This window comes from Parambassis ranga, chromosome 17, assembly GCF_900634625.1.
Source record: "Parambassis ranga chromosome 17, fParRan2.1, whole genome shotgun sequence".
Lineage (NCBI taxonomy): Eukaryota > Metazoa > Chordata > Actinopteri > Ambassidae > Parambassis > Parambassis ranga.
The window spans coordinates 5,708,661-5,780,749 of record NC_041037.1 but is presented as its reverse complement, the minus strand read 5'-3'; the positions used below and the strand labels follow the sequence as shown (position 1 = coordinate 5,780,749).

Genomic DNA, 72,089 nt, shown 5'->3' with positions numbered 1-72,089 from the left:
TAGGAAGAGCCTCGGGTCCTTGTGGAAATGACTCTATCTATCTCATTCTGAAATTTGCATGCATTGAATAAATGAAGTAGCTCTAACTATCTTCCTTCAGTGCACTGGTTAAGCATGGATATTATAATTTATGATCTTGGAGAGGGTGTCACTGTGTGTTTTGTCATCTGATCGTTAGCAGCAGAGTTATTGACGTTCTCGTTAAATTCAACAGGTGAAGAAGATAAACCGAAATTTTCCAGTTAACCAGCAGGTAAGATGTTTTTCTGTGATCCCGTCTGTCTTGTCTGTGTGACCTAATTTTATATATTTTATCTTTTATCAGAGGTAAATCTAACCAGGTCAGTCAGTCAGAGAAAGGACGGAGTCTTCTATTTCCAGCTATTGCAACACAAAGACAGGGTTTGCGTCATTAAAGTGCGTCCACTGAGAGATGATCAGAAAACAACTTGAGTGCCTTCAGTCAGTTAACTCAAAATGTCATCTTTCAGTCTAAAAAACGGGGACTAAACGCCACAAGGAGCTCTCTTCCTGTTTTATTTACTCATGTTTCTGTGTTTTAAAAAACAAGCGAATACACTTGACAATTCATTTAAGAAATTAAACACCGTGAGACGCCTCTGTGCCAAATCTTTCACTCGCTTGTTTCCCATCAGAAAATCTCCAAACTAACATTTTACTTGCAATCAAACTCTGACTTTAATGAGCGGTGATGCTGTGATACACTTGATGTGTGAAATTACGTCTTTGCGGCAGAAGCTTTCTTTCTCCATGTCTCCCTGTTGTGAATACTAACATTTTGCTTTGCAGTGGGCAACATGACAGAATAGGCTTTGACACATTTAAAGACTGATTTTCTCAACATGCCCAAACAAATTACACAAATTAAACACTTGATTATTATAACAGTGTAGTTCTGCGGGATGAAGGAAATAATGGCTTGAACACATAAATCTTCATGATGCGTTCAATCACTTGTTTGTATCCATGTAAATCTCTGACATTTAAACAATAAATTGACTGGAAAACTATATTTTTAATGCATATATAATGCATTAACTGCACCTATAGTGTTTGTGGATGCTTTGCAGGAGTTGTTAAACATTAATTAAAACTTAAAAATGTCCTTTTATCTGCTCAAAACTACAATACAGCGCGTTAGGAACCATTTATTAATTGTTCATAGGCTGCTTTGAAATGCTAAATAGGACACCTTTTATAGTGTGGCAGCTGCATCTTAAATACCTCTGAATACAGCATTTCAAATCAGTGGAAGGACTACTGGATTTATTCTTCTCTGTAGTTTTCTGTGATGAGGGGACTGATTGATAACCCTGAATGGCAGTGTCAGTATCACTCTAATGTTTGTATGTCACATATAAAGTCAACAGCTTGTTAGCTTAGCATAGCGCTGGGATCGAAAACGGTGGCAAGAAAAGCATTTCAAAAATCTGTCCTGCATGTGTAAAGCTCACTGATTAACAGTGCACATTTTAATCTGTGCAGAACACAGTACAAAAACAACAAATCAGTAACTAATTTGCTGATGAGGGTTACATGTTGGACTATTTCTTGCAGGACCAGTAACTTCCTGGAGTCTTTTCTGGTTGCCTGGCAACTGGTGCTGACCAAGAAAAAGCCCAGCAACATCACACCACATCAACAACACTGGCTTCTTATCCTCCCAGTTTATATAATTGATTGTTTTTACAGGCAGTGACTGATAACTTTCAGTTCATTACAACTAGGATGACAATCTTTTCCAATTAAAAACATTTATTTGGATGTATTATTGCAATAATAAAGTCTTAGATTAATCAGTTAATCAAACTTAATTTGCTGCACAGATGACATGCTGAGAATGAGGCAGAGGAAGTGTGGAGTGTAACAGAATGGAATAAAAACATTTTAAAATGTAGAGATAAAACAAGGTGACAGTGAAAAAACAGAATAAATTAAAGATAAAATCTTTTTAATCTAATTAAAATCATTGGCTCTCTGTAAAGACATGAGATGTAAAAAAAATATGTATAACTTTTTTTGAGAGAGAAAATAAATCGTATTTTATATGATGTTTGAGGTGGTGTGTGTGTGTGTGTGTGAGGCGGTTATCTTCATGTCTGCTGTTCTTCCCCCTCTGGTAGATCATCTATATGGGCTGGGTCGACGAGAAGGAGCAGGACTCCGTTCAGGATCGAATGTACTCACCAAAGTTCCTCGCTTTAAGGGGTTCCTCACTCTTCAAGTTTTCCGCCCCTCCTGTAAGTTTCTGATTGATCTGCACTGATCTTAAAACAAATGATCCTTTATAGTGTCAAACTTTTGTGTTTGAATTGATGCCATTCAGCTCCACAGGGGGGCATTTTTCATTGGATGCTAATGTGTTGTTGAGGGAGAAAAAGCTTTCCTGTTATAAAAAAAGAAGGAAGCTGCTCACTCATAATCATTTGTGCTGCATTGATCTTCCACTTGATTGATGGTGATCATTAAATCTGTTTACATTCTGCCAGCCACTTAGGTGATTATGACAAGAGGGATAAGCTGTCGATGGCACTGGAGATGGGAAAAGATTGATAGATAACTGAAATTGCCTGCTCGACGTGAACGTGCAGATATAAATGGAAAATGCTAATGTGAGTGACTGGATGGTGGAATAGAGGGGTCTGTGTGTTCAGGAGTCATGACCAGCTTCTTTATTATTCAACACTAGTTACCTGTCATGAATATAATTGAAATTAACAGCCATTCATCAGTACCTGAGGCCCTCAACAGTTATCGCTTAGCGACAGGTATGTAAAGCTCCTATTATCCAGCATGTAGGATATTTAAAGGGAAATGTGGCGTTTCTCTTTATAAAAAGACTTAACAGAATAAGCAATTTCAGAAGAGAATACATGTGCATGTGTGCTACATCAGCTGCAAAATTCAGCAGAGACTGAATATAAAAACTGTCATGACATGTTGAATATTAAGGTGCATAGAACAGTAGACAGTGTTGCAGTTCCTGTGTTACTGGATGTAAACATGTCAGTATGTGCGGGGTACAGTCCATTGCTACAGACTCCTGTCAGCTGTTGAGGAGGGAAAGAAAGAAATAAAGAAAGAGTTTCTGAGTCTGGTGGTCCTGCACTTCACACTCCTGTACCTCTGGCCCGAGGGGAGGAGAGTGAACAGACTTGATGGGGGGTGGGTGGGGTGGACATCTGCACTGGTAGATGCACAGAGTCCACAGGAGAGCTGCCTCCATCATCATGGAAAATGATTGAATCTTGCAGTTTTTCAGCTATTCTTAAATAAAGTAATATTCTGAACAACCAACTGGAAAATGATTGAAAATTGACAAACCCTGAACTCTTTTAGAGCTGCGAGCTCTTACATTATCAACCTGGCAAACCAAAACCTGATTCAATGGATGTTGATTCTCCTACCCCATTGAGGTAAATGGTGCCTGTATTAGGTTGTTATACAGGAAAGTTGGAAACTTATCCTTTCCTAAAAGGTCTTGACGGAACAGAGTTTCTCCAAGAACATAACATCAAAAACCGCCGTTATAAGTTGAGCCAAGCTGCACAGTTTCTGTAGAGCTTATTTACATGGCACAACATATTCATCTGTTTTTTATTTATTATCCACCTGTTCTTAAACATGCATGCTGTTTTACTTGGAACATCCTGTGCTTTTTTTTCCCAACCTAACATCTTATGTGACATTTTCAGGTGACGACATGGGACTGGACCAGAGCAGAGAAAAGCTTTACAGTGTATGAAATCATGTGCAAGATTTTAAAGGTATGGCAGACATTTTTTTATATTGTATTCCCTGAGCCTTTAGAGAAGCATCTCTCCCAGTGGATACACAGAGAGAATATAAAGCAGCAGACAGAATCAGTGGAAGGCACTTATATAACTCACTTATTTATTTGCATGTGTGCTTCCTGAGTCCCACACACACACTCAAGGTTCACATTGTTATTCTTGGCAGGTGCAAGGTCACTTAAAATTTCACTGTCAGGGTTTATCTGCAATTCATTCACTTAGAAGTTCATTATGGTTAACTTCATTCATACAGATTCATATATATATATATATATATATATATATATAAAGTTGACCTCACTGTATTTTTACACTGCACTGTTTTTATAGCTGTTAATGTTGGGTAATAAGCAGTGGGACGCCCTGCACATCCATACCTGATCAGTACAACAGTGTGTCAGAGCCTGAGGGTAGCAATAATATATCAATATTTGACAATGCAAGTGAATGGCCCTCAGCAGCTGCTCATTTTTATTATTATACTATATTTTGCACTATTTGTTTTTTGTAAGAATTAATTTTTTATTAGTAAATGTAATTGTTACTAATAAAACTTGATTTTATTTTATTGAATGCACCATAGCATAGCTTCTGTTCTGTGTTTCTTTTAGGACAACGACCTTTTGGATAAGAGGAAGCATTGCTTCAGTGTCCAGACCGAGACCGGGGAGGACATGTTCTTCAGCGTGGAGCTGGAGTGCGAGCTGCTGATCTGGGAAAAGGCTTTTCAGATGGCCACCTTCCTGGAGGTGGAGAGGATACAGGTCTGAACGTGCAGGGAATCGTGATGGTTTTAATCTAGCGCGTGGTTCCGGCTCAGTTGTTTTAGTACAGAGATTGATAATGCTCATGTGACATTTCGCAGTGTAGAGCAAAAAAGAGGCTGTTGTGTTCTCATGTACGTTCTTGTGGGTAACATCTTGTTCTCCTGTTCTGCAGTGTAAAACGTACGCCTGCATCATGGAGAGCCACCTTATGGGACTTACAGTTGACTTCAGCATGGGCTTTGTGTGCTTTGATGCTGCTTCAAAGGTGAGAGTTGGACAATCCTTTATCATCACTAAAAATACGGAAAACAGATCCTCTCAGTGGGAGTTTTCAGACAACACTATTGTCCACAGTACGAAGAATCTAATCACAACGCCTCAGCTTTCTCTCTTCTTTTTTTATAACTTATTCTGCCTTGTGTGCTTTTTGGGAGCATGAGCACATTTGTTTTGACGGCACACACACACTCACCCAACTCAGACCTCTCACTTCTGCCTGCAGTTCATTTTGGCCTTTCCCCAAGCCTGAGAGCCGTGCAGGCGACTCCTCTGGTGCACATTATGTGGACGAGCAGGACACAAGCGCTGCCATATTGTTCTCTAAGATTTTTTTGGCCCTAGTTTCTGCTATGTGAAGCAACAATGTCCTCCCAGGGATGATAAAAAATCTTGCCAGAGTATTGTTTATAGAGAGACATGCACAAAACACAATCCATATGTAAACTGCAATTGCTGACAATACACACGGTGGGATTACTCCATAATTAAAAGCTGCTATTGGCAACTTTCAGACACCATGTAGTGTTAGTTTCAGTCGGAGGAAGCACAAATACAACTCTGTTCGACAAGCAGAGCTGTAATCTGCTGGCTAAGAACACAGAAAGATACTCCAGCATGTCTCTGGTTTTATTTTAGAAGGCAGGGATCCCACATGAGCGGCCCCCTACAGAATAAAGTTATGTATCTTGCACAATTATTTAAAATATTAAAACTCATAGTGAGCTGGTAGTTATAAAATATGTAAAGAAAAACACTTATACATGAAATTTGAGCCAGTGCGTAGAGACACATCTTCTAGTCAGAAGATCTGACACCAAAACACTTTGCATTGAGAAGACCTGCAAACAACACCAAACTAATCTGTAAGGCTGTAGAAAATAAGCTTTAATTCATGTAGTTGCAGTGTTGTAGAATAACAGAATAAATATAAGATGTAGCATTCTTTAGTCAGACATTTTTTAATCAGAAATATGTTTATTGATTTCGACAAAGAGACAAAGAGACCATCAAAGCAACCATTAGCTGCCTCTGGAGCACCGCCTGATGCCTTGTGATGAGCTGGAAGTTGGGTTGTATGGAGATTTTGACCAGATAAGGAGGATATTCTATTAGGAATAAAAGGTGTAATGAAATGGATAGGACTAGCATTTAAAAGTCCGAGAGCAGAAAAAATGAGTTCAATTTAGACGTATGGAAGTAATTAATAAAAGGGCCCCATATCTTCTCAAATTTCACTTCCGACATGTAAATGGAGTACTGGATCTTTTCAAGACTAAGACACGACATAAGATCCCCCAACCATTGAGCATGAGTGGGCGGGACAGCACCTTTCCACCTCTTTAGTCAGCACAGCTAAGCAGATCCAGCCAAGAAAAAACATGTGAAAACATTAATAATGTGTAATATATTTCTGTCCAGTAGAATTAATGCTAATACAAACACAGTTTTCAGTAGAACTTACTTGTGTGTAAACTTGTAAAAAATGTATACAAAGTTGTGTGTTTGCTGTGATGTTTGTCATATCAGTTACTCAGTCTGATGTAATATAAATGTCTCTTTAAAAGAAACACTATACCGATATACATTTATGGGGAAGTCTAGCTGAGAAGTCTGAAAGGATCAGACTCACTGTGCAGCTTTTGTTTATTCTGCAGCACTAATTGAATCATTGAAGCGCTGCTATTTCAGGTGAAATTGCCGCGGTTGTTTAAATTTCCCAATGGCAAAAATAACACATTTATATCTCACAACAATCCCGCCTGTCTGGCTGATCTGCTGACGTGCCCCATTTCTCGCTGGATCCATGTGGATTTTAACATGAATTATTCATGAAACAGTGACACAAGAAAGAATCCGCAAATTAGATTGGAGTAAATAAAGATATATAGTCGTATTTTTCTTTTCAAGTTACTCTGATATTATCCTTCATTCCAGGCAGTGCTGTGGAGATACAAGTTCTCCCAACTAAAAGGATCATCGGATGACGGGAAGAGCAAAATCAAGTTTTTATTCCAAAATCAAGACTCTAAATCCATTGAAGCAAAGGTAATTAAATCTGAGACATGTTTAAGTCTGCATGTTAAACTGCAACACGGCTATAGAAATGATCTCCTCCTGTGCTGACTTTCAGGAGCTGGAGTTCTCAAACCTCTTCGCCGTGCTTCACTGTATTCACGCGTTCTTTGCTGCCAAAGTTGCTTGTCTGGACCCGATGTTTGTGGAGAGCCAAGGCACGGCAACGACCACGGGGATTCCTTCACTTTCTAGCCTCTCCTGTAATTCACAGACACCTAAACTCAAGTACGCCACTTGACAGGCGCTGATTCCCCCAGATGCCTTCTCAAGAGACGCTGCACTGAAATCATCATGAAACGTGGCCTAAAGTGGTGGACGGGAGGAGTTCAAACTGTGACACCGGCGGAGTTTTAAAGAAACCTCCTTTTTGTGAGTGAATGATTGTTGACATCTCTGAGGATTTCTTGAATGAACTGTGGACCTAAATAATCACCAAAAGACTCGACAGACACATGACCTGTGATTACAAAATGCTTTGAAGTGATCTTGTCTTTTCTCAGACATCCTAAAAATCAACACATCACTAAAGAAATGCAGTCCTTTTTTGTAATTTTATTGAAAATTAAACTAATTTCACCCTTTTCCCCCACGTCAGATGGAAAAGTTTGGACACTGGATATGAAGACGTTTGTGTTTCTTTGATTATACGCCTTTGCAGGTGAAAACCTTTCATCGAATTGCAGTATTTTCACTGAAGTTAAACACCCATCAGGTCATTAAATACCAAATTGTTTTAATTTTGACTAAATGTAATTATGTGGGTGTTTTCTGGCAGCACTGATGGATAAAGCTAGATTGATTCTTATTTTGTTTTTATTTTAACTCAGTGACAGCTGTACGAAAGTTTTTACTGTATGGATGAAGAAGGATACTTTGGTTCACACCATCAACAAAAAAAAAACATCTCTCTTAACATGATTAGAAACTCCTTCCATAATGTTTATAGCATTTTCCCCCAAACTTGATTATGTAAATATACACTGATATTCAAATGAATTCACAATATTATGAATTACAGTGATTACGTGAGGGGATTATCTGTAGGGATTATGGCATTTGTTAATTTGATGTGCACCTGAGAGATGATTTATAGCTAGGTAGCTCATAACTGTGTGCTCTCTCCATCGTTCACTCTATGGACCGGTTTAGAAAAATTAAAATCAGCTATGGTGTATTTTTGGAATATTTTATCTTCATGTTGACTTTAGCTTGTAAATAAAATAAAGACTTTAAACACTGGGAGGATATAAAAATATGTAGCATCATGGCCTCCCCCCTCAAAACAACAAAAAATATGTTCAAGATACCCCTTCAAATCTGCACTGAATGGTTTATAAATGCCGCAGAGTGACGACTAAACTATCAAATTCAAAATGTGTTCAGGTCAATTAACGCAATTAGTCACACTCTTACCTTCCATTAACAAAGAGGAGTCCCAACAGATGAGGCCCGCTGTGGGTAAGTAAACTGGAGAGGATGGTAAATGAGATGACAGTGAAGTGCTCGGTGCTGGTGTGAGTGTCTGATGGAAACTAATGGTGGTCTATGCAAAGAAAGTCTGAGTGATGTGTTTCTGTGCTTTAAATCTATCTCGGTCGCAGACGCCCTTATAACAAAGGATCTACAGAGGGACGTTAGTTTTATTTTTTGCAGATGTTTTATTAACAAATATGCTGTGTAATTAATTAATAAATGAGAACTTTTATATCATGGCTCAGTTGTGGTCTGATGTTTTTTTCACTTGGATTTATCATGAGAAATGAAGTTTTTAAGATATTATCTGTTATATACTACAAGTACAGCAGCTTCTTATATTCAAAGGGAATATTTATCTGACATTCATGTGCTCATTTGTTCACTTCATGATTTTACTTTGGTGTGGTCATGTGAAAGAACACAACAACAACACTATACACAGAATATTTATTCTTCTGCTCTAGTATTTAAAAGAAAAGAAAGATTTTTTTAATAGTTTTTAATTAAGTTTGATTTAAAACAAATAATACAGCCTTTGGAGTGATTTGAAAATAACGTTTGTATTAATAAAGTTTTTTTTCCCTCTTCAAACCAGAGGGTTTGGTGTCACATGACCAAATGACGTCACATGACCGTCCGGCTCGTACCTGTCATGGACGTTCTTTTGAAAAAGTTGCTTCGTATCACAGAATTTCAGATACCATACATACTAAAAGGGAAACCGTGGAAATATTTGCTAAGTTATCTAAGGGAAACAGGTTTTTATTTTTCTTTACCACTCAGTTTTACGCTCCAGTATCGTACAGGTGGCGGTAATGTACCTGAGAACAGGATGCCGCCGGCCATTAAACTAAAAGAAGAAGAAGAAGAAGAAAGTTGCATCGCTCCATCTTCTGTTATTTACCTAAAAACAAGGTAAGAAATTGAACTTTTGTTGCTTCTAAACGCTTCTAAGTGTGTTTTATAAGCATGTTTGTGGTTAGTGGCTGGTTGGACAGCAGTTTTCGTGTCTGTATTTGTCTTGTTTGGTTACAGGAGGTGACGTATTTTTTCCCGCCTACAGTTAAACCAGGTTATTCGCACTAATTTGTCACTCAAATGTTGATGTTTTCTCTGCAAGTGCAACCGCAGTATTGTTGCTAACATGTTTCTGTCAGTGAAAAGTAGAGTGACTGAGTATGATATGTGTTGTATGTTGGGGCATGCTCTGGTTGTTGTCAGCACATTTTCTGGGGCGGAAAGAGGGAGTTTACAGCAGCACTGACTGCAGGTGCTGGGAGGAGACAGTAAAACTCCGAATATCGACCGAAATGCACGTTACTGCATGCGTCTTGTCTAGCTAAGCTAGCGCCATCGCTAGCTAGCTAACGCCACCGCTAGCTTACCTTAGCTAAGCTTAATGTAGTCACTGTGTGTATGAGTTCTAATTAGTGATCATTATGAACAGTACACACGCTGTTGAGTCAGTCCTCACTAAACTGTTAAGTTGATTTAATCTCTAAGAATGGCAAACCCCAATGGAAATGCTTTATTTAAACAGTAGCTTTGAGTTACAGCCACAGGTGCATTATGCCGAACATGGATGAGCCTCATAAAGTTGAAGAGCCATTGCTGCTGGGCTGCACATCACACATTTTACTGGATCTATTTGTAATCATCTTTAAGCCATGAGGTGTTGTATGGTTATTGTTATATAAAAAAAACAGCATAAAGTGACATTTTGGTTTGTGCCTAAAGAAAATATATTCATTAATGTGGAAGTAAAATTACAGTTTACAGTGCTGAATCATAGATTTTAACTTAACTAAATAAAATTGCATGTAAAAAAAAATGTTTAATCCAAAGTAAAAGTATACTTTGATGTAGTAGTAAATATTAACTGAAAATGTTGAGTACAAAATTAGTTTTTTCACTTCGAGTGAATGTATTTTTGCTTTGGTAGAAGCACCTAGGTCATAAATTTAAAGAGTAGTTGTCAGGATAGTTCTGTCTTTATTTCATATTTAAACATTTTCTCCTTTTTATCTGACTTTTGTGAGTTCCCCAAGAGCTGCAGTACCCTTTAAATGCAACTTCTAAAACAGTCTAAAACAGACGTTTTTCACACCAACCCATCTATTTTTAATAAACGCATGGCTAAAACATTATTTTACACCGCAGACTCCTGCACTTATGTGACCTCAGCTTCCTGCAGCTAAGGGCAGGTAATTTTAGCCAGACATAAAGTGTAAGTCTCCTTAATGAGCACTGGTCCACTGATGGGTCAGTCATTAAGTCCTCAAGCTGTGCAGTCCATAATAGTTCAAGCTCACATCTTCTACCAAAGACAAAAAGTTTGTAAAGTTGGGAGAAACTTTGCAGGCATCAAAGAAAATGTCTGATTAACAGTGCGGACAGATAAGCTTAAAAGAATTGAGTTAGTTGATGAAAACAAACGCCAAGTTAAAAAAAAAAGTGTTTTATAACAGTATGTTTTGTATTTGTGGCTCATATTTTCAGCTGATATTGTCACATTTCTCAACAGGCGTTATCTTAGCACATCATTCCCACACATACTTGGGACATCTTTAACCAACTTGAAAGCCAGAAGGTGGAGAAAGTAATAAAGCAGATCACGTAAGTGAGATCTTGTGATGGTGTGAATGAGTGGATGCTAGCGTGTCTGGTGGGAGTTGTCACACTGGTCACCCAGAAATGGGTTTCCAAAATCATCTGAGGGTTGGGAAGGAGACAATGTTGTGTTTTCTAACAAAAAATATTACATGGCTAACTAAAGTCAGTGATGTTGAAAAATATTGTTGATACTTCTTGAGCAGACTGGACGTTCCCCAGTGATCAGAACTGCGTCCATAGCAACAGCCTTTTCTGTATAGCGGCAGTTGGTTCCTTTAGGAATACTGATAATAGACTGACTGACCAATCAGAATCAAGTATCAACTCTGCTGTGATAATGGCTCTTTATACACCTATACTTAATATCCAAAACTGATTTTACACAAGTGCCTTTCCTTCCACCAGACAACAATTTATAACAGCATGAGATGTTTATCTGTGAGAAACTCGATAAGGCAAATGCAGCATGCAAAGGTTAGTCAAACAGGAAAAGCACACGTTCAATTAACTTTGTACCAATAATTAATTCAGTTTTCTTGAACACCTGTGCTGCTGTAGAAAATACAGGCTTGTTAGCAAAAGTGATGGCACAAATGATACGGTGTCCAACACATAATTATTCACTCTGAAATGTCACATAAAAGCAGCAGAAACAAAAATAAACAAAAAAAAAAACCTGCTTTGCTTTAACTTGCACTTGACGGGGGAGAAAAGCTGTTTATCAAGCAAGACTCGGTTACAATGATTAGAAGACACTTAATGTGATTGTGACCTTTATTTTTGTGCCAAACATTTACGGAGAAACAACACATTTTCAAAATGAACTGCACACACTATATGAGAGAAAAATCAACCTAGGCCTGATGAACAGAACTGTTTTGGCTCTTAACAAATTAACTTAATATAGGAGCACAGAATCAGTTATGACTTGCTATTTACCGGGTGCCATTTTTATTTATTTATTTTTGCAGTCGAATGTCGTCCATATTAAATGTAATCACAGCAGTCCCATTAACTTTGGTGCAAGGCGTGACCTGAGAGTCGAGGTTGTAGGTCCCCTGCTTTCAACACTTAATGTGCTCCCTAATTAGCAATTACATTTTAGATAATGGTATATAAACTGTTGCATGGATGTAATTGGTCATGTGGATTTTAATGGATAGTATGCGAATCAAATGGGACTATGTTGTTATTGGTAATTATAAGCTGAAAAATTATTCCATTATTGCTTACTTGCAAAGCTTCTGCAATAAATGTAAAAAAAAAACCTTACAGAACATAAATGTTACCTCGTCACACAGAAAAACTACTAATAGAATAATCAGCCCCGCTTTCAAACAAAAATATTTTTCATTACACCAGAACAAAATGAAGACCTATAGCACTAATATATCTTATCTATTTAACAGACAGCAGTGGAGTTCCCAGTGTCAAAAGATACAGTACAGCAAGAGGGCGCTACGACAAATCAAATTAAACTGTATGATAACAATACATATATATCACTTTTATATTGAATAGAATTAATATCAACAACATTCAACTCAGCTTTTGGAATACTAAAATGATGCATTCAAAGTAACTCCTGTGATGGTTAAAGCGTGAAGAAGAAAAGTGTGACCGGTCAGATCGGTGATGTGCTGTTGTCTCTTTTTTTCCCACTGTGGAATGTTTCTGTAGAAATACACCGTCATAATTTTTTTTTTGATTTATTTCTGGGTAAATTTACTGTGCACAGAAATCCTAATGTGATGGGGGGACGTTGGCACTTGAGAGCCATCACGATCAGGAACGTTCTGCAAGCAGCTTTTTATATATTACAATGAGTCCAAGAATACAAATTCAGCCAACAAAATGGCACCTTTGTATGTTTTATTTTGTTTTGTTTTTTCCCTCTTCTGCTGCAGATTAAGGTGCTTTTTGTTTAAAGTCCAGGATACAAAAGGCGTCAAAATCCTCAACGATTCTGATTTGCGTTGTTTTCTATTTAATAAAAAAAAAAGAAAAAGCTTCAGTATTATACAGAATTGGAGATTTGTCTCAAGGCCATCTAATTCATCCAAAAAAGAAACATTTCTACAACATGATCACCTGGGACATCACCTCCAGTGACCACTTCTGTGAAGTAACAACCACAGACATGTACAATATATTCATGCATGTACTCATTATTGATTAACATCTCACCTTTATCAGTTTACCTGCTTTAAAGGGACAGTTCACCTCAACATGAAATATGCATGGCCTGCTGGGCTGTTTATCCTTCTAGCTTGGTTTGTCTGATATAATGATACTAGATGCCACTTAGCTTGTTTTTCAGGGCAACATTCATCATGTTTGCACAGTACAATTTCCCTTTCTATGAAATCTTTCAGGGCTGTTTTGTCATATCCTTCTAAATGGGGTGCTAATCGGTTAAACTTGACCTTTCCATTTAAACTCCAAAAAGACATGGTAGAAACTATTTTCACTCAAATCCAGCAACGGTGTCACTGCTCAGAAGTCTGTGTGAATCTACCCATGATGACTGTTTGTGACATTGATGGTGTCCTCCTCGGTTGAGCCATAACATTTGTCTTTGATGGATGTGCACTGTCTTCTGCGCAGTGATACGGGTGCTGGGTGTAGATAGGCTGAGTGCCATCTAGTTCCATTATATTGAAGACAAGGCAGAAATCTCTACAGCGCTCCCATCAGTACAATCTAGATGGATAAACAGCACTCCAGGCTGTGGTTGGGGGGGGGGAAAATGAATATCTGATTTGGGATTTCACTGTCCCTTTAAATCATCCATTTCATCAGTATTTTCTGATATGAGTATTTAAAATATCATATGCATTAACAATGCAAAGAAAACCATGGAGAGGAGAGGGTCTAAAACACCTCATCGTATCAGCATGAGAGACTGTGAGCACCCTGTAGAAAACATCAAAAGGTGCGCTGTAGAAAAAACTCATGAACTAATCACTGATTTCTTGCAATAGGTAGGTAAAAAAATGAAATACCAGTAAGAGTAAGATTCATGATTATGCAAGAGCATCGTACTCTTTAACTCAACATGGGAGGATGTGGCCTTATTTGCCTTTCAGTGTCTGTCAGCATCATTAAATCATCAGACACTGACAGAAAGTTAAAGCTTCTAAAAATAGGTGCAATAAAAGTCTTCGTTTCAGCATGATCATATTTAACAAATATATGTTTTTATACAATTTATAGTCTGCACTTTTTTTGCAGAAATCCTGACATTGTGATAAAATCTGAATCTCAAAACCAGTTTTGGAAACTATGTCCATTTAGTATGCTTTTTTTGTTTTTTTCTTACAAATCAGAACAAAGTGTCAACAAAAACTAACATGACAATCATAACATTATTATCCAGTATTATCTATGACGTCTCTTTCAGTGACAGTTTTGCCATCAAGATTAAATGGAAATAATGCTACATTTGTACTGAAAAAGGTGAAGAAAAGCACTCAGCAGGCGCTGCACCCATTAAGAATGGATATCAAGTGGACCAGTCATTTCTCTCTGTAGTACAGCAAATACGCTTTCAGTGACTCAGGCAGCGGTAACGCCATTATTTGGTGTCTCAACACGTTCACTTGCTTGAGGATTTCAATGTCCCCAATGTCTCTTTCTTCCTCCTCCTCCACCTCCTTGTGTTCTTCCTCAGCATGCTCCTCCTCCTCGCTCTCCACCATTTGGGGGATCAGTTGGTTGCCTACAAAAACATAAGTGTTGATGCGTCGCCGGCGACAGCGTCTGCGTTTGCGTTTCTGGGGAACCCTTTGCACCGTATCCTTCCCCTGACTGCCGTCGTTGGCCAGGTTTCGGAGAGTGCGGCGGATGTAGATCCGAGACAGATCCTGAAGGCTGCGGACAGTCACTGGAGCTAAAGACAAATGAGAGAGAGGACACAAGTCCTTCAGGGCAGAGCGCCACAAAAATAAGAATAATCCATAAGACTGCACCAGTCCTTCAACTAGGTCAGCATAAACAAGTGTGGACGTGAGAGAGAAAAGTGTGTCTCAGTGTTTCAAGAAAAGAAATAGCTGGCTCTGTGGAGCAGCTGCAGGGCGAGCTGCATATGTCAAGCCAAATACTGCTTCAGGAATCGTCTCGTCACATTATGTCTGACTTTACGTCTCCTGCTTTACGATTCAAGACGAGTTAGGCACAATAAAACACAGTCTGTGAGAGTGTGTTTGGATGAGGCTGTGTAACTTACGCAGCTGGACAGTGTCAGGCTTCTCTCCATCAGCTCTGCTCTGCTGGACCAGGGGGGCAAAGGACACCGCCAAGATGTTTTTGCTCTCCCATGTGCACTGGCCAGTCCTGGTTATCTGGGTCAGCTGCATAAAGAGACCAAACCTAAACTCAGCACAGAGCACTTAAAATATGAAATACAGCGGTGCATTTAGGAGCAGAGGCTAAGGACTCCAACCAGCACAGACTCTTTAAAATCTATTTTCTATTAAGTCACCTGCTGCTGAACACAGTTTCTTTACTGATTGTTTTTGTGAATATAACACCCAAATTTTTATTTAGGTGGTATATTCGTTGTTTGTTATGACCTTCTTTGTGTGATTTTTAACACAAATCAGGAATACACTGCAGCAATTATCTGTGTACAAATACTCTGCAACAATCACACAATTAATGATGCTGCACCAAACTCCAGGTGCTCATTACAGCAGAGAAATATAAACAATAGTGCAGGAGTAAACGGACGCCCCCCAATCTATTTTGCATATGCAGCTATGGAACTTAAACTCAGTTTGACACTTAATTTATATGCAAAATCAATTTAATTAAAGGACAGATGGAGCTTTGCAAAACGTAAGGTTTAGGGGAAATTAAATGTTAAGAAACTGGATGATACCTACATAAAAGTATTTGTTTATGAATTCTGACTTATCGTTAATAAATAATTTGGAATTCTCTTTTCCTTCTAGAATTGTATTTTAATACCTGACACAGTAATAGTCTTTATATGGTACCAGTAATCTGAAAGAGATCCTGTTCTCTCACAAGAGCACTGAGAACTGTCACACACAGAACACAGAAACCATCACAGACATCTAGAAAAAGGTCAAAAATTAAAATTTAAATCCCCTCATGGGCCACATTAAAGTGAAAACGAGCATAGTAAAAATTATGTCTCTCCTACACCTAAAGGCTGTTACATTAGATTTATTCTGATGCTGCTATCTAAATGTCCACAATTTGTGAATATTTACCAGTTTTTAAAATGTTATTGGTATTGGATCCACCCTCTGTGTCAGAAAATGATAGCAAACAAAGGTTGTATACAGTTTGTTCACCACATTGTGGATGAGGCTTGTAATGCTTTACATTAACTGATTAACTGGCTGATGATAATGATGACAAAGTTTGTTTCCTCAAGATGCCTCTGTGCTGCACAGTCTTTGAAGCGCTCTGTCCTCTCACTACACCGCCTGTCTTATATTTGTTCACTGTGGAGAGTAATTTCAAAAAGCTCTGGAGGAGATGGGAAGTGGAAAATGTCGTCTTGGAGCTGATGAAAGGCCAAAACAGAAAGAGAGAGAGAGAGAGAGAAAAAGTGTTTTTAAAATTATCTGCATTAGTGTGGATGTGGTCCGAGTGGATTTGGGCTGTGCAGCTTTTATGCTGGTAGATCTTACAACAATCTCTGATGACACGATGTTTAATTATGTTTTTTTTTAGACTGTTTTTAATCTTAGAAATGGCTTCCACTTTTGTTTCAATGGGCAGTTTACTGTCCGGTAGTGTACACTGTGAACTCACTACACACACTGTAAGTACAGAACCAATATAAAACCCTCAGGTCACAATGTCTAATCTGAGCCAAGCTTTGCTTTACTTCAGTTCCTTTTTCCATTAAATGCCTTAAATTGCCCTGAGGCCTCGGCCATGAATCTGTCACAATCTTTGCCCTCCTTACTGGAAAAGGTTCCTGTCAACCATTTCTCCACCAACATCCCAAAATATCCTCAGTGCCCTCTTACATGCCCCACAGTCTGTCCACATTTACACATCCACCATTTTAAATAAAACATGTTTTGATACAGCACTGTGTGTACTCTGAACACGGCGGCTTAAATTCAGGGGCAGTCGTGGCTCAATAATGCATGGAAAAAGTTGCATAACCATGTCTTAGAGGTCAGAGCTATTTTACCTACTTATCCCTCGTGCATTTTGAATAGCAATCACTATGTGTCGATTGTGTATCACTCTGATGGCCTCTGGTACTTACCTGATCCTCTATAGGCATCACCAGAATGCCTCCAATTTTGAGCAGCACTTTCATGTAATTTTCATGGTCCTTCTGCACTCCAGCGCCGCAGTAAATGCGATCATATTGGTGACTGTCTGTGGAGATTTCAAGGCAATTCCCCACCACAAAGACCGGTTCACAGAACTCAAACCTGTGAAAAAATAATGAGAGATGCACTGAATAAATGCACAAAAAACAACCAACCACAAGGAAAACATGTTTTTCTTTGTGTTGGGCTCATCATCACATTTGAACGCTGTGACAGAATTATACAAACTACACGAGAGAGGATGACTGTCACTTGTGGCTGCAGTTTGAAAACATCCACTTCCACACATGTAGTTTGACTTTTTTTGTGGGGGGGCAGTGCAGGGACTCAAGATTTGTTTCTAAAATCACGGCTATACTGTGCAGACATCTGTTTATTTGCTGAGGTTATTGTTGTAACTATGTAGCTCGACTGGTGACGCAGCATTTCAGCATGGATGCAATGCTGCCAGAAGTGCCAGCAGACAATTTATTTCTGTGTCTGTCTATAGACAGTTACCCTCCATGTTGTCCTCCATATAGCGCTGCTGATAGCAGCATGGATTCTGCTCAGCACATCTGTCACTCTAGATTTGACATTGTCTAAAGCAGAGAGTCAGGAGTCAAGACTGAGGTGCATCTGTGAAAATCTGACTTCAATCTGATCTTACTGATACACAGATGTATTCAAATCACTCCAGTCTCAAAAAATGAGACTGGTAGTCCTAGATTGTTGGAAAAGAACTTTGATACCGCTCTCCTGTCTGTACTTAATATGCAGCAGGAGTCAGTGGCCGCTGAATATAGCCGACCTGTTTATCACAGCAGTGTGACAATGGAAAAAGAAATCTAGGAAGCCCAGTTTTAGTAACAGATTAATGCATCTAAATCCTTATCAGATGCCCAACACCACAGCCATTTTATTAAAATGTGTTTGTGTAGAGCAGAAACACAGTAGATGAGGGACAAAATCATCTAAACAAAATAAGTGCTTGCATGTAAGTGATGGATAATTTGCTGTATTATGGGTGTTATGATCAATGAATGTAACACAATATTCTTTTAAAACATGTACTCACTTATCAAAGCTGTCGCTGTTCTTTATGAACTCATCCAGTTTCTCTCTGGCGTACTCAACAACATCCTTGTGGAGCTCAACTCCATGGTTCACACCAAATGGCCCTTGAGAGAGGACAAAAAACAAACACAGAACAATGTTTTATTATATTTTCATGTATTTTTAGAATTCTAAGTATCTGTCAAAGACAACAAATAATTTATAGACTTGGAATTTTAAAATATGTTCATCATTCTTCTTTTGAAGTTTTATGGACCAATTATTTGATAAATAAGGAAGATAAATTGCACCCAAAATATCACAAGAACAACAACACAATACTCGCCAGTTCATGCTTTGTGGACTGCGTGTCCACAATGTTGCATGTGAGGCAAATATTGTCATCTGACCAAGCCCATAAATGTCAGTGTAACTACAGATCATTACTGGTTGATCGATAAAACACAAAGGATGTTTTGGAACTTGACCATCAGTCTGTTCACGTTTGTCTACCTCAAGATTTTGTGGAGCAGAAAAATCAGCTTGATCGCCTTGGATGTGGTGGCTCCGTCTCCTTTGTTAGCAGAGTTATCACCTGGGTTTGGGCTACTATCAGCAGTGTCTAATTTGTTAATGCGTTAAGGCGTGTGACGATGAGAGGTGCTTCCTGAGATTCAAATTGTTTGTGACTGATGTGAAAACACGCATTTTTCCTGGACATAACGCATGTCACATATATTCTTGCTTTTTATCTTAACAAGGGAAAAGTAATGTTTGTTCTATCTTCAGTTTTTATTAAAAAAAACTACCGTCGCCCTCACTGAACTCGCCATAGCAGCATGTGTGACTTCTTCTGCGTAGGTGTGTGCAACTGTGTGTGTGCGTGTTTGTCTGAACACCCGCCCCACTCTGCCTCTGAATGGTTTACCATGGAATTGTCCTCTACCTTAGCCAGTCATTACTTATAGTGGTTTTCTCGGCCTCCCCTCTCACCAAAGAAAAACCTCACAGCTCCCACGCAGCTTGCTCGGATGAGCTCAGTGAGCTCAATAGTAACACTGCAATTTCTTGTCAGTAACGGTAACGGCATTGTAACTCTGGAAACAGTAATTCGTTTGATTACTTGTTACTGAAAAAAGTAACATTTATTTTTAACTCCCATCACTGCACATGTCATGTCTGCTGCTATGTGTGTGTATGTGTATTAGATTTTTTTCCTGTATATATTGTATTTATTGTTCTTTGATATATGCTGCCACTACAACTTAATTTCTGTACAGGAATTACCTATGATGAGGCCAACCATTGTGCTCAGGTAGCCGGTTCCACTTCCCAGATTGAGGAAAGAAAGTCCTGGCTGTAGTTTGAGAGCCTCCATCACCTCAGAATATATACATGGAGCAGACAGGTGTATGTTTCCGTGCTTCCACGCCAAGTCTTTGTAGGCACTGTCCCGATAGCCGTCCAGATAGTAGTTGCCGCGGTCTATGGCCCGAAAGGCCTGCTCAACTTTTTCTGTGCGGATGTATTGAGCCTCCTTCAAATTATCAATGAGGTCGTCATTGTCCTCCCCGGCGCTCACAGCTCCCCCCATGGCGTAAAGAGTACAGACACACACAAGGGCCAAATGGATGAGTGATTCCTCCTCAGAGTGGCATGGAGATGGACGGCTGGCTGAAGGATCCTGCTGCCACTGTGACTACTCAAATGTCAGTTCAGACAGCGTTCATGTCTGGCCAGCGAGTGACCTGAGAAAAATGACACAAACACGTTATGGGAGACAGGCCTGCTGGGAAATACAGCATCTGCTTAAATCTACAAGTGAAGTGTAGATTTAAAGATGCTGGTAAAAGAAAAATTCACTGAAACTGGAAATGTCTTTTGATGAAAAATTCACAAGAAAGAGAAACAGAAGAATAAACTCTAATACGCTCTTTGAGTGGGTTTTAAAATTAATTTTTATCAGGAAAGAAACTTCACAAACTGATGTTCTGAAATGCCTTTCAAAAAGGGTTAGTGGATACTTTAGCAGTATTTATGTGATTATTTAATACTGAAAATATATCCATCAATCTGTCATAGTTAGTTTGAATACAGAGGCTTCTGTAATTCTGTAATAACCAATTTATTATGGGCCAAGTTATAATACACACTGGCTTGCTGTTTTAACTTACAAAAATACCATTAACCATTTGTTACCTCTGCTTTCAGTACCGTAACATGACAAAATAACTGAAGATTTTTTTTATAGATTACATTTTAATAATTAATGTTGCGAGCTGAAGAGTTTGTTTTTCTTCAAACGAAACATTTCATGCAGCTGCTCAAATGTAAATATGTACATGTTGAAAGATTTATATGATAGCTACAACATCAAACCAAGACTAAATCCAGACATGTATTGCCAGTATGTTGCTGATGTAAAATACAAAAAAAAAAAAACAAAAGTTGCAGCTGTGAGATTTTCAGAATCAGATTGAATTCACCCGCTTTCAGTACCCGTCACACTGAGTTGACACTCTGTGGCCTGTTGTCACATCGTGTACTAAAGTTGACGCTGCTATGACCAGGAGGTAGATGCAGAGTTATGCAACGTACAGATGACATTAAGGGTGGCCAATACACAATATTGTGTAAATATTGACATGGAGAGTCTGGGGCATTCATTCAAATCTAGACACCTATAAAAGGGTCTTAATACATCAAGTTACTGGCTAATGTGTGGTCGCCTCTGAGCGTATGTGACCTTAAACTTTGCAGTTCTTCCTGCATTGTTTGCAATAGTTGGACCCTTGTCAGCTGCGTTCCAGTAAGTTGGGCATGCTGAATGTGCAGCACAGACTGTCAGTGAGAAAGATCAGATTGGCTGTCACATTTCATGATGAAATGGCCAGCTATGAATGTCCATTTTTTGGACAATTAAAGGTAGGGTAGGAGATTTTGAAAACTCAGTGAGTCAGCCAGATTTCGAAAGTAAACACACGCCCCTTTCTCTCGGAGCTCACTCCGAAGCCACGCCTCCCAATCACATAGACGTGCATTACCTAAAGACGACAAGCACAAGCCTGTCATCAAGGGCAGATGCTCATTCACATCAAAACATTTGAGATGGAAGAAGAGCAGTGCAAGCAACCCAGACATATTAAAGAAAGAGCTAGCATGCTGTAATTATCAGCAGTAGAAAATGGATCTTGCTTTCGAGCTGTCATGTTGCCCAAGCTGTGCTAGTCAAAGTGTGTGCAGGAGAGCTGTCAGTCAATCATTTTTTTAATGTATATCTGCAGAGCCTGAACAAACCGCGACACAGTGTAAATTATTAAATACCAGTAGTAAGCAAGAGAATTGTATATCTCTGATGTTCGTCATCACATATTCAAGTGTGCAGAGATACAACTATACTGAAAAACAGAAGTGAGGCATGCAGAGTCAGAGATGACACATCAGCTTTAAATTGCAAACAATTTCAGTACAATAAGAGATTTTGTTGTTTCTTTTCACTATTCTATCTTGTGTCTCTTATAATGTACTGGAGGCTTTCACATTTCAGAAAAAGACACACAGAGGTTGAGCTGCCTCACAAGAAACCGTTTTGTGAAAGTGACAGACATTAAAAAAGTAATGGCCTGTGATCCTAAATTATGTAATGCTTTTCTTTAAAGCAAGACACTGCAGCCATAAAGAGAAACTTCCTGCCACATGCCAGTTTTTTAAACACTTTATGAATGCTTTGATAAGAAAAATACATAAGCCTGTGTATAGCTTGAGATGCAGCCAAGGGAGACAAGTTCTGAATTCCTTCTCTGCCTCCTCAGCATCTGCACATCTGACTCAGCTAATAAAGATGAAATTCAGAGGTGACTTTGTAGTGGGAGGCCTGGTAAGGTAATTTTCCGCCGGCTCTTTCTCACAGGCAAAAAGAATCATTGATTCGCTCACCATCACTGAATGGACAGCAGTGTTCTTTTGTTGTTTTTTTATACCCCTCTTTTGCCTGTTTCTGCAGGCACTGAAAGAAAACCCAGGAAAATGGGTCAGACGAGGTATCTGCTTTCAGGCACTACTGTACCATCTTACCACCCGGTCTTGAAACAGGGGTCATTATCAATTCACTCCTTTAAAAAAAACATCGAGAGAGACCAGCTGGGGAAATTATATTAGCTATGCTAGTTTTTTTTAATTCACTGGTAAACACATGATGGCCCGGCCTGACTCCTCATGTGTACATGACAAGTGTGGAAACGTCACATCAGGTCATGAGCAGCTGCTGTGACCCGGTTGGAAACACCTCAGTGAACCATGCAGGATGACGAAACATGTAACAGATCGTCTGGCAACACAGCTCTGTAACTAAATACTAAAGGCCTGTAGAGGCAGCGCACATTACTGATCAAAGGAGAGCGAGGTGAACTGACAGTCCTGATGTTTACCAACACTGACAGGGTAAATTCAAACAACATGAAGCAATGTCAGGCAAAGAAATTATGCTCATATCTCTGCGGCCTTACTAATCAATAAGTTTTGTATCCAATTTACAGACGCAAACCTCACTTTGCCTATTAAGAGAGATAAAATCTTTCTGATGTGTTGCCTTCATTTTCATAATATTATTTGTAAATCGATTTGATTAATTAACATGTTTTAAAGGAGGTGTAATGTCAGAGTGTAGTTCTAGAGAGGGAAATTAATTCTGCTATAAATCTGTCCCATGTATTATTAATTAAACATGTGTAAAAAAAACATGTTGCAAATTTTACATGTTTGAATATATTAATTAGAAGGCAAGTGCAGCACAGTGATAGCATCTGTGCTATAATTCAACAACAACCGTCCTACAATAAATACTGAAATTAAAACACACAGCAGTAGTAAGAGCTAACTCGGTCGGTCTGTGTGCTGATAACAAATAAATCTGATAGCTGCTTCACCTTTGTGCCACCGGGAGGTTAAATTTGTCACCTGGCCCCTAACACATTATTTCAAGACACCCCGGACATAAATGATCTGCTTCCCATTAAATCTGCTGTGGACAAGGAAAAGATGGTCAAGAAGCAATTTTTTACTATCCTTAGAATTTCACATGATTTAACAACCCCTCTCAAAAGTTAAAAAAAATCTGACATCTTTTCAACACTGACGGTCATGACCTGCTCACTCTTTTTCTAGTGTCAAACCTGGTGATAAATCCACACAGTCTGTTCAGGATGAAATTGCAGGGCCTTTATTACACCTCAGTATTCTGTGTGAAATGTACGAAAGTGGAACAGTGGAGCATTTTGTTACATCTCTTTCAGAGAGGGACCTTTACAGCACAGACTGGGGACACTGGTTGAAACGTTCAGAAACAAATAACTTTAACGTCACTTATTGCAATCCTGATTTGCACCTTTAAAAATGCATTTTCTAACAAAAACTGGCTGAGGTTATTGGTTCCAGGTTGTGGTGGTTGATATATTTTCAATAATTGTATTTAGATAATATTACAAAACTATTAGGAAATAGTTTTCTGTTCTTTGGACCTGTTTTTTTTTTACATGTTAATAAAGTAAGCAAAACTATTAGCAGATTAATTGATCCTGACATTGATCAATAGCTGTACTTCTAGATTATTTCACTTGAACCTGCTAGTGTTTGTGTTTAAATATTTGCACTACTACTGAGGAGTTTCTGACACTGATCAGTCGTCATATGCAATGGTGGCCACAGATGTTCCTCAAAAACAAACACAAAAAAATCCCACAACTGACACCTGATGAGGCCAATCAGCACGCCGCCTGGTCACATGACCCAGTTGCCACACAGCTCAGCCAATCGGCGGCTGGAACCGTTTCTCCGCACGACGTGTGACGATTGGAGCAAAACAACAACAGCGTTTTCATGAAATGTTGTCAACCGTTATTAATCACGGCTCCTTTTTCTAATCCTGCCAGTCCACAGCAAATACACGTCGAGCCACGAATTCAATAACACTCACAGGATCCCTGGTGTGTGTGTGTGTGTGTGTGTGTGTGTCTGTGTGTTTGTGGAGTGTGAGCCTTCAGCTTTTGTTCTCACTTGTCGAGCAAAACGCAGCCAGCTCTCTGCAGTGCGATTAACCCCAATCTTTAGCAGCAAGTAGCTAAACCGGTTTGTTGAGCAGAGACTGAAATATGAGCCTTGCAGGTTTTAATAGCTGCTGCGAGGTGAAAAAATACAATAAACAAAGGTTTAGTGATTTCTCGGAGTCTCTTCCGCATGATGGGGTTCACATTTGTAGCTGCAAAGTCCGCGCAGTCTGTGCACACATCCAAATGAAAATGTACACATTTTGAGTTCGAATTCTTGTTTCATAACAGAGTTAATTAAACGTTTAATTTGTCATTTGGTGTCTGACATCGCCATCTGAGTTGCAGTTAAGCTGGCTAACGTTAGCTTTAGTGGGCCTGAGTGCGCCATCATCAAAACAGAGACAAAGCAGGTTAGGTAAGCTCTCCTCTTTATCCACAGCTAGCACACACACACGCACAAAATGCAGCCTGTGTGTTATGTCACGTTACAAAAAGGTAAAACAGTTACTAATAACAACGCGGTCTGCCGTCTACAGAACGCAGCTAGCTCACTGCATGACCGCATGTTAGCTTAAAACAAATTTAAAAAGTACTCACAATGTCGTGTCGCATTTACTCAGTCCTTGTAACGGCACAATGCACCGTGCGCTGCGACGGACACTGACAGACACTGTCTGACAGCCTCCCCGAGAGGCCAACAGCTAGTTTACTGAGCTAACTAACTAGCTGGTTAGTTGGAAAGGTGAAGTAGTAACGGCGAGGCGCTCTGTCGGAGTGGAAGAAGAAAGAAACAGCTGAGAGGATGTAAACACAGGTCACGTGGTCTGAAATTGCCGACAGAGGGAAGCACTGTTGCTTCACTGCTGATGCTCCTATCTATCTATCTATCTATCTATCTATCTATCTATCTATCTATCTATCTATCTATCTATCTATCTATCTATCTATCTATCTATCCTTTTCATTTTTTTCATTTACAACGGAATCTTGTAAAAGTAAATATTGTAAAATTCATCCACATAAATGCTGCATCATCAAGTGTCTATAAAATATAGATGACTGAATATTATATTACATCGCAGAGCTATTACATTGGTTACACTAGTTTAAACTATCTACAGGTTCCCTTGTGAAAATGTTGCTCATGATCATTAAGAGGAGAGAATATATAATAATATAATATAAAATTAGAAGGCTTCACACACCTTTTATAACCTCTCACATGTCCCATAAGGCAGAGCCTAAATTTAGCCTGCAGGTGGTTTCTGTGTGGGACAGGATGATCATCAAGTTTAAAGAGGAAGCTGTTGTGGTCAGCAGACTCACGGAGGTCTGGACTGGTCGGCTTTCACTGACTGTTGACCTCAGTTGATAAACACAGTGTTTTGGTTTCACTCTGTTTTTATCTTTGTGTGACCTATAGCTGAAGTGTTTGTTTACTTCCTCAGTCACCGGTTTAATTGCATAACAGAGGTACCACTTACATGATCACCAACTATTTAAAATGCACAAGGGCTGTTTAATATGAGTGTCTTCAGTAATTGAATACCTACTCATCCAGGATCATTAGTCACATCTGGTCCACTCAGTCGATCTGACAAATGAATCAAACAAGATCAGTATTTCCACGCCGTGTTTGGACTCTGTAGAGTGTTTCTAGCTTCAAGCTATTTTAAATATAGTGTCTGTATGACAACTGTCAACTTGTTTTTCAATATCTGCACCCTGTTACCTCCACTGCTCTCACATCCAGGAAGACAGAGGTGTGTGTGGCAGGAAGCGACTATGTAGTGCAAACCTCATCCTCGTCAATATGATTTCATACTTTGGCTCACATGCTGCCTTTGTTTCAGAAGAATTAAACATGTGCTATCATCTCGGAACCATCTACATATCATTGTAAAGATGCAGTTAACAAATACTTTAACCACTCATTGATCAAAAATATCTAACGTATTTACTTAATTAACCCTTTTGCTTGATACAATATCAGAAAAATGTTGGTTTAAATGTTTCGGTTAATAGTTTGAGTTTTGTTTTCAGGTGTTCTGAACTGGGTGGAAGGTGGCACAGTGTCCATGTTGCAGGTTCTTCTGAGAAAATAGCATGTAATGTTCAATGTTTTTAGTGGGTTCCTTTTGTTGCTGTTGTTGTTGCAGCCTATGTGTTCTCTCATTATTACATTAAAGAGGTGCTGTAAACTGAGCCCTCCGTGACAAAGCCAGAACATTTCACAAATTTCTTTGACCGTAACCTTCTTTGTTATTGTGTAAGATAATCTGAGGTCTGGAAAACACCCTGAAAACATGTAAACCATACAAAATAATTACCTGAACTAATACCACTAAACCTTTTTTACACATTTTATTTAAAACATTAAAAGAATATTGTGGAAAATATTGTCCACAAAGTAGAGCCATCAGCCACCTCTACTGGAGGTAGTCAATCAGTTGCCAATCTGACAGACACCCCCTCTATCTTTAAGGCCAGACTGAAAACCTTTCTGTTTAGTAAAGCCTCAAACAAAGTGTGTAGAGCTGTATAATTATAGTGATTAGGTCTTTGTCGTAGTTTTGTGTCTTCGACAGGTGCTACCGTATATAAAATTGCTTCTTCTTATATTCACATTTGAGTAAAACAAACAGTGATGAATGTGATGATATGCTATTCATGTGACAATATAAAGGCAATAAGATGGCACCTTACTTGGATTTTAATGAAACTGTGATCTATGATATCTTATAGACCAAATAGGTCATTGGATAATTAACTGAGTTCCTTCAGATGAGTTATTTGGGAAAATCATCAGCTTGTGCAGCTTGCAGGAACCTGTACAGTAACTGTGACATATCTTTCTTTCCATAGAGTGACATACAGTAAAAGTACCTGCTTGGCCTTAAAGCTTTTACATTGATCAGCATCACTGTGCCATCGCGGTTTTTCCTAAGTAGCAACCATAATCATGTGTGTCATCGTCATGTTCCCACTGACCCTGATGTTTGAGGTGTAATGTGTAAAACCCACCACTAGGTGATGCCAGCGCCTCATGAAACCTGATTCCCTCAGTGCTTCAGGCTGAACTGAGAGAAACCACACAACCATTTGAAAAGTTTATTTCTACCATACACAAACTGTACAACACAGCGCATATCTGTTTATTATGAAATAGTAAAAGTAATAGGAAGTTTCAATTTACAAACTACCTCAACTGAAAAAAGCATTACATTTTAATGTAAAAGAAAAGAAAAATACAGTACAATTTCATATCATACTAATATCGTTCCACAAAAGAGCATTTCACATTACAAAACATCAAATACTAACAGGGAAAAAAAATAAATATTATTCACAAAACTTCCTGAGCAAACAATGTGTGGTATAGGAATTAAATATAAGAAATTATAAATAAAGGATTGTTAGGGTTAAAGACCATGATTCAGTTTTCTTTAAAATGTTAAAATTCTTTAAAACATACCGAGTATTTTGATAAAACATTTTGTCTGTAAATTGGCTCTTTTGCTGTTTTTTTATTTTTAATTCTTCATAATGTCCCAGGCTACATGTCTTTGACTTCTTTTTACACAAATGAAACATGTATTGTTCAAACGAATTAGTCATTTGTCTCTGGGGGATTAACTTCATGTAAAACTGAGAGACTAAACTGTCCCATTTACTTCTACTTTGTTTGTTTGTTTGTTGGGGGGGGGGGGGTATATATGAAGAACAAAAAACACAAAATAATTTAAATATAAAAGTGCAATTGATGCAAACAAACAACTGATTAGCCAAACAACAAGAATTTGTTTTTTGTTTTCACTTATTTTTTTCTAATTCTTTTCTCTTTTTGTTTCTTTTTTTTTTTGTTTTTTGTTGCATCTAATAGTTGAAGTGGTAGCTACTTCTCAGATCTGCTCCCAAGAATCTTCTGGCTGAAACGTTAAGGCCTGTAAAAGCAGTTTTAGTTGAAACAGAAGCGTTTCTTTTTTCGACCCCTCTCCATGCCAGCAGAAATCAAAAATAAAACACCAGACTTCCAATCTCAGTGGTGATATTTTAAATCCTGACTCTGAGATTTACAGCTACTGAGACAACGTTATTCAAACAGTCATCAGGAACGTTTTCCTCCTATGAAAATAATTGTACTGTATAATAAATTAGACACCATCCACGTAATACTGTCCTACCACAAAACATAGTACTTGTATATTTTTATGGATTCATATACATTTAGGCACATACTATATGCACACTCACAAAGTGTGTGCACAGAAGGCAGTTTAATATCTATATTTAAAATAAAAAAAGAAAGAAAGACATCTTGACAAAGTGATTTTTTTGATTTTTGTTGCACTCGTCTTCTTATGCAAAGCAGACATTCAGCGAATGACATTTTTGCACCTCCTGGTTGCATTCAGCTGTTATTGGTTGAGTAGAAAAAAGGTACAGTACAGTTGCATTGCATTTTTTTATCTCAGTGTTCACTTTGTCTTATAATACATTCAGTTTCCAATAAAGAAAGCAAAAGCAATGCTTAAAAATATCAATGCTTAGTAGTTTTGGTAGGTTTTCACTTTGAAGGGAGATCCAACTTATGGTCTAATAATAATAATAATAATAATAATAATAATAATAATAATATAGGTTTTCAACACTAGATGGCGAAATTATGCCATGAAATCGGAATGTGCTTCTATGTAATTTACAATGTGCAGAAAGTCAAACAAATCTTTTAAATATTAAGCATTTACAGTAGAAATAAATAAAAATTGAAGAAATAAATACACTGATGAACAAATATAATAATAAATAGCGATAATATAAGAATGACATGAACACATACAGATTAAAATCAAGCAAACCATACAAAATAATTAAGTGCAAGAGGGGGTAAAAAAATCTCACCAGGAACATATCGAGTGAATGCAGAAACGGTAAAAGCATTACAAATCTGGCTGGTTATTTTCTCAGTGCAGTGTGTTTACCAGGAAATGCCAAACACATTTCCAAAAAAGCCTTGTCTTATACATGCAGCCAAGCCAGCACTCTTCAGTAAAATAGAGCTATCTAGTGCCATTATCCCAAGTCAAAGAAACCTCTTGGTAGCTCTACAGCTTAAACATGGATGCCCTTAATAGCCTGTTTGATATTATCCAAGAGGGCCTTGCACTCTGGAGAGTATTCATGCTCCGAGTTGTTGTACATATCAGTTAATGTGTTCACATAGGCTTCAAAATTATGCTCACTGATGGGTCCCTGCAACAAAAACATGTTTGACTATTAGTGAAAAGAGCACAGAAAGAATGACAATTTGAAGAAAATGAGATTTCTTTCAGGACAGGTTAGACATAATGAGTTGTGGTGGAGTCTGTGGTCAAGGTTTACTGTACCATTTGAGGCAGCTGAATGTCTGTTAGACTGTTAATGAGAGCCTGGCTAAGGCGGGTGAGCTCCTTCAGAAGGCTGTCATTGTGCTGTTCAATCATCTTGTTTTCCTCCTCAATTGTCTTCAGGTTACATTCCATAGACGAGATCTGCTTTCGAAATAAGAAGGAACTCATCAGATTAGGCCAGCGAAGAGCTGAAACGTTTGTGTGACGATCAATATGTCAGAGTAAATACTTACCTGGGTTTGGAGCTGCATCATGTCTGCTTCTATTTTCATGTTGGATTCGTTCAGCTCCTTTATTTCATGATCCAAATGTTGAATATCTTCTTTGTTTTCAACACCTGGGTTAAAGGAGATTATCTCATTTATTATGCTCAAACAGAACATGTTGATATTTTTATGCATGTGCACACGTGTGTTTTCATACAGCACACGGTGTTGGACTCGCTTACCACTGCTGGCTTTCAGTTTGATAGTCATCATCTCTTCCTCTGAGTGTTTTTTCTTCAGGCTCTGTGCATTCAGTGGGCAGCCCGACAAGCTAGTTTAGCAGGCCATGAGTGACAGATTTAGGCAGGAGAATATCACCAAACTTTATCATCAAACAGATTGGTAATGGGAGTAAGGACGCCATTGTACAGTAAGAATGCGACATGTCGACTAGCAGCATTGTTTAGAGATAAAATGGAGGACAGGCTACCTCACCTTCTGTGAGTGGCAAACACATTATTGGCATGTCCAAGGCCGTTGCAGCCAGGCAAGGGACAATGGGGCACTTCCTGTTTACTGGCCTTCCAGGCAAAGGGCAGCCCATTGATGGACGACTCCTTCTGTCTTTTGGCAGCAAGTGGACAACTGCCTGCACTGCGGTGGGATGTGTATTTCCCCGATATATGGCCCTGTCCGTCACATCCAATTACTGGACACCTACCAGTGAGATGAACAAAGAGTAGAGGGCGGTTAAAAAAAAAAAACCCTGCATACCCTGCTGAAAATTTAACTAGCCTTGCATTTAGTAATAATATTTGTGTGCGACAGACTAAACACAATTTTTTTCACTGCATGAAAAAAATAACTTTAAAAAAAAAAATCTCTTTCAATAATTAGACCGGAAGATTTGTTAACCATTAAGTTGATTAATCCATCCAAATGCTGATTAAAAACCAAGAAATGCACTCAAATAATCACATTAAGTCAAAGTTACTAATCCACTAAAACTTGAACGAGCGCTCTGTTCAACCCATACATTTTTAGGTGAACAATATTTGTGCTCGAAAAACGTAAGCACAACTCAGGCTGAATGTCATTAAGAGTTTGTCGGTTGCATTTCCAGGCATGTTTTCTGAAGGTCAGTAATGGAGTGACATGAATTACAGATAATTGTCATGTATCCCCTCGTGCGAAAGAATGTAATTTGGGGGTGGATCACCCTCTCCCTCATTGATAAAGGTGAAAGGTCGCCTGAGATGATACAAATGGCACACATACTGTAAAGTGCTGCTCCGAAAAAAGCCTGTTTCAGCATTTTTGTTACTCGACAGCACAGCAGCACTTAGAGGACAAAACAACAGCCGTCCCATTACTTACATCTACCACAGGTAGCTTGATGCAAGGCACACGGACAATGGAGGCATGCCATATGGCCCACTATTTACAATAATCTAGGGACATTTGCTACTCCCCCCCTCCTTTCTCTCCATTCCTCTCTTAATGTGTATGAGATCTATTCCAGTCTAATTCCTAAGCTCATGCCCTTGCATTAGTAATTAAAAAGAAAAAAAATCACTGTCCAGATGTATAAGTAAACAAAGGCTCATATATCTGACTTCGGATTTAAGCAGCAAATCAATTACATTATTTTTCCCCCAATAACACTTTCACAGAAGACAATGATTAAGCTGCAACCGAGTGCAATGCCATTGAGAGTTCAAACATTTTCTTAATATACTATAATTATAAAGAAAGCACTCAGTGACGAGTGATAAGCCAGATATTCCACTCAGAAAATAGAAAAATCCAACAAAAACACGCTGCTAATCCTTAAAATAATTCACTAATGTTGGGACAAGAGAAGTATTATTTTCTTTGTTTAACTTAATGGCCTGCAGGTATAATGCCTCCCCGGGCAATGAAGCGTGACACATTTTTGCTGTGTTTCATTGTGTATCTGGAAAACAAAAATACATGACAGCATAGCATGAGGGGGGAAAAAAAACATAAAATCTCTTACTTAAGCTCTTGCTCATCTTTGTCATCCTTGTTTGGTGTGAGCTTCAAACCTCCTTTTCTGGCACGTGGACATCCTGACAAGCTGGAAGTAGTTGAAGACCGTGAATTAACGCAAAAGAAAAAAAAGATAGATAGATAGATAGATAGATAGATAGATAGATAGATAGATAGATAGATAGATAGATAGATAGATAGATAGATAGATCTCAGTCAGATGAAGCTACAAAAACAAGAACTCAAAAAGTGCAGCATGTTTGCAGCATAAAGTGAGACTTTCACCATCTGTTTGAATGCCATACATCTGACAAATGTATTTCATGCTCGGTTGTGATGATTTCTCTCAGCTACCTTCTGTGCGAAGCATAGTTCCCGGTCACATGTCCAGATCCATCACAACCAGGTGTTGGGCACCTGCAGGTTGAGAGACACAGACACCAGGTGCTTTTTACAGCAAAAGACTGTGAGCAGAGCAGTGGATTCATGCTAATATTGCAGAAAAGTAGTACAAATGGCAAAACAACTTCATGATGAATGGAAATTGTGCATAATGTGTAGAAAGGAAAGGGAAAAGGAAAGTAGAGGCAAAAAAAACAAGCTGCCTATTTTAATGTGAAAATCCTTTAGCAACAATAACAGTTTTCAAAAACACATACTTTAGTTCCTGAGAGTTGGCTGCCATCAGTGATTTGAGTGTTTTGTCAGCCAGGGGACATCCAGACACACTAGAGAGGATAAAGAGCTAACAGTCATTTTAATTCACTCTTTGATCACAGTTGAATTAAATAATCTTAATACAATGTCTCAATGCATATTTATACAACATTTATTTGAAAACACACACTCTGCTTCCTCTTCCTCGTGTAGACAGCTTTTTTGTGTCAACACACTTTAAAGACTATATAAGCTATGTGACAAGTTTGCAGACATAACAATCAGCATCAATAAGCACTGTTTCCCTTGTCTATATATCTGCTAGCTGGTACTAATGAGAGTGTAATTAATTACGGTACCTCCGATGTGATGCATAATTCCCCGTCACATGGCCGCTGCCGTCACAGCCTGGGGTCGGACAGCTGCATGAGAACACAAAGCGTTTAATGCGCAGATTACTCCACTTCCCACAGACTTTGCTAAGCTTGAACTAAAATCTTTCTTTGACACTGAGCACCTTTTTTTTTCATGGCCATTAAAGAGAAAATAGAGTTAGTACAGCGGGAAGTTTAGTAGAAAATTATTATTACGCTGCTCAACATTCAGTTTAATGATGTCTCTGAATCTCACTGGGGAGGAGAAGGGTGGTGGGGGTGCTGTGCTGCAGAAACTACAGGATCCTACATTTCTTGTGAAGAGACCCAGCAGAGCATGCACTCTAGCTACAAGAGTAGAGTTAAGCTTGTACAGGACATACAGGGAGACAACTCACTTTTAAATTTCTTGTCCACATGAACCTGCAGACATACCAGTTACAACCATATGTAACACAGTGAGCGTCATTTGTTCTGACCCACTTTTATCAATGTATGGTTTGGAGTGACACTTTTTTCTTATTAATACTGACCATCTGCCAGCTAAAAAGGGAAAATCACATTACACACATTTGACTACATAATAAAGATGTTTAAACTGTTTAACTTCTCCATACCTCAGAAGCTCCTTTTTTGAGTCTCGTAGTGGCAGCTTGGATTTGGAGCTTATCAGACTGCCGTCTCCTTGATAGAGTTGCTCTTCCAAGGAGACCTGATCATAATCCTCCTGCAGAGAAAGGAATAATGACAACATGGCTTTAACTGTCCAGAAGTATCAAACCTTACTCTGCAATGACCTAAAAGTGAATAATTAATGAAATCCCCTGTGTAATACTCTAAAAACAAGTCCCGAGGGAGGGGGGGGATGGAGAGCAGAGCAGAGAGATTATGCTGAAGGATACTCATACAGTAGTAAACCATACATCCTTTTAAACTCATACTTAATCCACAGAGTTTATGATGTACAGCCACGACGTATGGATTTCCTTTTTTGTTTTTTCCTCTTTGTCTCCCACACACACACGAGACTGTGCTGCAGTCACCAGATGTTGTGTGTGTGATATAAAAGCAGGCCAAATGTGATAACTTTTGATGTCTGCTACAAATGAATACCACCTGTGAAATAAAAGAGCCCAGATTCATTCAGAGCGAGCCCTGGGCAAGAATGATACAAGAAGAACAGATTAGCTCACGCGTAAATGTATTGAATACTTTGTATAGATTAACTGATCTGACTGGAGCTGCTTGTGTGGTTTTTGATCATGTTATCAGAAAAGATCTTACAAGCATATTTTTAGGGTCTTCGTTTAGGCAGATTCAAGTTTTTTTGGTGACCTGTTAATAGTTCAGCTTTTTGACTTAAGAGGAAAGTTTCATACAATATACATTCTAATAAATAAATCTCGTTGAGTGCTTTGACCTGAAGTCAATATCTCTAAACTCCAGCCTACAGCTTTATGACCCGGAACATTATTAACCTCTTTTCTTCATTTGTTTATTTATGAAGTGTGTGTGCAGTTTTGCATGCAGCATGCAAAATGTGCATTGTTTGACCCTAACATTCTCATCCTACACCACCCACTTTTCTCAAGTGCTTAATGCAAATCCTTATTTTTTTTTTTTTTTTTTTTTACCTCTTTGTCTTGTAAAACGTGGGTTGTGCTGAAGTTGATGGGGATGGGGCTCTCCCAGCTGTCCCTCTCCAACAGCGGCTGGTAGAAGGCGGGGCTGATGAGCACACTCCCGCCTTTGGCTGCGGTGGACTCTGGCGGAGACATTGGGTCGTCCGTAGGTGTCTTGGTCGGGGCTTTAACATTTTCCTTGCTCTTCTTCATACTCAGGTCCAAGGTGCCATTTTCATCCACTTCAATAAGCATGTCCTAAAGACCCCCCACCAACCCAAAAACAAATGTTACACACGTAACATGTTGTAGACGGAAGAAAAATGTGAATTCATTTCAGTGAAAACAAGAGATCAAATACAAGGCATTTTCTAATTACACTCATAGGAATGTAAACAAGACAGCAAGATGACACTTTAAACACAACAACATTCCTCTGAAAACACGCACAGCAAACAAACAATGTATTTAAATAATACATACAGTGGTTATCTCGCACCAGACAAAGTACCAAACTAAGCCAGCGTTAATTCTGCTGAACACACATACACACACAAAAAATAATCACTGGTGTGTAGTTTTTCAGTGACAGCTGTGTCATCTGTTTTCTAGGACACACAACCAAGATGGCAGCTGGGGTGGGGTAGGACTGGGGGTTGCTGGTTTTAGGTCATCATTATTACGGCAAAAATTAAAAAGCTTAATGTGGCATAAGTTTCCCTGCTGACAGATGTGTTGGTCGGTTATTTTTTTTTTTTTGTGCTGAAAAGCAATAGCATAATGACTTATGGCTGTTTTATGGTATTAAAAAGTTGGACCTCATTAAATGCTGAAATCCTTTCCCATAAATGAAACCAATTATTCAGTGCATATGTTTCATTAGACCCTATACATCATTATTATTTTTTTGTAACAAAGGGGAGCCTTTCAAGTTAATTAAAGGATCATTTTCATGACCTCTGGATGTGGCTGTCCAGTTATTTGATGTGTGTGCCTAATCCAAAAAACATCAATCTGAAACAAACGTGATTTATTTAGATATAATGTCAGCTGCAACATAAAATCTTTAGTTTTTTTTGTCTACAATAAATAATGTAATAAAGCCACTGGTTGTTAAATAAGTAAAATTTCCTATTCGTATGCTTTTTTGCAACTGTTTCCAAAAGGTAATATACTGTTCATATGCATATAAGTTGAAGCATCTGACGACATAACACTCTAAATATGGCCCTCTTTTTTCAGACTTGAAAGCTGTTCTTTAATTTGTACGTCCCTCCAAGAACAACTAAGCTGTAAACGAGAACAGATGATTAACTTGCTAACACTGTTTTATTCATTCAGTGGGCTGGTACCTGGTACAGGGCCACATTCTCAGCTCAACAAGCTGGGAGACAAGGATCTGTGCTGTGTAGGTGTGGAAACCTTGAATCATCTACAGTACAGTGTGCATGTATGTAACCCACAGAATGCGATCAATATTAATCATAAAGTGAGCTGGGAAACAGAGTTGAATACAATGCTTTGCCGCAGATAAAAGACAGCAGAAGAGATTTTGGATCTGCGCACGTTTCCAAGAAGAGTTTGGAATTAAACTTTTGTGATGTTAACTCCTTTAGCTGATTGGCTTAATCCATCAGACTGCTTTTAAAGACGAAACGGGTGTAGACACACAGCCTCTGCTGGATCATATAACTAAGCAAAATATCCTCTGCCATCTGCAGCGGGCAAGATGCGTTTTCAGACAACAGTTCAAGGTTTTACATGCCAGCTGATGTCGAAACAAAATACTATACCACATGTTTTATTAAAAAAAAAGAGCAGTAGTAATAGGGGAAGAAGGCTGATTGTCTTTCTTCTTTTGATGTGATTACACAAATTTTCATTTGTGTACATTAAAGCTTTATAGAGTGGAAACCTCCTTGTTTTTCTGCCACCAGAATGCCGGGCTGTCTTTGCCAAATTCTGTCTTTTGATGTCTTCTCTTTTTATACACAAATCAGAGTTCCTTTAAAATGACCACATTAAATACATTTCCAAGTGGTCTAATTTGATTACCTTTGTGGAGGTTGCCAAGGGCCGGCCAGCAACAGCCTCCATGTTCTTCCGGTAGCGCGTGGAGAGGTTAAGGATGGCGGCTGTTGCTGCTGCAGCTTGGAGACCGTCTTCTTTTTTGAATTGACTCGGAGGGCTGTGCTGACCAGAGGTGGGCAGACGGCCACCTGGAGCACAGAGGAAGCCAGGATACTGCTGAGGTGCTAAAAGACAAATAATTAGCAGATCCTTTAGTTGTGGAGGCACCAGGTGTTCAACAAAAACTTAAAAGTACACAGAAAACAAGTTGCATGCTGAGGTCTGTTGGTTTTCGCAACATCAACTGACACTGGATGTTTATTCAATGTACGTTACACTTAAATTTTGAAAATGTGGGAAACTTACAGTCAGGGAAATGGGGCATTTCCTGGTCCTGGTTGGCCCCCATCAGAGACTGTTTGCCGAAGACTTGTGCATCAAAGCTGGCGTAATCAAAGCGAATTCTGCTGTACTTGTCCATGTCTTTTGTGAGGCTAGTTTGGAATGCTGCTACTGGATGAGAGAGCTTGTAGTTTAGCTGGTTCATCTCAAACTTCTTTATTAAGCCAAGGGCTCTGCAAGGAGGGAAATAGATGAAATTGCTTTACTATGTAAAATAATTGACAGAAAACATGTGAGGAAGGTCCAGCAAAAGTTAATATAAAGCAGCGAAAGTGCAGACATTGTTTTTAATCACTGAGGGATGCCAGTGCTTTTGTACACATACAGTCTGGGATCTGATGTGTGTTGTAGATCCACAGCCAGGTTGCCAGACTAATTAATATAGTAGGAGTGGGCATCCTGCCCATGATATATCCACAGGGAACAAAGAGTTCTGCTCTTTTATCATCTCTAATAGAGAGGAACTCACAGGACCAGCAATGGTTGCTTATGTCTGCTTGGAAAGCTCAAAATAGACTGTGTGTTCTGCTGGGATCAGTGAGTAAAAATACCCCACACTCTCCTCAACAATAATAGCGTTTATCACTTTTTTGCATAACCTCAGTTATGCTTGTAGAACTTCAGGCCACTACAGAGCAGCGCTGTAATTATTTTCCAGCATGTGACCACGTTGAGAGCTCTGAAAATGTTATCCGGCATTATACCTCGGTGAACGGTCAGGTGTTTGTCTGCATTTCAGGCTCTCGTCCTGAGGTTTGGAGACTTTCACTGCAGCAGCAATGGGGCAGCCAGAGAGACTACATGGGGAGGAAATCAAACACATTAGCCTAATATTGTAACTCAGCTATGAACGTGGTGCAGATTTTCTAATGGCTTTCTCCTGCCAGTGTACCTCCGGTGGGTGCTACGGTTGCTGTTGACATGGCCTCTCCCTGTGCACCCGGGTGTAGGGCACTTGAGGACGTTTTCATGCATGGCCAGGACTGATGGGGCGACAGAGAACAGACAAGATGGCATTAAGCTCGGATAAGCGAAGAACAATCATTCAATACGTGAGACGTAATCAAGCTTAAGGAATTAGATGGTAAACACACATATGAACTGAACATCTTAGAAATAAATCGTTTCCATGCATTAAAAGATGATTCATATAGCTGGTACATTAGAGCATATAGAGCAAAGATCCTACTGAGACACAGAGAGGAGGAAAAAAAAGCAGGCGGCTTTCTCATTGTGAGGAATGCTGTAATGTGGTTGAAATGTAAATAGCTTAGTGCAAAGACAGGAGACAGCTGATTATATTCTTCAAAACAAGCGCGTCGTTAAAGGTCCGCTCGTATCCTTAGAAACTTCCTTTCTGTACATATCCTCCAATTAGTTTGTTGGAGTTGTCTATTTATTTTTGAATACTGCGTTAGCTAGCCCTTTGATTTGCAAATACTGCCTCCAGACTAAGAGCATGTGCTTTTTAGAAAAAGTTAATTACTTTTTCTGTTCCTTTTGTAACATTACTGTTTAATGTTCAATGTTTGTTGAGTTATATTGAAATGACTTAACAATCGCCAATGTGGAGGCAAAAAAAAAAAAGAATTCAATATTCACACATTACAACACATTACGAGAAAAAGAGGACAGAAAATCCTTTAAGTTTAGTTGAAAAGTTTCATGCACATCTTTTGAATTGAACTAAATGTATAAGCAGGTCTTTCTTGTGCTAAGAGGATTTCAATTACTGTGGCTGATTGTAAATTGTATTTTTTTGTTGTGTGTTTGTGTGTGTGTAATTCACTTATAACTGAGTATATGTGTGTGTGTGTGTGTGTGTGTGTGTGTGTACACTGGACTACTTATGTGACTTACTCTCTGGTGGAACTCGGACTTTATGAGGGCACCCAGACAAACTCCTGTGATGTGGGTACAGGCCAGTCACATGACCAGTCCCATCACAGCCTGGGGTCGGACACTTTATGTCCTTTTTATCTGTCCGTGGAGAGTCTGCAGACACAGTAAATGAACATTTCACCATAAACACACACAGCACCACAACTATAAGATTCTTTAAATAAACAAGCAAGAGGAATACACCTATAATTATTCTCTACTACCCTGAATATACATAATACATAGGTCAACAGATTGAAATATCATGCAAAGCCAGGCACTTTTTTTTTCTTTCAAAAAACCACATCTATTAATCTGTCATTTTAGTTAAGGCTGCAGTTTAACACAGAGCATTCACTTCTTAATGCCCATCCATCGAAAGATTACATCTAGGATTACACATTTAGCTGCAGTCATTTGAAGAATCAGAGGGAAACATGAGAGGTACTTTAGGAGGATTTAAGACTTATGGTCATGGTTAAATATCCAGTTGATTCCTATCAAAATCCAATATTCTGAGTAGTAGCAATTCCATCTGAAATTTTTGTTCTTCTTTATTTTAGTCTGCTTATTTATTACTTCACTTGTTGCCAAAATGTTTTTAGTCCTTAAGAGGATTTCCTCCCTCTGATCCTCCCTGCTTCTTTTATTCCTTTTAATGTTTTTTGAGCGCCCAATCATCCGAATCACAAGTGGTCTGTCTGATTTACACTAGATGTAGGTACAAGCTACTGTTTTTCTTTCAATCAGATCCATTCTGTATGTTTCATTAATACCTTTCCCACCATGATAGCTGAGTCTACTGTCCATCTCCATCATCCTGTGGTGCCTTCTCTCATTTGTCATCTGTTCCAGTAGGAACCGGTCCATCTCTCTGTAGGCATGGTGTAGGGCCTGTCTTTGCTCTGTCTGCAGAGCTATGGCCTGCTCCAACAGGCTGAGGTTCACTCTCCCTCGGCTCATCTCGAGGCTTCTTTCGTGGAGGCCCAGAGCCCAGCCGTCTAGCCGAGGTGGCCGCTCCACCTCTGCCTCCCCCTCGCTGTCCTCCTCTTTGGGGAGCAGCCTGTATCTTAAAGCTTCAGAATGAAAAATACTTGCTCTAGCCATTGGACTACCTAACTCAAGCTCTTCTTTCACGTGGCCGTTCCTGCCTGAAAGATCTTCAGAGGCTCTGGAAGGACTGCAGTTTGAGCTGTTCGCCTTGGCAGACAGCGACAGAGGCTCCCACTCAGCTTCCCTCATGTCTCCGTATGCACTGTGTGGCGATGACGTGCCGCTCATCCTGTCTTGACTTTGGTCTTCCTCTCCGTTATTAAGAGGCTCCTCTTCCTCCTCATCCATAAGGGGCTCACATGTGTCTGGCTCACATTGTGGAGAGCCACTAGGTGTAACGTCGGACCACCTGAGCGAATTGCTGGAGTTTGCCACCCCATCATGACAGCCATTTTTGTTAGCCACTCCATTGACTGCATTTAAGTTTCCATCTAAAAACAACAAGACAACACTGATTATTGTTCAAGTCTCAGCACTTTTGTGACCCTTCAGTCAGATGCAGGATAAGAATTGAATGTCCTTGGTAATCTGCAAATCCTTTTAAGGTTTTAGATTTTCTGTTACTTTCCTATGAATAATATCTTAAGAAAAACATGTTTTTATAACCATCTAGAGGATTTATACAAATACATGCCACCATGAAAATGATAATCATAAGGTTGCAAGATTTCCAAGCAATTCCTCAAGCATATTTTTCATAACATATATAACCCTTCTTTTAGCTAGTTCAACATGAGGAAACCTAGAAAATTTTTCACTTCATCATTGTCTTCAATTGGAGCAACAACCCAATACAGATTTAAGACAGGATTATGAGAGGATTTACAGTTCAGTGGACAGAAAACATCGGTTTTTAATTATGTATTTTTAAGTGCAAAGAAAAGAAAAGCATCAACATGTGGTCATTTGAAAAAAAAAACAAGATTATAAAAACAAATAATTGTTGTTTCTAGGGATGAGAGCAGGAAAAGTGAACATGATTCCTGAAATCACAGATTGTCAAAAATCACAAACATGGAGACAAAAGAAAGGAACATCTCTGTAAGATGTGTGCTGTGTGTGTTTATGTGTGCAGTAAACACCTCAAAAAGTAAAAAAAAAAAAAACTAGGAATAACAATATTTACACAAATCACAGCAGCCAACAGATACAAATGAATCTACACTACCTACAATGAGACAACTGTTAGAACTGACTTATAAATGATGTGGAGCCACACAACACCTGCGTTTCCTTTTTTCTTATGTGGCATTTGTAACTATATCCATACAGCAGTCTGGTCAACTACATGTATTATGTATGTGTAAAAATACTTTAGGCCCCTTACAGACCATTAAAAAGATAACTGAAAGAGTTTTTCTAAAGAGAATACAGATATAAAAAATGAGTTGCTGCATTTTTAAATCTTGCTGTGTGCGTGATAGCCTATATGTTTCAGCATTACCACAGATTAACATAATATATAGGCATTTATTCTTCAGTTTTTACATCCATTTTCATGTAATCTCTCTTTTCCAGCTTATTTTGCTGAGTGCACTCAATAATTTAATTTGTTTTGAACTTTGGCCCCCTCCATCTTTTAGCATAATTCCAGAAATCCCAGTCATATGTACAGACAGCCACAAGACTGTGTGAAGCCTTATCTGCACTGAAAGTCTGATCAGTGGAAACAGACAAAGAGGGTTAGGGTTATCCCTCAAAATGCATCTGAAACAACACTTTATTAACACCACTGATCATATTAAGTCATGGTCAGTGATTAACAATGGAAAGCTATCATCTGGATTGATTCAACAAAATCTCTCTTGATCCACCAAAACCATTCAAACTTATGCTCTATTAAGGCTCTTTGGGCTGTGAGGGGTTTTTACTTCAGCAGTCTCTATCCTCTTAAGTAGCCAGACATTACAGACCGAACCACCAAAGAGTAGGATTCAATAGATAGATAGAGATGGATTGTGAGAATCAGATCACACAGCACAGGGCACCAAACAGGCATTATCAGACAGCTACGACTTATTAATGAGGGCAACACAAAAAAAACTTAATCCTCACAAAAGAGCTTTAAAATATGACAGAAATTATGTGCCACTAATAAAATAAACTAAGTACTTTATATGATATTGTGCTGTGTGAAGTGCAGTGGAGTTTGACGTGACTGTTCTGGTCTCATAAGCATTTTGCCCACATTACAATGTGTTACTGTCTATTCCCTGCTGTGAAAAATATTTTTTAAAAGAGGTGTGTAAAGACAAACACTGCTGAATGAAAAATTAAAGCTTGTTACACGTATTTACATTTATGAGGCAAGCAACAAGGGTTTTGTTTTTCATCCAGATGGACTCCCAGGCCTGACACAGCCGCATACAGTCAGACACATGCACACACACACACACAGAGAGAGAGAGAGAGAGAGAGAGAAGTGCGGTGAAAAAAAGGAAAGAGATTGAGGAAAAAAACTTGGATCCCTCCGGTGGTTTGTGTGTTGGAACAGGTGAACAGTTTGTACTCCAGAATAGCCATTACCAGCACTCTGCAGCAGGGCTGCAGTTGGCTGGAGTTGAACGCAGTGTGGCTTAACCAAACGAGAGGCTTATTTTTCTCCCTTTTTGTTAAAATGCAGATATGACCAGCTTCCCACTGCAAAAATTCTTCCTGCTTCCAGTCCACTTTTCCAATTTTTTTGTTTTTCCACAGAAAATAGCCTTGCAAATCTGACAAAATATGTTCTGAATATGCTCATCAATATTCGTCTTCATTTGACACATTTCAGACTCTTTTTCTTTCCTTTTTTTTTAAAAAAAATCCTGACTTGATTTTTTTTGTTTGTTTTAAAGCACATCCACACTGAATATCAGGTTCTAATAAAGAAAAATATACAGCAATCAATCAATAACTAAAAAAGAAAAAGCAACTAAAATACATAACAACAAAAGGGAAAACTGATGATGCACAGTGAATTACTTAGATAATTGTAATGTAATATGAACCCAGGAAACAAATAAATTCCATTTCCAACGAATCCACACAATTCAGTGAGCTACTCTCCCGGTCCATTTAACTACACACATGTGTACTATAATGAGCTGTAGACATTATGCCTAATTATGTATTAGACTGTGTTAGAGGGCCTAACAAAAGCTTTTGAAAGGGACAATTACGTTTGTTGCTTAGTTACATCGTTAAAAATATACCAAATCAGTGCAGATTATAGTGGGCGAGAATGCACATGTACACCAGCAGCATTGTTGCCAAAATGCACAAAATTCAATTCATTAGGAAAAAAGCAAACATTTTTGCTCGTGAAAAGGACAGTGGCATAAGTGAAAATAAATGATGAAGTGTTTCTGTGGCTAAGTAAAAATCTTTGTTTAAAAACACACACACACACACACAGACAGAACACCAGCCAAGCAATTGTGACAACTCATTTGTTTTTCACAATAGGCAACTTCAATAAAATTCTCTATAAAAGAATGGAGGAAGTTTAATTTAAATCAAAGTGAACTGGTGCACGCCTCCATTCAGTTTTTCATTCTATAGATTCAATGGGTTTGGACTGGCTATTGAAAAAGGACAGATGAGGGGTCTGAAATCTGGCCTCATCAAAAGAGGCTAAAGCCACGCCAAAAATATCATGGCAGATCAGCTGTCAAAACTTCAATTTGTGGACGTGAGACACAACTAATGTGGACCCAGCAGTGTAGTCTTTCACTTCCACTGCACAATGACTGCGGCTGCTGGCTGATGGAAGAGGGAGGGAAATATGAATGCAACAGATGGGATTTTAAAATTCAGCGTCAATTGTTCATCAAAACAGACAAAACAACAGGACATCTGTTTACCTGCTGGAGTGTCAATGTTCCTCAGCTCTTCTTTGTCCTGTGGCGGTGCCAGGTCCTCGCTCTCCTCTTCACATGCCTCGCTGGGGCTGTAGTGGCGGGGCTTCATCAGCAGGGACTTTCTCTTGTTGACGGGGGCACCCTGCACCCCTTCCTGAGCGCTCCTCTTCCTCGCCATGGACCCATATGGACTGGGGAAAAGAGGGGAACGGACAAAAAGGAAAGCAGGGTCAACGAGGCTTCAGTTGGCTAAAATTTAGGGCTCTTTACATGAATCACATCTAAGAACTGGGAAGAAAATACTATAAAAGTAGTGTATTACACATCATAAAATGTTACCTGTGAGTCTCAGTGATGCCGTCAGCAAGCCCTGTGAAATAACAGATAAAAAGTCATGTTTACATTTCCACTGCCACATCTGTCAGCATATTCTTCATCAAAGGTTCAAGGCGACTTTGGGGCTAATGAAATTTTACAGTGTCTTGTAAATATTTGTTTTACAGATAATGTTTTAGGAATGATTCGTCCTGGACTAACTGGGTTATCCAACCTTTTACCACAGATTTTTTTCTTTCTTTTTTTACAATGCCATGGGGAATAATCAGCATAAGGATGTAGAAGTGGACTCTCCATTGATCTGAAAAGCTTTCTATTGGGTCTGCTCATTCTCTGGGTAACCAACAGTTGCCTATGCTTTGACAGTGTTGACAACATGATCTAAAAGGGTAAATCAATTTTCCCAGAGGCCTGCATAAATCTCATTCACAAGTTCTACCCCTACTCTCATGAAGCACAACCAATAATAACACTTTTCATGAATTTCCCCAGATGTAGTAATAGCTCCAAAGCGAACAGGAAGGCCTCAGAGGCCCTGAACACTTGCATAATGACATATCCAGTCTAGAGGTTTTCAATCACACGATATATACACACTCCTTAACTAATTTGAACCAGTGTTTCAATTTAATGAAGTTATTCCCCTCTGAATAATGAAATGCCGGTGCAGTGCTCTTCAAAACGGTAAGATAATACATAAAATTGACAGTTGTAAAGTTGGATTGTTGAACCGATACCCCTAACCCATAGTGATAAGTGGAACCTGTGTATGCGTGTGTGTGTGTGTGTAAGCACGTGTGTGGTTAAAAGCAAACTAAAAAAAAATGGAAAGCTGCACTTACCTGTGCTACTGTTACATGTTTTCAAGGTTTGCTCCTCACCTTCAGAATCCATCTGTAATGAAATAATTAAAATGTACAGATCATCCATATTTTAATACATTTGTTATTTGTATTGTGTATATAGACATTTCAAGACAAAATATTACATCTGAGATCATATTTGAGTTTTGTTAACATTGGTTTACACAGAGCTAACAAGCCTTGATTGCACAACAACATGACAAAAGCTCCTAAAACACCCATATTATGCAAACACATAAAGTATAACGTTGAAAAAAAAAAAGTTTCAAAGGTGACTAAAATGTAATGACACTAAATAATGACGTTAAAGTACAGAAAGCACCTCAGAGTGTGTGTTTAGACAAAAATAGTTGCTAAAATCCATCCACTCTCGCTGGCTGTTGCTTGTGGCTCCCAAATAAAACCTATTAAACATAATTATTCCAGGCTGATGGTGGCGTATAGTGGTCACAGGCCAGTGAAATCTGTGAGTCATAGGATATGCTGTTACTTTTCCCTGGTAATGGGAAACATGACTCCTCTCTCTCGTTTGCTGTTGTGATTGAAGGCACTGACCTGTCATACATTTATAATAGGGGAGCAGGTGTGGCAGTGATGGACCTTAATTTCCTTTAATAAACCTTTTATGTGCCACACTCTTAATGCCACGCCGGGCCCTCAGAGGTCCTGCTCATAATAGGTTCATTACTTTTGATTACTACAGCCTATTGAGACAAACAACTCCCAAACACTATAGATTACATTCTGTAAAAACGAATGTACCTCATTAGTTTGTAACACTTCTCCACACAGACATGCTTCAACATTTTGTGTGAATTTGTTGTTCTGAAGGCAAAATGTTGTTCTTACATCATGCAACCTGAGATTATAACATGCGCATTAATCAAAGTTCAGATGATGTTATCAGTGTAGTGAAATATCACCACTGACTCATAATATTGCCAGTTTTTTCTTTCTTTACGTGACATTTTAGACGTGCCCCTCTTATGTAAACTGCATTTTGTCGTTAAACTTTTTATTCAAATGTTCTCCAGCTAATCAAGAATAATGTGTAATAATACCAGATAGCTACCGCACATTAAATAATGAGGAAATGCTATAAGAATTTTATAGTCAGTCCAATGTTCTTCATGCAATGGTTTCAGTTATGTTTAGGTGTAGGCTTCATGTATATAAGTTTTAGTCTTTTTCAAGGGCATCGAGCATAAATTTCTGATGCATCGTTTGCAGTAAAGAGTTTAATTTACATGACAAGAAATGAGAAGGAGGAGGCCGTGCTCTAAGCCCAGGTAGCCCTGGCATGGCAACAACATAACAAACATGTGATGTGGTGACTGCTAACAAAAGCAAACAAATAGATACAATGATGGTCAAACGGCAGCTTTTGTTTGAGATTCAAAACAATCTGCACGAGTTACTGCTTATTTTTATTATGATGTAGATTAATGACATAAAGAATTCAATCGTGGATATACGGTTCTCTACATTTAGTATGTGTAAGCATCATACATAAATTAATAATACTGTTTTTGACATGTGATCAATTATGTGAATATATATATATATATGTACTCCTATTTATATTTATATATATATATATATATATATATATATATATATAACATCACACACTATTAAATGTGTAAATCATACTGCTTAGAAATAAGTAAAGGAAAATATATACACAATTATATACATAATGACCTCATTCTAGCTTAATAACCACAGTAATAACTTAATCAGTCAATCAGTGAAACATGCTTTAAGTGTTTTTTGTTTTGAGTAAAAAAAATATGATACTATATTGTCATGTAGTTTTCTATGCTAGTTTTTAGGTTTGTTTTAAAACAAACTTATCAGGTGTACATCCAACCTCACATCTAAAGGCAGCATTCACTTTACACAAAAAGCAGATTCAGCAATACCTTTTAAAGAGTACAATATCTGCAGCCACCCACAGCTCTGCATAAGTAAAAAACTAACTCAGTTTGTGATCACTGTGGTCAGAGGAGCAGTGACACTCCAGCACTTACCAAGCTACTTAGAAAAAAACACTCTTACACAATCATGTATCCCCCTCTGTCACAAACCAAACTTATTTTTCACTCTCAGAACGGAGGATCCATCTGTTTATGCAATGAGAGTTATTTACCTCGGATTGTAGTTTTCTGAGCGCTCTGTAGGATAAGATGCCAGATCCACACTGTTCACCCCGGTTGACGCTTTCACGTTTGTTGTCTCTCAGGAAGTGATCATGTAATTCATTATCTAAAACAACAAGCACAGCAGACACACGAGAAGTTTAAAAAAAAGTTTAGCTAACAATCTCTTTATATTTAAGGAAATTAATTATCTACGTCCACCTTTGGCGTATCTTTCCATGCTTGTGTGACATGCATGTGAACATGCAGTCAGAAAAAAAAGGTGAAAAGAGCATATTAATATATCACATGGAATAAGGAACACGATGCAAATTGATTGCCTGACAGAGATCAAATTGCTTGCTTCTAATTAATACAAAACATCCAAGAGGGAAAACAAGGATGAACACAATGAGTACATTAAGCCTCTTCACTTCACAGATCTTATTATGGAATTATTTATTTCTGTTAGCTTTGAAAAAAAAAAAACACATCTTCTTAATTATAGCTCACAGAGCGTTTCCCCGGAAAAACAAAACTGGGGGGGAAAAAGCAGGAGGAGGGGTTGGGTGGGATGTGTAGAGGGGTTATTCACTCAGTTTCATTAGCATATGAAAAAAGACTTACTACTATTGGGGCTGGTTCGTCATCTGCTGAATCATATTTATGCCCCCCCTTCCCTTCCAAACTCCATACACACACACACACACCCAAAGTCCAACACAAATGAAGCTTCTCAGAGGACTCTTTCCCGTGTCTAGGGCAGATTTCTCAGGGGGGAAAGGAGGCAGCCTGATGCTGAGGGTCTATGAGATTTTCTATGTGTTAATCTGGCTGCTAGCTGTCCTTGAGCCCAGCCCATTTCCCCCTAACCCCATCTGCTAGCATTCCCACCACAGAGGAGAGAATGGGCTGCGACTGGGGATAGAAAAGGAGAGAGACCTTCCCAGTCCAGCAATCATGAATAACCATTGCCTCGCACCATTATCAGAGAGGCTGGATCCAAAGCTGAGATGGTGAAGAGCAAAATGTCTATAAAACACCCCGACGCTCCTGACATTACTCTAACCACACTCTCACATTTTGCTGTAAGTGATGCTATTATTATTATTTTCATATAATGCCTTATTAATACTGTGCAGCTGTTGTGGATATTCATCACTGACCTTGAGTCTTTGTGTCCCCTTGTTGCCAGCTTATCCATGCACTTGGGACGCTCTCATGTAATTAACACAGACATTATTGTGATGGAGTAAAAAAAACTCTGTGCTGATACCTCATCTTGAAACCAATAAAGCGGGCCAGAGTAGCAAAGTAAGATTCTGGAGACCATAAAATTAATTACATTATTTACATTTCCTTTAGATAGCGGGGAACAGGCGAGATGATAGAGGCAAATGAGATTACACAAAATAAGATTTCAAAATGTCAGTGCTGCACACTCAACCAACCAACTGTTATGATTAGATTACTCTTTTAATATAATTACTGTCCAAGTCTGTGTGTGCAAACAATGCATACATAAAAAACAGGAGCTGCGTCTTAACTGATTCACATCCTTTTTTCCACGAGTCTTTTTCTCTTAACCTTTCTTCAACAGTATCATTTTGAATTATAGAGAACGGATGGGTGCTCTGTGCAAGGTCACTGTCTGGTGTGTACTCGCCCCCTCCCCTCCCTCCTTGTTTTTGTTTCGTCTTCCAGAAGCACACTGAGTGAAGGGTTAAAACTGGAATGGATTTAATTATGGAATGAATGGAATTATAATGCGCCTGCAGCAAGTTTTCCTCCTTATTTATTAAAGCAGCTGATGGGCCAGGTTTGATGAGCCACTTCTGGCATAATTGAGTCATCACACAAAGAGGGTTCCTCGCATTCAGAGTGGTTTTATCAGCAGCAAACAGACCTGATTACTGGCAATTACACTCTGATCTAGGGGAAGGAGAAAAAAAGGGTAAATGTGCGGGGTAACTTCTGTGTTTATAGTTTACCCCGGGAATAATTTTCACATTAATTTTACATGCTAAGTGTTTTCTGTTTATGTATAATAAAGAGCAAACGGCAGGAGATATCACCTTTTACTTTCATATTTCCTTGTAATGAATGTCTATGAGGATATAGTGTAGTGATTGCGATTCATATTTACCCTATAGGAGGTCTGGGACATGCAGAACGTACAGCCTGTCTAGCTGATGCTAAAAGGTGAGCTAGCCTGTTTGGAAAGAGAGGTGCTCTCACACCTATTCTCTGCATGGGAAGCAGGTTGTGTACAGAACACAAGTGATTGCTTTTGCCATTTTTCATTGACATGCAAATGGCTTTGTGGTGAGTAAATTAAGCAGTGGTGAGAGATTAAAATCAACTTCTGTTCAGACAGAATTTAGATAAACAACTTTTTTTTGTCTCTTTTGTGAGGTGGCCTAGGAGCCATCATACGCTGAGATGTCAGCTGGACATTCGGATGGCAAAAATAATACTCTAAGAGTTGGAAGGGTTCAATTCTGTAAATTTAACAATGTGTCATTAGTTACCTTAATAGTAAAATTCCGTTTATCAGAGCTTTTTTTCCATATTTATTTTCCATATCTATCTAAACACTGACTCCCTTCCATGCTTTGAGTAACATCTCAGAAACATTATTTCGTGTGTGTTGTTTGCACATATATATGTCTCCACAAATAGAAAAAAAAATGTATCTTAAAAAATTCTGCCGCCAACATTTTATGAGCATTCCTCTGTGTTATAGAGGTTTCTGGATTCATGCAGACACAGTCAAAATCTTGAAGTCAACTGCGATTTCAGATATAACAGCCTCACAGCTACCCTGACGGCCAAGCAAAGTGTTTGTGCCTTTTGCCAAAGAGTACTTTTATAGAGGAGCGTATTGGCATCTTATCACTTCTCCAAGACAGAGATGCTTCAATAAAAGGAACACAGCTCACAGAATTCTTAACAGACAATTAGGAGCCTGGCTAGCCACTATCGCTTCAATGATTTGTTATGATGGCATAACTACAGGGGAAACTTGTTATTGGACAGAGTTAGCAAGAGTCCCATAAAAGAGTCAGATGGTGACACCTTTGCCGAGGTGATTTATGAATCTTGTAATCGCTTTCCAAAGTCATCCCAAAGCCTTCCCTCTAAATTGAGTTCATCTGGAGCCGGACCACACAGAGGCACCAAGTCCAGATTGTTTCTTCTGACATCAAAGAGCCAATTTTTGTTTTTGACCAAATTTCTGGTGCTTTTAGTTCCTTTATCGTATGAAAGGCACCTAGATGATATGCTATTTTATTTCTGAATTTCAATCCAATTAAGAACACCAAAAATATTGAGACAAATAAAATTTGTTTCTCCTTTTACCACACTGTCCATCAATAGCATAATAAATGGAGAGGCAGACAATTCGTCCTTTGGCAAGACTCCAGTCTGCCAAACCACTCTCATGTTAGTTTCAATCTTTGAATTCTGTCATGATGAACATGGTTTTTCAAACATGTCTAATTTGGGGACAGGTGTTTGGGGAAAAAGAAGTTCCAGCCCCCGTGTAACAATGAGCAGAGTAATCCTGCTCATTGTTCCTGCCCAAGGAGCCCCTTTCATGGAGGAGGTTGCATGAATGCTACCAGGTGGTCTGCAATTTGGAGAAACGTAGTAACCGCTCCAGCTAATCCCCCGTCACAAAAGGCAGGTCTCCAGCGCTCTGGGGCTCTCGGGGGCAAAGGGAAAAGTTTACCTCGAACACACAGTGTCTGAAAGGAGTCAGGGACTCGAGCAGTGATTCCTAATCAGATTGCGCTGAAGTGAACAGCTCGCATGGCAGCTGTAGTTTTCCCAGGGTTAATTACCTTTCACTGCTCTCTCTAAATGAGTCAGCTGTTCCTGTCATTAAACAACTCCACTCTATCTCTGCTCCTCTGTCCTCCTCACACATGTGCACATGTGCACACGGGTGTGCACGTTCACACACACACACACACACACACACACACACTAACCCACAGATATATGCAGCACCTTTGTTTTTCATCCATTATTTTTAATGTATTGGTTGTGGTGTTTGAAGGCAGTTAGTTGACATTATACTGACTTTGATTGATCTACTAATCAGTCAGTGTCTATTGAAAAAAATTGCTGGTTTATTCATGCCACTGATGTACACACAGATAGAAGGCAGAAGTCCCAATACACCTCCTCTACCCTGTAACAGGGAAATAATGCCAATCTGTCAGGGTCTTATTCTAAACAGCCCCCTTTAGTACTAATAGAGTATGTATGGAAAGCAAACATGTTCACATATGCGCACACACAAACATGGGTGTACAGACACAAACATGCAGAAACACATACATGCACACACACAAACACAGAGTCCAGCTCTGTATAGTTGTGCTGTCATCAATTCTGAACAATCTGTCTGCTTACTGAGCTCTGTGGCTCAGGATGTTGGGGGAGTTTTAAGTGATTTTTGCCACTGTATGGTAAAATCCCTTGGCCACCTGGATTACAAACTCTAGTCCTTTAACTCATGCCAGTATAAATCCGTGTTAACTCGGATTTACCTCTGGCATATGAATTCTCAATCTGCGTAAGCTTTGTTTGGAATGAGTCGAACATAAGTATTTCATGCAGTAAGGATGCCCAGTGGTGAATTCCTATTTCTGTGAAACACACACTGGGAGATAGTTCAGAACTAAATCAGTTATCAGAACAACTAGAAAAGCCCGCAGCAGTGTTTTATTACAGTCAAGAGGTGAGACCCGTGTGGTCATTCACATCCAGGTGGAAGTGTGCAATGCTGCACTGTGAAATCCACGTAACCATGGTGACGGATATAAACTCAGAGCTGTACACTGTGGTCAGGAGTTTAATCAGATTCCTTACAACAAGATTTTTTTGCTTTGCTTATTGTCAGACAAACATTGTTTGCTCAGTTGTTCAAACATGAGTCCTGGTCTGCTACCACAGTGATCACAATAAAATAAAATATGGCATGAGCAGCCTGGAGGATCTAAATTAAGTATTATCCAATATCCATACAATCTCTCACACTCACACATACACACATACTTCTGTGCTAGAGTTAAGCCAGACTATTTTGTACTTAAAAGGTTAGCAGGGCCGTTTTGTGAGTTTGATCTGTGCTTGCCAAATCAGCAGATGGTCCATGAATATGATTATATGCATCAATAAAAGGAGTAATCTTTAACAAAATGTAAATTTGACTTAAGTCCAAGGTTTAATATACACAATGGACTTTAACCCACTTTCAATCCTGACAGAGGAGCATGATAAGCTAATGCACTTAAATTCTGTACTACAGCAGACGCAGCTGCTATTTTGAAGATCAAAATAAAGAGTTGGAGGAAAATGTAAAACATTTCAAAATGTGAACAATTGTGTGTAAACACTATCCACTGTTGAGTGAGTATATAAGCACATCAGCAATCGATAGAGACTGAGCTTTACAAGACCCTCTCTCGTGCTGTCATGCTTGACTCTTGTACATTCAGTGTTTTTCAGATAAACACTGAGCAGAGCTTTCCTCAAGCATCAGCACTAAAATACCTTTAACATGCACACAAAACTAAAACCAAAATATTTTTGTGAACAAAAGGCACAAAAGTCACAGCTCCGATACAAACTAACATAAAGTTCAAGCACGAGGCACAAAAGTGTCTCACAGAGAGACAGAAGGAGAAAAGTTTCTGAAGTTAAGAATGGTGATCTTCTGAGTCACATAAAACAGCATCACTGTGATTGACCCAGCTATGTATCTACTTATCTGAGCCGGAGGCTTACACAGCACAGCACATCCTTACACAGACAAACAGAATCACTTGTCTCCTACATCTAAATGCACTCGTGTTAACATGTCCGACAGGGCAGAATCGCAAGCTCGACTTACCATGCCCCCTTTTAGCCTTTGTTTTGCATCTCACAGGGACATCAGGGAGGAGACGGAGCAGAAGGATATCGAGGTGGGGTACAGGGTAGTCCAGAGTCTCGCTGCTGATGAGTGAGTGTGTTTGGTTGGGGTGTGTGTATGTGTGCATGTGTGTGTGTGTGCAGGGACACTGTGATATTCACCCGAAACGCTAAGCTTTTTTTTTTTTTTTTTTTTGTAGCCTTTGTGTCATTCACTTAACAACCAATCTCATTAGCTGCTGAGCTACAATGGGCTGAATTATTTTCTGTGTAAATACACCACATGGTGATCCTCAAGGTAAGACCTCTGAAGGTCTTTTTAATAAAAGATAGATGCACCCCCCCAAAAAAAGAAGAAAACAACTAGAAATAAACCGGTTGCTCCCAAATAAAAAAAAACTAAAGTCATTTAATTGAAAAATAAGATTTCAATCCTTCTTAATGTGCAGTAAAGAGAGAGTAAACATGTAATTAGATGACTATAATTAGAGTTGATGATAATACTTTAAGCATATATCTATATATTAGAAAAGACAGGAGCACGTTGTAATGAAATTTCAGTAAATTAATTATATGACTACAGGTAACAAAAACCTGTATGTCCAAAAATTGTATGAAGATATATTTTATTTCATTTTGTTTATTTGTTTATAAATCTCTTGCTGCTCTGCGTGTTGGTGCAGAACCATGAATGCATGTAAAATGTAACTATTGTAAGTACTTGAAGTCATGACAGCTGTCTATAAGCATCAGGGACATGTCTATTGGCCAACTTGACCCTTGTTAGAAAACAAAACAAATACAAAAAGAGAATACTGCAGCCTGGGACTGCCGAGCCGGGTCACTGGAGATTTTCCAGACAAACGCCGCACAGGGGAGGGGAGGGGAGGGGAGGAAGAATAAAAAGGACAGGCTCAGAATCTCATTTTAACAGACCGCACACAATCTGGGCTCCCACAGAACTATCTCTGCCTGACCGCTTTCTATTTATCCCTTATCAGTGTTTACCAACCGCTAGTTTTCTTTCATTCACACTGTGAGGCAGTTCTCTTACTATCAGTCAACAGCTGACACCGTGGAACAGCCTCAAAGGCAAGAGGAAGGGATCAAAACTAAACCAAAGCTGTTTAAACAATACAACAGAGGAAATAAATTCATAAATCCTAATTCTTCCCAACCCACAAGGGTATAAGCAGATCCTTTATAGTTAGGCCAACAAACAAAACCACAGCCAATGAGGTACATTACAATCAAGGTAAATTCTGAAATATATTTAGAAAAAAAGAAAGGCGGAAAAAAAATCCCATGTAATATTAATTGGGAACATTTCATAGTCTTGCCCTGTCAAGCAAATGTAAGTATTCAGTAAACTGCTTTTTCTGTCGTGCTTTATAATCTTTTTAGGAAAATCCCACCTGATTCTACATTGTTGACATTTTTAGATCATTTTATTCTGTGCTACTAGCAGGCTAGAAAATATATTTATGACATCACACACAATTTTAACATTCTGTTCAAATTTAAAGAATATTACAATTATAATTAAATGACTAGTTTGGTATAGGTGGTTAGGATCAGTCAACTTTTGAAGGACCAATCAGCAAAATATAACATACTGTTTATAAGTTTATTTAATTCATACATTAAGAATAGCGCTACATAGAATTTTACATGCTTAATTATACTTTTTTTTGACATTTGCACTTTCTCTAATAATATTTCAATTTTTTGACACTCTATGGGTTATATATCTATACTCGACCAATTTTAAAACAGCACTATAGACTGCATGGAAATACTATTATAGATATAAACACTACTTATGTGAGGAAAGGTAGTGTTCACACTGTTGGTTTACTTTTTTTTCCTCCCCAAGCAGGACACACAAACACTGTTTTTCTGGAATACTGTTCAAAAGTTAAGTAATTAATTACATTTATCCTTTCACCAGCTGCTCAACAGCAGATGGATCATTTCTGAGACCTTGTTGAATTAAATCCACATAATTCATTTTCTGGATTAACTAACTGAAGTTTGAGTTGTGCAGGGGGAAACAGGTAACACAATGTGCATTAAATTGACGTGTATGCTGCGTTTTTTTGTGTGCGATTTTCTCGTTTACAATGTAAGCACGCCGACGGCAAGTGACTGAAATCAAGACGAGCTTAGAAAATTTGGAAAAGATCTCAAAGCTTGAATTACTTTCATTTTAGGTTTTTTTTTGCCAAAATATGAAAATCACAATTTATTTTTCAGATATTTCTGTGTACTGCAACTGTGCGAATGAGTTTGTGTATCCAGTTTTGTTGGGCAGCAGGTACCTTGGACAGTTCCTGGAGGCAAACAGAGGTTACATTTATGTGTTGTGTAGCAACTAACATCCCTGTGCTTTGAAGAGGAGGGCGTGGAGCAGAGAGGAATAATGCCTCTTACTTATCACTGCTTCACCACACGGCCCTGCTGTAGCCTGTGCTGCTTTTATAATTAAAACAAAGTGTGGAGGTACAACTTTATAACCTCGCCAACGTCTGACGCTCTGTTAATGTTCTAATCTGCGTGTAACTTGCCAAACTTTTTCAAAGGATTATTGAGATGTGACGCTGTTACACAATGCTGCATTATCTAATGTCTTTTGTGGCTCTTTTCATGTTTATTCAGAGATGTGAGCTAGCTGAAATAAGCTGATGGAGTTTATGATTAAATGGAGGCTAACAGGCAGAATGACAACTGGCATTTCGACGTATTTCACCGTTGAGTAAAACGAATGGAAATTTTTAAAACATTTAAATGCTTTGTGACACAACAATGACGTGGAGATATGACAGATGCTGTTTGTTTACGTACATAGTCATAAATACTATTATCTAGATTCTAATGTTTATTTTATGTTATTTAGAAGAATATTTTTAGAAGGAGGACAATAAACTTAAGTCTGTTCTCATTATTTTAGAAAGGATCAACTTAAAGATGGGTCATACAAGTAGATTCTGAGCCATTTGTGTGCCGCAAGTTAGTAGTAAATGATGAACTTTCCTAACCAGCATCCATCCTCTTAAATCAATAGTTGCTCTGGAGACAGTGGAGTGTTGTGACCCCTTACAATTTGTTCAAAGTTCACTTGTAGACACTGTTACTAACACTCCACATTCGGCATTTGCATATAGTTTTCCAACTTTACCACAGTTACAATGCAAATAATTACAGGAATTCAGAACATACAGAATGTAATGCTTTAGCCCTGCTGAATTCATACTAAACTAAGGCTTGCCCTCAGACTACACCAGAAAAAAAAGTTGATTTGTGGGTTATTTTTTTCCCTGCCAGACTACCACTCGTATTAGCATATATTTTTTCAAACTAACAATACAAATTACAGAAAGCCAGAGCAGGGTGCAATAAAATACTCGACTGACTCCTCAAACATGTTATTGGAACACAGAGTCAATGTTTAAGTGCATTAGGCTCAGTGGTCTTGTATGTACAGCTGTCACTGTCAAAGCCACAGGCAACCTGACAATGCTTTGTCTCTACACACAATACAAACATGTGTTCTTCTAAGACAAGCTTATACTCTACACAAATGCTGCGAATTTAATCTAGGTAGACAGTATCTCATGCTATCTGGATGATCAAAAATAGGTCATGCTTCTGAAAAAGCAGTTTGAGCCATTTAATCTCCTCTCAAACTGTCTGAAACCTGGACAGAAGCTGCGCTCGCTTTCCAGCAAAGATTTTAAGAACGCTGATTTGTAGCAGGCAAACAATGTTTATCATTTTCTAAATAAACCCTGACACGGCTCAAAGCAACTGCCGGCATAATTCTTTTCCACATAATCATATATAATCCACAAAACACAAGTTTAGCAGCTGAGTAAAATCTGAGAGTAAATCTGAATAAGTTTCTAACACTTCAGCTCCTGTTTTGGATTTCATAAGACAGCATCTAACAGCATGAGCCAAAAGCTTGTCATTCACATATGCGATACAGCGTATCAGTGATGATAAACGCTGACCAAACTGACAGTATATTAAATAAAAAGAACTTTGACACCAACCTAGTGCTGTGATCCAAAAAGTTTGATTTTCTCCCAGTCTCTTGATAGCTGAGCTGGTGCTGTGGCTTTGAAAGGTAGTCCCCAGGAATATGACATACTGTGCCTTTGACAGCCTCGAGATAAGCACCTGCGTTCGGGTCCCTTTTTACGTCACACCTCCCCATTCACAGCCCTTCAACATGATGCACATTTGCACATCAACAGCCACCAACCCCCCTCCTCGCTCTACTCCCACATCCGCAAAACACACAAACAGGCACACAAGAAGGCAGATGCGTGCACTAGCCTCTACTCATGCACGCGTACTCTCACACAGGCACCACAGATTTGTGTGCGCTTACTGAGGATGAAACCTACACGCAGACAAGCGCACACATGTACACACATATAGACTCGCAGGTGATTTATTCCTTTTTTAAACTCCCTCATCCAGCCTTATTTATACATCGATCCTGATTCTGTGTGTTTAAAAAAAAACTTTCACTCGCTTTGTCGTAAGACCAGGGCATATGCCCTCCCAAGCTCCTCATACATCACTCATCATGCAAATGAGAGGGAATGTCACTCCTCAGCAGCAGATGGCCAGGGATGATAACAATGGCTCAACAGACCAGTTTCAATGTCTGCGACTTTATCGCTACGGCAACAACAAAAATAGATGATATGAAATCCTTGTCTGTTAATTTGATTTCCCTGCTTTTTACTGTTTGTACCTGTCAGTCTGTTTTCATTTCTCCTGGATCATCTGAATGTAAACGATTTGTCTGAGGTTTTCTGTCACAAAATGTCTGTCTATCAGTGAAAAGCAGAGACCTGGAAATGATTTTTGGTGACTATGGAAAGCTGCAGCCTTGCAGTTATTCAAGTAATTAGGTGTAATTCCTCCCTGTAGGCCATGTTAGCCTTCTGAGTTAGCTCATGCGTTAGACAGGCCTGGATAGAGACAGGGAAGAATAAAAGAAGAAAGGGGCCCCGAGAAATCACAAATGCAGCTTTTCAATCCCCCACCACCACACCCCACCCCGCCAAAGTGATGTCACCCTGCGTCCTGCTGACTCCTGTTCATACAAGCCCCCATAGCAGAGAGTAAACAGTGGAAGCGTTTAGCAAACAGGGCCAGATTACAATGACAAAGGCAACCACACTTCTGGGTGGAGCCTGGGGCGAGGGGGGCAAAAGGGGAGGAGGGTGGTTGGATGGGTGGGTTAGTGTGGCTCAGGATTTAAAATAAGTGATACCCATGAGGGGGCCCCCCTCAAGATCCAAGCGCAGCCCATCCCCAGCTGATGGTAGGGGCCACCCAAACACGCTTATCTGTCGGTGATGTCCCCCCTGGTCCCCGGGGACTTACGTGTGAACACAATATGTAATAATAATGAATTTTCAGTTCTTTTTTTCTGTGATTTGTGCATTTGGTTATGCAAGGCTGGGGACTTGAGGATGGAGAATATCATTACTTAAGGTTTGGCAGTTGATCATCACCTTGTTTAATGCCTCATTTGAAAGTCTAATTTCTAACTGTCTTCAAGAGCCAATTCATGGTACACTGTGAAAGAGACATACAAAGAGAGCAGACATGCTCTGTTTTACCCTCTTTTTTTACTATTTGTGCTTGATAATCGCACAAACATATAAAAGTAAAGAATCATCTATCTAAGCATCTTATCAAATAACATGTTCTTTGTTTGCTGATGCAGACTACAGTATGTCGCTCTGAGGGAGAACAACAAGCTTGTCCTAGGGATGATTATTTCATGTCCTAGGCTAGACATCAGTATTGTGTCAGGCTAAAAAAAAATCAACTCATGTTAAGCAATCTTGACAAATTGTAAGAGATAGCAACATATTGAAGACCACACAACAAACACTAGTACAAAATGAGACATTTTCTTCTGGCGCTAACATCTGTTCAAACCTCAAAAAAGAGGGCTCATTCAGAGCCGACACACAACATAAACTAGTGTTTTGTCAAGCTATTTCATCAACTGAAAATGTAGGCATAACTGGAGAGAGCTGATGGAGAAATGAAAGAGGAGTGGGTTGGACAAAATTACATGTCAAACAAGGGTTCACATTTAAAAAGTCCTGCTCATATTTGTAGAAAGTGTTTGATTGCATTTAGAAAGGTATTACAATGGGTCACATCTGTGTCTAAAAGCTTTTTGCATTCTGCTGCAAATTATGTAAGCAAAGTGAAGTGTCACAGCACCCCGTTGTTTTGAGCACTATACCTTCCTCCTGTGAAACCTACACAAATATGTTTAACTGAATTCTTCTAATGCACTGCAGGATCAAAATGTCAGCAGTATAACTTCAACAAACCCCCTCACTCAACACCCCGCCCCCTAATTTTAACAAAGCAACACGACTAATTTCGCATGGCAGCCCGTACAGCCAGGCAACAATGCATATTCACTGTGCCATTGAATGTGATGGACGTGTAAAAATCTATATTAAACTGTGGTTAATTTCAGCCATAATGCTTTAAGCTTGGTCTAAAACGACACAAACGCTTCTTCTTGGTGGTTCTGAACCCTCATTGTGCAACCACTTGATGCCGCTTGTTCATCACACAAAGTCACATAAAAGGACTGAATTAAAATTTAAAAAATGATATTTGCATATGCAAATACGAGGAACCAAACATAAGTACATGTTGTTGATATGGCTCCAGGATGTAGAACTATCTTTATGTTAATGTCAACAGACAGGGAATATTCTTTTGAAAATACAGTACATTTTTCATGGGGATCATTATCTACACTGCGTGTCACTGTGTCTCACTTAAAAGAAATGATTAGATTACTTCCCAGCAATCCCCTTCGGGGCGATATGTGTGTGACCGTGGGCAACCTTACAATATGTTTTTTTTTTTCAGTGTCCTTTGAAGATACTTCAATAACATTTGAAATGTTTTATGGACAAATATAGGATGCTGTCTGTCTTTGCCTTGAACTGGTGCCTGTAGAACTATGGCGATGTTTCAATTTGTTGTCCAAACTCAGTAAATCCAACTCTCCTGGGATTTAAGTATATTCAGGTATTATGGCCAACATCTGCCTGTTTTAAAAGATGTGACAGATGATGAAACATTGACTTTTAAGGTGAAAAAAATATTTATATTGAATTCTAAGCAAATGCATGTTTAGTAAAGTACACGTTCAATAAAACATATTATAGAAGTAGAGTGACAAGTATCAGTCATTTGTAGAGTTCTCTACATTTACTGCCTTCAAATAAGATCATCTGTTTTCCAACACCTAAGACAGACATTGTTTTATATAAGTTCATGTTTATTTTGAAGCATCACTGCAACACCTATACTACTAGAGGTCATTAGTTCTTTTTTACATTTACCATAAGATTGAACTGTATAGCATGTGACATGAATGTAGCATCATCTTTAAAAAGCTGGGAGTTACATGCATGGAAATACAAGTTAACTGAATCCAGATAATATGTTGATTATGCCACAATATATATCAGTTTGTCCTTATCAGGTTCAATGAATAGCAGCATGTAGTAGTAATATCTTCCTGTTGTCTTTTTCATTTTCTGACCTTAACATGAGAGCATCGCTTTGAGCCTAAGCAGCTGATTAGGCTTAGTTTAGTTTTCCAATAAGCTGAACTTCTTCTCCTCTATCTCTCTAGGTAAAAAATAACAAGATTGTTGCATATAAAATAAATCTCAATGGTGATTCCTAAAAAACTATGTATAAACATAATAAATGTATATAATAATCCCCAGCATCAGTGGTAGTGATGGCCACTCACAGCTATGCCTAAACTGACAGCATCAGATTGCTTACATTTAACAAATCAATGCTGGGCTGGTCAGTCGATGTCTGCCTTTGACTCACTTTGTTGTGTCATTGAGAGGTTAGGTCCAGATCTGAGTGTCTCTGGGGGGCTTCTGCCCATCTTTTCTACTCGGGCAGGCAGACAATGAAACAGACACGCCTCTAAATAGGCGAGATAGGAGCTCGGACGTTCGGCCAAAAAACGAGTACCTAAACAATGGTAACAGGTGTGTATAATGCGCGCTTTGATAATAACCTTGATGGCTGTAATAGTATGTCTAGACACAACTAACAGGAGCCATTTCTGCCGGGTCTGAGAAGCCCTGGGGGTGCATCGTTATAAGATATATATGTTTGTGATTGTAAGTCGCTCAAAGTAAATGAAAAAGACGATGCGGCATACAAACATGTTTTTCTGACACTGGAAGCACAAGAGGCATCAGAAAAGTTAAGTCCACCACTCAACAAAATATTTGGAGGGGCGTATGAATAATAAGCTAAAATCATCTTGAGTATTCAGAGATATGCACTTGAATAAATAGAAAAAAAAACTCCATTAATGTGGATGGCTTGCAATTTTTGATTGCGCCAGATACAGGAAGCTTGCTGACATGAACTAAAATGCAAATGCCCTTTGAGCAAAACAAAGAAATTGATTATGAAGTAAGTTTCTACAGCACAAGTAGCTGGCTTTGAGTGATTAATGGGGGTGGGTCATTGATTTGCTTTTGTTTAGATCTTGGTTAACTTTCTGGAGACACAATTATAATTTGTTTCCAAACAATAAATCCAATCTAGCTTGAGCAAATTAAATTTCCCTATGGCCTCTTCTGCGTCATTTTAAATCTGAAATGGATTGTTAATAAAAGGCATTGCGAGTAAATGTCTGCCGTTTCTGTTTATATTTGTTACATTTCTGATTAGATATTGTTTTTCTCAGTGCATTGGAAGGTGAGCACCTCCTAAGATTAGAAAGAGCTGTTTACAGATATGCATGACTTATCAGCTACAGTGCCAAGGGTTAATCTTCCAGTTCTCACTTCAATAGCTGCATGTCACATAATATGTCAACATTTCTGATGAGGCATCCATCTACAGTATATAAGTGCATGTGTTGTCTGAAACATGCCAAAACATTATGTTATTTGTTGTATGAGCACATATTGTCTTTCTGCACATTAGCTCTGCAAAAAGGTTGCTGAAATGTGTCTCAGATATTGCAGCATGGTGTACTTTGTGTATCTGTATATTTGCAAGTCTAATCACAGTGTTACAGACTACTTTATTGAAAGGCTTTTGCCACATTCTTCAGCTTTACAACTTTGAAAACTTCTACAGATCCAGACATTTATACTTCCTGATTTCTCGCATCATCTCTCCAAGATAGTGATAATACGATTTCTGTGTTTTTCGCTGTTGAGAAACAAACTGGATTATGAGCAGATCACTACATAAACAGCTTTCTAAAAGGAGGCAGCTATTTTAAAAAAGGCTGAAGAAATGCAAAGAGGGATTTAAATTTTAATTTGAATTTATTCCAGCAAGTGAAAGGTTCTTTTGAGAGGGGATTTCAGCAAAGATGATGGTATTTAAAAGTGATAAACAAGCATCTAAACCTCCACTGGAAAACAGTCATTTTGCTTCTTTCTAGTGTAGGGGAGGAATTGGGCTTGCTGTGGTCACATCCAAAAAAAAAAATAAGAATAAGTAATAGTAGTAATTAAAATGTAAATAAGCGAGATCTGTCGAGATATTGCAGCTGATTTGTGCAATTAACATTTTTGTCTTAACGCACCTTGTGACACTGGATATATAGCTATATGTCCTCAGGTGCAAATTCATGTTCTCTGTGTACTTGGCATGGCACACTTTATACTGTACTGGGTGTTTAAAAAAAAAAAATCTTTCACACTTATCACATGCAATTTAAATCCTGTGCCTCAACACGACAGAGCAACACCAGGCAAAGTTCAAAATAAAACACCTTACAAATGACAATCTGTGTTGATGAAGGATCGTTGTTTTATATTTTGAGGCAGTATCTGAAAAAATCTATTTTTTTCTCTTTTTATGGGGGGGGGGGGGGGGGGGGGGGGTGAATGATTCACTTACATATATCACATTTGCGTAACTAAAGACTGATTAACCAAGGCTGTCATCTATTATATTTATAATAAAAATGCTGTGACTGGATTTCAAGTGCTCCTATTCTATTTTGGATGACCACTAAACTTAAGCAGAGAAACCTATGCCACCACACAAGAAAGACAAAGAGTTACATCATTTTGTCGAACAGTTAATCCGATCACGGACAGTGTGTGTGCATTTGCTATCTTCGGAAAATGCCAGCAAAGGCGCTAAGTAAACCTATTTTACAAGACTCCCTCACAAGGATACAGTGCCAGTATCGGGATAAAATTTCACACAGCAGCATGGCTCAGTCACATAACCTAAGCAGGCTTAGGAAAATGGAACACTACAAAGTATTGCACTTTCTTCCTGTATGTCTGCTGCAGCACACACACACACACACACACACAAAAAGCTCAGATGACTGATGCGAGTTTGAGCATGAAAGCCACAGAGAACTAATGGCTGAATAGCATGTAGATACTGTTGTTAATGCTGTGAGTTGTTTAAAATGGTAGATTATGGAAGTGTGCACCTGGCATTCTGCAGGCTAGCCTGGCAACACTCCTCCCTTATAATTATAATGAACACACAGTAATTCAGGGTTGAGGCTGAAATACGAATGATGTCCTCTGAGACAGCTTGTTTTAATGGTTATGCAGAAGAGTTCCTAGAAGTGCAGATGGCAGATGCGATGCCTTTGAAGCTATTTACAGACTGTACACTACAAGGTATGGAATGACCCATAGTGTGAGACCATATTGCCTTTTTTTGTGCTGCTGAATTAGACATTAGACAGGTTCAAAATAAACTCATAAAAGCTAAAGATTTTAGAGTACTGCACTGTTATGGTGCTTTATACTAATATGTATGTAGTAATGAAACAGTGAAGGCTGCATGGCCTGTGTAATTCATCCATACACCCCACTGTTCTTATTTTGTCCACATAGGGGTGCATTTGCTCAGAACGTGGGTCCTCATGTAGTCTTTCATTAGAGAGGGTCGGAAGCTTGTTTCAGTTTCATCCATATAATCATCATTTTACAGTAAACGAAGCATAAAGATGCTGCAAAAATAGAATTATCCTTAAGAATATGTTGAATCCTAGTTTTCATGTTTATACTCACACAATCTATATACATACATTTGTAGATGTATGCCTCATCAACACAGAAAAATGACATTATCTTCAGTCCAATGTTTGTACCTGTTTGCACTGTAAGAACTAAATCACTATATTCATTTTTCCTCTCTATATACAGGATAGTTTATGTAGCTCTCCACCTGGCTCAGTCCCAAACCTATATAAAAGAGACCGGAGCCTCTGAATCAGTCCACCACTGTGTGATACAAGAGCAGGAATCGAAACAACAAAAAATGTTAACTCCAAGAAAAAGTTTTGCCGCATTAAAGTCACATAGGAGCTACATTAGCATGTGAAAAGAATAAACAGGAGCATTCTCAGTTACACACTCCACCTGGCTGCTAACCAACGTCCTTGTCAGAAGTCCACCCACCGCACTGGCTAACACTGAAAGACCTCCTGGGGACCGCAGTGACCATTCACTCGCTTCTCTCTTTTTCCCATGCACCTGTGACTGTTTTTGTGTTTGCTATTTTTTGCTTTGTCTTTTTCTGGCAACACTGTATCATCGGAGACACACTTTCCCTCAAAAGGAATTCTCCTGCCCAACAATGTGGTTTGTTTGTTCACCGGATATGGCAGGCCAGAGAGTCAAATGGAAAAAAAAACAAGTCACCAGTAATAATTAAAATTGCCACAAGAAGAAAAAAAATAACCTGAGAGACGGAGTAGTATGAATGGAATTGAAGTAAGAAAATAAGGTACTTTTACCAACTGGTTTCTTGCCGAGTTGGGGGGCTTCACAGGTGCAGTTGGAAAGGCTCTCCTCCTTACTCTCCTCGGACGGCTCATCCGGCTTCTCCATGGTCCTGGACCTTAGAGAGCTGCTTTTCCATTTTCCAAAGGACTTTGCCACAATCGCTTTGTCCGCTCCTTTCATTGTTTTCTGTAAAACACATTTACAGCATGACTTCCCAGGTTTATCCCTCTTGTGAGCCATCTGCCCCCTTTTTTGGCTCTCAATAAACCTGGGCTCATCTTTCCCAAACCCAAAGTAAGAGAGAATTAGGGCATTGTGTGCATATGCATTCTCTTAAGCATTCCAGAAAATTTCCTGATTGCCCTGGCATCTTTTTTTAGAGAGCGCTTGGACATTGTTTTTCTCCTGACATTTTTGCAATCCTGTGTGGAGAGGAGGTGCTATTGATTGAAACAGTATAAAACAATACTTTTGCAAAGTACCCACACAGTAAACAGTGGATGGAAACTGAAAAAAAAACAAACATGTTTTCACATTTAATCCAACTTAAAGGAAATAAAAATAGCACATTATGCCCTAATTGAGTGCTGTACAGTCCGCAAATACTATTACAAGGCCGATCAGGATTAAGCAGTGGAACATACCTAGTTATCTATTTCTGAGTGCCAAGACTGCTAGCAGTGGGCAACTAAATTTCAAAAGCTGGCAAATCCAGTTGTCTCCTAAATACAGAAAGTACTTAAATCCAGAGCTAACAGAAGAAAAAGACGGATAAAGGGTGCTCTGCATATCACCGAAAAGCTTGTGCACTTTTCAGAATCACTGGCTAGGTTAAACAAATATGCTAAGTAGAGATCAAAACAATCCTTTGATCTGCAGCCTAGTTTTCAGAGGAATGGCTTGGCTGTTGTTGTAAATAACTTGTATAAATCTATATACCATTTGCCTTCAGGTAATATCAAAAGTGCCAGGGATTCACAGGCAAATACCTTGTGGTTAGGAAATAGATCAGATAAAAGCACATAAATATTTCAGCAACACCGCACTCTGTCATTTTCTGTATTATAGCTCTGTTTTTTTGTTAACCTCATGTGATCATTGTACTTATTTAGACACATGAATGAGCAATATCTGCTGACAAAATTTACATTATTATACACATTTCTATTCTGTAGTTTGGGGAAAAAAACACGTTCCTACCTCCAGCAGGCCATTCAGGTCGGACACAGTGTAAAACATTGTGCTAAACTTCATACAAAAGAGGCTTGAAGAATCAGAATGCAGAAGCTATGCAACTTGCTGACTAACTTTGCCCTCTGTTTTGATCGAGCACACAAAGAAAAACGCTGTCCATTCAAAACAGACAGCATAACTCTTTTCAGAGAGGGGGGACCGTGAACAAACGAGGCCATGTCCTGAGCTGCAGTCAGTTTCCCGTCAGGCTTGCACAGTGCACGGTGAGGGCTGCAGGGACTGGGACCGGCTGACACCTGTCGGGGTGAAAATCCCCTTGTTTCCTTCTGATCACCCCCTGAATTAGTTTGTAAGGAAGGAGCGGATAAATTCTGGTCTCAAAATTATAATTTATTAAACAATGAGGCAAATTCTGAGTCGCAGAGCTCTGGGTTGTTGCACACCCAGAACCAAACAAGAACAACACAAGAACAGGACAACCAACAAGAACAAACAACCACACAGCAACAACGAACAATGCAACCACAACTGGACATGGAATTCACACATTGATATACCCCATGGGCGTTCCTGCCTGCCGGCCCACAGGGGCATCTACCGCCCCCCTGCAGACCCTGGTTCATACAGCAACTAGACCATTAGTGTTTACTGCCAAATAAGGTAAAACTTCAATTCCTCAAATCTCATAGGTTGTGAGTCCGATCTGGGGGTGACCATAAACTGGGTACTCGGGAGAAAAACACATTCCTTTAGAATCTGGCTTTTATCAGGTCAGAGGTGCTGCTGTCCTTAGTCTGAATTTATGACCATCTCGTACCAACCGGAGCTCTCTCCAGAGAGCAGAAAAACAACTGATCTCATCTGCCACAGCCTGAACTGCAGAAAACAAAGTTATATGACACACTATGAAATTACTTATTAATACATTCAGTATCCTCGAATTACTTTGATTTTCTATAAAATTTCCTAACACATAAACACTTATGAAAATCACATTATTAAGCGATAAACACATATAAACATGAAAACTTATATATCTGAACACACTGCATGTTAACACCATGCAGAATAAATTCTTTCACCCAACAATTCCCTCTTTTGAGCTCTTATAAGAGCTCACAACAAATCTTCCTCGTCGTCACCTGGCACGGGCACCTCTGCTGCCAGCAGAGGCATCTGATATAAAGGAGAATGAAAACCTGAATCCTGCTTTTCAATTGCTGACACAATTAACCTGTAACCTAAACAGTGCACACAGGAAATATAACAACAACAACCACATGTAGTCAAAATGCCCAAGAATGCTGCAAAAAAAGTGATTAGTGACATACCATACTACCACCTTCCAGGGTCCCAGCACCCTAATCAGCCAGTCGTCCAGGGGGTTATCTATCCCTGAGTGCTCATGCAACGTACTGGAAAGAGTTCTCAAACCTTCTAAAGCTTTAGTGACCTTACCGTCGGAAGCAGTGTTATTGGGAATGAAAGTACAACACATTTCATCAAACATAGCACATACACCTCCTTTCTCTGCCAATAACATATCCAAAGTCATCCGGTCCTGTACTGAAATCAAATCCCCATGCATCGTCTGGATATAATGGGGCAGGTTCAGTGTACAGGTGGGGCCTCGCTGATGCACAGGCAACACAACCTGACATATTTTGCTCCCTCACCTGTTTTACCATCCATCTGAACCAAATATTACCATCCTCATATCCAGTAGATAACGTTAATACATCGAACGGGGTGAGTTTAGTGTAATCATGGACTACAATGTCGGGTTAGGAGTCCCAACATTGGCCAGGCACTCCAGAAGATTTAACATAAGGGTTGTGGTCCAGGCCAGTAATTGATAACATAATAGGATTCTGCATGCAGCTCCAATCTCTTTGTATATGGAAATACCCACTGAACAAGATCCGCCCGCCTGAGGTGGTTTTAGCTTTTTTAGGTGCCCAATTTGTGTGCTGCCATACATGTTCCCATGAAGAACACCATCTCCAGGCCCCTGGCCACCCCAATCCACAAACATAGACGCCATACTGTCTCCACGACGCATTATATCCCCCGCAGTTGATTACTGTGCACAAATCAAAGATAAAAGAGGACTCTGAACCCTTATAGTAGTCTAACTCTATACCTCCCCCGTTTCTCACACATGCATCTCCTCCTGTCCCTGGTGCTCTCCTCACCCTGCGTGTGCTGGGCCCTGGATTTGACATACCATTGGATCCTGGAAGACCTACAAAATAATTATGTTCACACAAAAATAAAGTCAAAGATACAATAACTACAGACATGAAAACACAAGCTCCCAACACCCTACAGTTACCCCACAGTCTCATCTTGTCAGCCGGAGTCTTCTTGACACAGGAACTAGAACCTCTGCTCCTGAAACTTTAGACCTTCCTCTCGACAGCTGACCTTACTGATGACTGTGGTTCGTCTCCGGGTGGGGTGATGCGCTTAACTTCGCCTATCACCCTTAGTTGGAGTGATGCGCTTAACTTCGCCTATCACTCTTAGTCCCACGCTGATCCTGATGATTGCTCATGTATGTGTATTCACCGTCTCATCCTCTTCAACCAAATAGGGTAGACTACCTACTGGTCACACTCCTGGTTTCAGGGGATTATTCTGCCCCTTTCATTTTCTCCTCCTGCTGCTGCTGCTGGATGTCGCTCAGCGTTCTCCCTGGTTCTGTAGCTGGGGTGCACTGGCTCCAGTGATACCAGGTGTCTCCTTTGCCTTTCAGCCGCACCGCGTGGGAGGTGCGCTCCACCACCTGGTAAGGACCTGTCCACCTTGGCTCCGACCACTTTCTCTTTATCACCTTCAGGAGGACCCACTCGGCTGTGTGTGGCTCCTTCTGGACTCTCCATCTCTCCTTTCTCCTTTAATACAAATACTAACACCAAAGCTTTAAATTCATTATATTATGGTTTATATTAATACCATACTGCATACTTCTTCAGTCTCAGCCGGCCAGCTGGTCCAGGAAACTGTCGACCTGTAAGAAGCTCATAGGGTGTACATTATATGGCGTTATTACCAGAACATCAATACAATAGATAATACTTGAACCCATATAAATTTGGTCTGTGCACAGATTTTAGCCAATTTTTGTTTTAGGTTGTAGTTTCATCCTTTCCACTTTTCCCTGTAACTATGATTGATATACTGCACCATACCTATGTTTTAGGCCTAAAGTCTGCTCCACCTTTTCCAGGTCTAAACTCTTAAAATGAGATCCATTCTGGGAATCCATGCTGTGGAATGTAATAGTTAATCAAACAGTTTATCATCCGGTTTAAAACTCAAATACATTAATACTTGTCTCACCCTCTTTTTTCTGAAACAGAACACCATTCACAGCTCCACCTGTTTCAGAAACATCAAGATAAAAAGTAATCTAGGTGAGCCAGATCGGTATGGAAGTTGAGACAATGAAAGAGACAAGAGTACAGGAGGCACAAAACCTACATCAGTAAATGATGAAGACCAGATGTTATGTGGTAGTGTGGATAACATCTCCTGAGCCTTATTATGCCTCTACTGTATGAATGGCAACCTAATAAGCTTTAAAGGATGAAGAATTCTAAACACCTATCCTCTGTGCCTATTCATTAGAAATAGCTTTACATTTCCTAACCATGGAGCCTAATTCTATAATATTATGTGTGGTACAATGACTAAGCAAACAAGTGGCACACTATTATGTGCCATTTTGAGCCATTTAAAACTGTTCTGGTGTTAACTATACGTCAGCAGCTACTCCCTCCTCAGTCACAAACAATTTATCTGCTGTGATGGACCAATGTAGTCCCTCTCATTAGGAGGTAGAACCTCTCCTGATAGAAGAGATCCTCACACCTGTCATAGAAGAGAATAACCTACAGGGATCAGTGGACAGCCTATAGGGTGTGTAGATTCATATGGTGTACAACATGTCTCTTCCAAGCAACAGAGTCACTTCCTGGTAAATCAGGGTCATTTTTCTGGGCCTGCTGAAGCAACAGGGGAAGCCCCTCCTCTGTTGCCTGTCTATACCAGTGCTGCTGGGCACCAGGTTGACTAGAGTTCACTCCTATCTGTCTGTCTGTTACTCGCCCCCTCCCATCAGGGACAGTCATGATGGGGTACATCCCAGGAAGTGGGGTCTGAGGCGAGGCAGAAGCTACAGCAGAGGCTGGTGAATAGGGAAAACGGTATCTCCGCCCCCTGAGTTCCCTCGCTCTCTACTTCCTGTTTAATGTCAGTGGTACTACCAGACTCCTTACAATCATCATCTATGCAGCACAGATATGCCTGATATAGAATCTTACGTCTCTCATCAGCCTGCACTGCCTCCTTCAACTCAACTGTCTCTAACACTAATAATCTAATAATCTCCTCCTCTCTCTCTCTCTAGTTTAACTCTCTTCTCCACTGTTGCAATCACACTTTTTAGTGGCTTTTTATCATCTCCTTTCACTCCCTGCTCTGTCATTGCTGTACACACCGCTGCTTCCATCTTAGCTGCAGCCTTCTGTTGTCCCTCTGGTCCTGCCTGTCCGCAGCAATGGCTCAACATCTTACTCATCTGTTCATCAATTGTCTTCCACGTAGACATGATTACCACTCACCAAATCCTTCCCAAATCCAACAGAGTCACACACCTTCACTTAAACACACTTTCACACACACACACACACAGACACTCATTCAACCTGCAACACACACACTTAGGCCTACACACACACACTCACTTCTCCGACGGCACAGAGTAAACACCTTTCCTCGACGGCGCGAGGTCAAAACAATTAAACACAATTTTCAATACATAAAACACAACTTAAACAATAGGCTATATATTTTCTTCTCTTTTCTCTTTTCTCGTGATCCTTTTTTTTGTCTTTATTATTTTGTGATCACTGTGACACTTTTCCTCTGTGTGACCCTTTTTTTTTATTTTTTAAGCTTTAGGCGGTCATCACTGTCGTTTCAGGGGTCATCAAATCCCACGGGCTTTCAACCGAGCTTTATCTATATTTGCGTCCAAATATAGCGGGGGATGCCACTCCCAATGACATAACGCTCATTCACGTTATTGTATTAACCCTTTTTTTATTCTTTTTATTTTTAATTGGTTAATATCTCTCTCAGTGTCACTTTTCCTTTTTCTCTTTTACTTCATCTCATTTTCTCTTTTACTTCATCTCATTTTCTCTTTTACTTCATCTCATTTTCTCTTTTACTTCATCTCATTTTCTTTTACTTCATCTCATTTTCTTTTACTTCATCTCATTTTACTTCACTTATTAAGACTTACAATCTGCCTCTTACAATTTGAACTCTAAAACACCATACCCATCCCAGTGACTACTTAATTTAGATTGTCCAATGTGCAGAATTTTGATTAAACAGGTATCTGCTTACCTTGTTATTATTGGCCAGCCAGTAGTCACTCCGTCAGGCAAGATGTCATTTGACCCACACTCCTTCGTGTCCCTGTTCGGGCGCCAAATTGTCGGGGTGAAAATCCCCTTGTTTCCTTCTGATCACCCCCTGAATTAGTTTGTAAGGAAGGAGCGGATAAATTCTGGTCTCAAAATTATAATTTATTAAACAATGAGGCAAATTCTGAGTCGCAGAGCTCTGGGTTGTTGCACACCCAGAACCAAACAAGAACAACACAAGAACAGGACAACCAACAAGAACAAACAACCACACAGCAACAACGAACAATGCAACCACAACTGGACATGGAATTCACACATTGATATACCCCATGGGCGTTCCTGCCTGCCGGCCCACAGGGGCATCTACCGCCCCCCTGCAGACCCTGGTTCATACAGCAACTAGACCAT

At 39.2% G+C, this 72,089-nt stretch overlaps 3 protein-coding genes across 5 annotated transcripts in view; 1 reads left to right on the top strand and 2 right to left on the bottom strand.

The window, feature by feature from the left end:
* The window catches only part of sntg1 (syntrophin, gamma 1), an 18,681-nt gene extending 11,458 nt beyond the window's left edge, over nucleotides 1–7,223 (top strand). Inside the window, exons 12-18 of the mRNA XM_028427801.1 lie at nucleotides 215–253; nucleotides 2,145–2,261; nucleotides 3,717–3,788; nucleotides 4,427–4,579; nucleotides 4,755–4,847; nucleotides 6,797–6,907; nucleotides 6,993–7,223. Of these exons, the coding sequence (XP_028283602.1) occupies nucleotides 215–253; nucleotides 2,145–2,261; nucleotides 3,717–3,788; nucleotides 4,427–4,579; nucleotides 4,755–4,847; nucleotides 6,797–6,907; nucleotides 6,993–7,175 (768 nt within the window). The 3' untranslated portion in view covers nucleotides 7,176–7,223. The remainder of the gene's footprint in view (nucleotides 1–214; nucleotides 254–2,144; nucleotides 2,262–3,716; nucleotides 3,789–4,426; nucleotides 4,580–4,754; nucleotides 4,848–6,796; nucleotides 6,908–6,992) is intronic.
* Nucleotides 7,224–12,733: 5,510 nt separating this feature from the next.
* On the bottom strand, nucleotides 12,734–25,596 carry pcmtd1 (protein-L-isoaspartate (D-aspartate) O-methyltransferase domain containing 1). The gene is made up of 6 exons (XM_028426678.1): nucleotides 25,032–25,596; nucleotides 19,678–20,138; nucleotides 18,413–18,515; nucleotides 17,286–17,457; nucleotides 15,255–15,378; nucleotides 12,734–14,918 (listed from the first exon to the last, which is right to left on the bottom strand). The coding sequence occupies exons 2-6, from the start codon at nucleotides 19,982–19,984 to the stop codon at nucleotides 14,545–14,547; spliced, it is 1,080 nt and encodes a 359-aa protein (XP_028282479.1). The 5' UTR covers nucleotides 19,985–20,138; nucleotides 25,032–25,596; the 3' UTR covers nucleotides 12,734–14,544.
* Nucleotides 25,597–29,323: 3,727 nt separating this feature from the next.
* st18 (ST18 C2H2C-type zinc finger transcription factor) lies at nucleotides 29,324–66,366 on the bottom strand. Of its 3 annotated transcripts, none has more exons than XM_028426675.1 (23): nucleotides 66,244–66,366; nucleotides 65,055–65,229; nucleotides 47,296–47,411; nucleotides 45,123–45,174; nucleotides 44,284–44,314; nucleotides 43,948–44,135; nucleotides 39,826–40,533; nucleotides 39,029–39,163; nucleotides 38,061–38,151; nucleotides 37,873–37,965; nucleotides 37,133–37,341; nucleotides 36,752–36,951; nucleotides 34,709–34,954; nucleotides 33,692–33,801; nucleotides 33,060–33,122; nucleotides 32,703–32,771; nucleotides 32,398–32,460; nucleotides 32,051–32,131; nucleotides 30,526–30,747; nucleotides 30,273–30,361; nucleotides 30,058–30,161; nucleotides 29,822–29,968; nucleotides 29,324–29,687 (listed from the first exon to the last, which is right to left on the bottom strand). In XM_028426675.1, exons 1-23 carry the CDS (start codon nucleotides 66,295–66,297, stop codon nucleotides 29,547–29,549), a joined length of 3,387 nt encoding a protein of 1,128 aa, XP_028282476.1. In that variant the 5' UTR covers nucleotides 66,298–66,366; the 3' UTR covers nucleotides 29,324–29,546. The 3 variants fall into 3 exon arrangements, with proteins under 3 accessions (XP_028282476.1, XP_028282477.1, XP_028282478.1); XM_028426676.1 differs by having other exon boundaries at nucleotides 29,822–29,965; XM_028426677.1 differs by lacking the exons at nucleotides 65,055–65,229; nucleotides 66,244–66,366 and adding an exon at nucleotides 57,268–57,339.
* Nucleotides 66,367–72,089: the final 5,723 nt, after the last annotated feature.

Bases quoted from the DNA above. Each gene is read 5' to 3' on its own strand.
- st18 (XM_028426675.1), bottom strand. From the start codon at position 66,297: ATGAAGTTTAGCACAATGTTTTACACTGTGTCCGACCTGAATGGCCTG. The intron at 65,230-66,243 runs GTAGGAACGTGT...TGTGTTTTACAG, and splicing joins ACCTGAATGGCCTGCTGGAG to AAAACAATGAAAGGAGCGGA. The intron at 36,952-37,132 runs GTAAGTTTCCCA...TTTGTCTTTTAG, and splicing joins AATGCCCCATTTCCCTGACT to CACCTCAGCAGTATCCTGGC.
- pcmtd1 (XM_028426678.1), bottom strand. From the start codon at position 19,984: ATGGGGGGAGCTGTGAGCGCCGGGGAGGACAATGACGACCTCATTGAT. The intron at 17,458-18,412 runs GTGAGTACATGT...ATTTTTTCACAG, and splicing joins AACAGCGACAGCTTTGATAA to GTTTGAGTTCTGTGAACCGG. The intron at 14,919-15,254 runs GTAAGTTACACA...ATTTGTCTTTAG, and splicing joins GCCTGACACTGTCCAGCTGC to CTCCAGTGACTGTCCGCAGC.